The sequence below is a fragment of the Nicotiana tabacum genome, chromosome 4, assembly GCF_000715075.1.
Source record: "Nicotiana tabacum cultivar K326 chromosome 4, ASM71507v2, whole genome shotgun sequence".
NCBI lineage: Eukaryota > Viridiplantae > Streptophyta > Magnoliopsida > Solanales > Solanaceae > Nicotiana > Nicotiana tabacum.
Genome location: NC_134083.1, coordinates 30,651,402 through 30,723,490, shown reverse-complemented (window position 1 = coordinate 30,723,490; position 72,089 = coordinate 30,651,402). Strand labels below are relative to the sequence as shown.

Sequence of the window (72,089 nt, the reverse complement as noted above, 5' to 3'; positions counted from 1 at the left end):
AATAGGCTTGAAATGGCTAAAACAGGAATTTAAGTTTGGAAGTTTGACCGGGGAGTTGACTTTTTGATATCGGGGTCGGAATCCAATTCCGAATATTTTCATAGCTCCGTTATGTCATTTATGATTTGTGTTCAAAATTTGAGGTAAATCGGACTTGATTTGGTAGGTTTCGGTACCGAATGTAGAAGTTGGAAATCTTAAGTTTCATTAAGCTTGAATTGGAGGATGATTCGTGGTTTTAGCATTGTTTGATGTGATTCGAGGCTTCGACTAAGTTCGTATGATATTTTAGGACTTGTTGGTATATTTGGTTGAGGTCCCTAGGGGCTCAGGTGAGTTTCGGGGTAGTTTCGGACCATTTTTAGACCATTCTTAGTTGCTGGTTTTTGGCCACAGAGGTATGCATCGCAATCGCGGACAAATGGTCGCGATCGCGAAGAGCAATTTTGTTGTTTGGGCACTGTGAATCGAGATCGCGGAAGCCTTTTCACGATCGCGTAGAGGAAAACTCCTGTTGCACTGACCCGACTTTGGAAGCTTCTTTCTCGCAATCTATAAAGAATTTGGAGATGATCTAAAAATGAAAGTTGTAGCCCTTGATATCTAGTTTTCAGAAAGCTAAACTATTTGCAATTTGGAGTTTTGTACCAAAAGTTATAACCATGATACTAGAGGCTGTCTGGAAGAGTTGGGGGAGTTTGTGCTTCGCGATCGCGATTGGTTATCTGCGATCGCGGAGAGCAATTTTGGGGCTGAAAAATTTTGTGCTTCGCGATCGCAAAGAGTAAATACCTGGACAGAAGATATATTTTGAGGTTTTGGCTATTTTAACACATTTGGAGCTATGGAGCTCGGATTGAAGCGATTTTTTAGGCGATTTTCACCATATCGATTGGGGTAAGAGTTCTATATCCGAAAGTGATTATACTTCATGATTCTATGGTTATATTCATCATTTAGTAATTTAAATGGAAGATAATCACATTTTTGCAAAATCTTCCAAAAACAAAAATTTAAGATTTGGAGGTCGAGTTGTTATCGGAATTTGATAAAATTGGTATGGTTGAACTCGTATCGGAATGAGTGTTCTGATTTTGTAACTTTTGTCAGGTTCCGGGATGTGGGCCCCACGGGCGATGGTTGAGCTAAATTTCGGATTTTTATGGAAAAATTAGTATTTTCTTATGGAATTAATTCCAATAAATTTTAGTGATTGTATCAAATTATTCTTGGCTAGATTCAAACCAGTCAGAGTTGGATAATCGTGGAAAAGGGCCTTCTATTGGATTAAATTAGAGCAAATTGAGGTAAGTCTCTTGTCTAATCTTGTGAGGGGGAAATTACCCCATAGGTAATTAAAGTAATAATTGTTGCTAATTGTGGGGGCTACGTACGCACGAGGTGACGAGAGTCCGTGCGTAGCTACTATTAATGCTAAAGTTCGGGTAGTTTAGGACTCAAAGCATGAATTACTTGTGTAAATTATATTCTTTGTTTAATTAATATTAATTGATATATATGAATATATTGTGAATTATTAGATAAAGATATTAAAGGATGAATTGTTAGATAAAAATATTTAAGGATGGAAATCTCATATACTTGATTTTTTTTCTATTTAAATTAATTAATTATTAAGAGAAATTGTCCATCCTCCCCAATTTATCTTATAATAAATATACTCTCATTCCGGAGGTACATAAGAAAATGTTCTCCTTTCTTGTGGAGCGGGTCGAACGCCTCGGCAGGATAGATGCATCTATGGATCGTGCCGCACATCCTTCGGCAGTGTACACGACACTCTGGATCGGCCCGTACGACCTCGGCAGAAATCGTGCCTAATAATAATAATTACACGATACTTTCTTATTTTTAATTGCAGCTTGTGGATTTAATTTATAGATTGAGAATTGCTGCATTTGAAGGAATTTGATTGATAAATTGGAAATTATTTGAAATCTAAAGAATTAATTATCTCTGCTTGTTAAGAAAATTATTGTTATTCCTGTAAATGAGGCTAATTGATAAATTTGAAATTTATTGGGATTAAAGGAATTTAATTATTTCTGCTGGTTCAATAAAAATTATTGTTAACTCTGTGAATCATGTTGACATAAATATTTCTATCTTCATGATTGCTTAATATTATTGACCCATAGTGAGTATCAAAGTCGGTCATATCGTCTCTACCTCTTCGAGATTAGGCTTGATATTTACTGGGTACACGTTGGTTTTGTACTCATACTACACTTGCTGCACATTTTATTGTGCAGTTACATATATGTCTAGCGGCCTTGTGGGTGCAGAGGTGTGATTAATGATTGTGGGGACATAGGTGAGCTGTATTCTGTATTACGATCCTCAGCCAATAGTCTCCTTCTAAGTTATTATATTTTCCCGTCTAATTTGTATTCTGGACAGATGCTGTATTTTATTATTTTAAATTCCCTAGTAAATGCTCATGCACTTATGACACTAGGTTTTGGGAATGGTTGTCAATTGTTTAGAAATTTAGTTGCTAAAAATAATTATCATTTATTCTATGAGTTCTATCTTTATTATTTCATTGAAGAAATTTTGATTTCAAAAATACTAAATGGGTAATTAAGTTAATTGATTATGGTTAGCTTGCCTGACAGTGGTGTCCGGCGCCATCACGGCCTTAATGGATTTTGGGTCGTGACAACATGGTATCAGAGCACTAGGTTCACTTAGGTCTCACGAGTCATAAGCAAGTCTAGTAGAGTCTTGCGGATCGGTACGGAGACGTTTGTACTTATCTTCAAGAGGTTACAGGGCTGTTAGGAATACTTCCCTTTTGATTCATCATCGTGCGATTCGATTACTTTGAGGCTTATGCCTTCATTTCCTTCTTATTCAATCTTATGCAACGCGAAGCACTTGTTATAAATTGGGGATCGAGGAAATTTTTAATTGTACTACAGATGTAGTGCATGATGCTTCTCCCTGTGTAATTAATTGGACTATTGCCGTTGCCTTGCGGAAGGCCACTCTATCGTTTCAGTTCAGTGTCAATACTACCTAAGGTTTTGTTATTTGGCATTGATTGTTATGATGATTCATGCGTTGTTATCGCACAGTGTTTATGTAATGGTAGAATGCCTGTCTATGTGTCAGGGCAGTAAACAACTTGAAAGAATTTTTTTCTCAATACATGATTCAGAGGTTCCATATTTTATTTCCAGCAAAGAAAAGGCAATCGGACTACGAATGTTCAGATTTGAGGTTGATGGAGTAACGAAGCCTGATATTTTCGAGCGTGGTAGAGTTCTCAATTTTGATGTGGTATCATCACCTTGTTAAATGCGTTAAGGTTTGTTGGTGTTATAGTTTTCTTCAACTCGCCTTCACAGTGGGGTGTTAGGAATTGGTGTAGGGGAAGCAGTTGTTAGAGATCGTGGTAGGCAGTGGTTAAGGATTGAAGCGGTGTTCCTAGTATTGATGGTTCGAGAAAGATGATCCTCGGAAAGGTTTAAAGCTGGAAACGACCTATTGGTTCAAGTACTACAGAGATAGATTTTTAGTTAAGGCAACAGCTGGGCAGCGAAGGATAAGGAAGGACATGTGGAAGGTCTCTTGTGGTGGTTAGGTTCCGAGAAGGCCAAGTGTAAGAAAACAGAATTCAAGTAGTTGCTTAAAGGAGATGGTTGACCAAAGTGGGAGAGTGGCAAGGTAGCATATGGATTACGTGGTAGGATAACTACACGGCTTAAGGAAAGTTTGAAGTGATTTGGGATTCATGGTGGATAGTGACTAGGTCTACGGGATTAATTTGGAATATTGGCTGCTATATTGAGGAAAATTGGGTGTGACAGGTGGGAGTTGCTTGATATGAAGAAGGATACAACATGAATTTGGATTGGAATGTATTGTCGCACCTTTAGTTTACGTCCATGAGGAGTGAACGGACTGGTGCAGCTGCTGAATGAGCTCGAACCCAGGATGATCTACTGATTTCGTAGTGATTGCACATAGTGCATCAACATTGGAATATGTCAACATGTAATTTCCACAGTTAGGTTATCTCCTGTGAATAGGTTAGCAGCCGCATGGTGTTGACGAAGCTTCTGCGAATAATTCTACTGGCAACCCGGTAAGAGATTTAACATGTAAATGTGGCCAGTGGTTCGGAGTGTTTATTAAAGGTTAGTAGAAAGATTTCTAGATATTTGGCCAGTTGCGTGTGCAGGATCATGTCAACGATGAAGAAAGAATCTCGGTGGATTCTAGAGTTATGTAATTGTAGCTTCAAGCTTAGTGGGAGAGCCTCACCATCTATAATTAGATTTCATGGTTGTCTATTTGTGAGGTTCCTGGTTATCGGTGTACTGATGGGTCATTGCAACTAAGGGAAGAAAATATAAGTGGTAATTTGAGCAAAGGATTTGGGGAATGTGTGCCATATTTGGCCTTATCGAATCATATTCATGTTTTTGGAAGACTCAGAGTTTATACTTTGTGTAGATGTAATGCATAGGGAAAGTGAGATAGTCGGGTGTTTCCTTGAGAAAGTGTCCATGTGCTAGCAGTGCCTTGGAGTCGATCATGTTTGGGAACAAGTCAGAGCAAGTGACTCTCAATAATGGTCTTAGTGGGTTCAAAAATTTAAAGTGTGGTGCCTAAGGATCTCGAGTCCGTAGTATGGTTGAGTATTAAGCTTTTGCAGCAGATTATGAAATGGGGCTTGGATTACTCTGCGTTATCTTCAGGTTGTCTTGTAGCATTAGAGAAATGGAAGAAAATAACTTCGGATTCATAAAAGAAGTATCACAATGTTTGTACCAGCTGAAGATGTAAAAGTGCGCACAAGGAGGGGTATGAGACGATTCGTGGGTTTTGAAACAGCGTGGTCTTGTGAAATAAGGTCACTCGGGATGAGTGCGGATTTGAGTTCGTGATGTAATGAATGGGACTATTATTATTTCTAAGGCAAGTTGACAATAAATTGAGAAAAGACAGGTCGGCTAACAATGGTTGAATTGGCATGATGGTGGCAATGATTAGTTCCTTCAGCGCATTGAGTTATGCATGTGATTTGTGGCGGTACGTGCGAGGTTTGACGGCCTCCGTAATTGGTTTTATTTGGAGGAATTCAAGTATTATGGCATGTTATGTGTAGAGGGATCCCGGAAGAGTTATGGTGGTTTAGACCACTACTAGAGGTTGGTATTTTCTGCGGATATGGGAATTCAGTCACGTATTGCAATGCTTCTCTTGAAATGAGTTAAGAAGAAGGTTTCTATATGATGAAGTGTTTACCCTATTAGTGGTTCGGGAGTTATGATGGAATTCTTTTACTCCTGCGCATTTGCGTGATTAAGTGCACTAAGTAGCATGGGATTCGAAAGTTGAGGATTCAAGATTTCGGTTCTATGTTGACAAGGATGTCATGAGCTCGGATGAGCAGGAAAAGGATTTAGATGTTTAAAGTAAGATGGTATTGTTTTCGGCGTCACCTAAGGTCAATGACAGGGTAAGAGACCATGTGTATTGATTTGTGGATTCTTGATATGCTTTACAGCATTAATGTGATAGGTGGCATGGATGTGAAGACTTGTTACCTGGTGCAAAAGGTCGTGGAAGCGTGTCCCACGGAAAGATTGTGTAAGAGTGGCATGTAGTCACTTAATTGAGTGAATATTGAAACCAAGTATGAAGATTGTGGCGATATCGCTAATTTGAGAATTTATGCCTGGAGGGCGCTCGGTTCTTTTGGTCGTGGACTGCGGAAGTTTGTTACGGTTATGATTGTTGTTCTTGTGTATTATGGGGAAAAGGGTCATTTTGGATCCTTGAAGGGTTATTAGCCTAGTATGGTGCGATCAGAATCAGCTTGATATCTGTGGATGGATTTAAATATGAATATGGACTCTATATCAGGCCGAATGTGTTCATTCAGCATAGCGCTCCTTATGGAGAGTATTCGGACGTTGGATGTCGTTTCGTCGTCAGCTATTTTATGTAACAATATATTGTGTCGTGTGAGTTGTGAAACGACTTGATAAATTTCTTATGTGTTGAGGTTCCGTGTAGCGATGGTGTTATGTGAGCAGGATGGCTCTCGAGATTCAGATCATATATCGCACCTTAGTTGTGCTTGAGTTTTGTAGCATATGGCGCTGTCGGTCCTTCCAAGGATGGTATTATGCACTTAGTGTGCTTGTGTCCGATATTCGGATATTTTGTAAGTAATGAGCATTCTAGATCGGTAAGTATTTCCTTATAGTTTCTTTTTGTGCGGATCGGGTTGCACGCCGCAACAAGGTGATGTTGAGTACAGTTCCCTATATTCTATTTTTTTTTTTGTGTTTTGTGTCCCATTTTCTGAGGAAGGTTCATGACACCTTTTCAGTTGTTTAATTAGTCACGTGGGTTGAGTAATCCCTTCCAGAGTTCATTTTCCTTATGTATCGCAATCGAGTCTGTAGCATATTAGGTCATTATGGCATCTAATGAGGCTTTTTTCCGTGTCTGAGGTGGCTTATTGCCTGAGTAGCTCATGCTGGGGGAGACGAGATTTTTGGATCCGGGATCAGTGCGATCAGATTATATGAAGTATAATAAAGAGCAAATACCATTATTTGGTCTATAATGAGGCAATGGTTCTTGTCATAAGGAGAAACTCAATAATTTGTTGACTCGGAAATTGGTTGTGAATTTCTACACATTTCTTCCATCGTGTAAGCATTTCAAGAGTTGGAACATGACTTATATGTATCATGAGGTGTGTTGTGGACATCAGATTCGTGGAATTTCGTCTATTGTTATCGGAGGATGTTATTATGGTCATATAAATGGTGAGATGCATGGTCTAAATTCAACCAATGTATGCAATCCTGTATTGGTGCATCGTGTAGTGATTGATACGGTGTTCGTAGATTGGAAACATGCATGGTGGAGAATTCTGGATGTTAGAATTGGGCTCTAAGTCTTAATTGCCTAAATAAAGGGGAGAATCTTCAGATTGGCTCGAGCTAATGTGCTCAATTGGGTGTGGTAGCACGGGTAGGTGCTCGAAGTGTTAAACTGTGATTTTGGGACAACTCCAGAACAGTCCTTAGCACGTTCGAGGATGAACGTATATTTAAGTGGGAGAGAATGTAACGACCCAACTGGTCGTTTTGACTGTTAGAACCTCGTTCCCCTAAATAAGACTCCTCGTATGTGTTTTTACTAATTTATGACTTGCAGGAATGGTTGGTTCAGAATTTGGAAGTGATCGGGTTGAAATCAGAACAATTGGTTCCTTAATTTGGCTTTAAAAGGGGCAAGTTTGACTTCAGTCAACATTTTGAGAAAACGATCCCGGAATCGGGATTTGACAGTTCCAATAGCTCCGTATGGTGATTTTGGACTTAGGAGCGTGTTCGGAATTTTATTTAGAAGTTCGTAGTTAAAATAGGTTTGAAATTGCTAAAACAGGAATTTAAGTTTGGAAGTTTGACCGGGGAGTTGACTTTTTGATATCGGGGTCGGAATCCAGTTCCGAAAACTTTCATAGCTCCGTTATGTCATTTATGACTTGTGTGCAAAATTTGAGGTCAATCGGACTTGATTTGATAGGTTTCGATACCGAATGTAGAAGTTGGAAATCTTAAGTTTTATTAAGCTTGAATTGGAGGATGATTCGTGGTTTTAGCGTCGTTTGATGTGATTTGAGGCTTCGACTAAGTTCTTATGATGTTTTAGGACTTGTTGGTATATTTGGTTGAGGTCCCTAGGGGCTCGGGTGAGTTTCGGGGTGGTTTCGGACCATTTCTATGCCATTCTTAGTTGCTGGTTTTTGGGCACAGTGGTATGCATTGCGATCGCGGACAAATGGTCGCGATCGCGAAGAGCAATTTTGCTGTTTGGGCACTGTGAATCGCGATCGCGGAAGCCTTTTCGCGATCGCATAGAGGAAAAATTCTATTGCACTGACCCGACTTTAAAAGTTTATATCTCGCAATCTATAAGGAATTTGGAGATGATCCAAAGATGAAAGTTGTAGCACTTGATGTCTAGTTTTCAGAAAGTTAAACCATTTGTAATTTAGAGTTTTGTACAAAAAGTTATGACCATGATACTAGAGGCTGTCTGTAAGAGTTGGGGGAGTTTGTGCTTCGCGATCACGATTAGTTATCCGCGATCGCGAAGAGAAATTTTGGGGCTGAAAATTTTTGTTCTTCGCGATCGCGAAGAGTAAATGCCTGGATAGAAGATATATTTTGAGGTTTCGGCCATTTTAACACATTTGGAGTTATGGAGCTCGGATTGAAGTTATTTTTTAGGGAATTTTCACCATATGGATTGGGGTAAGTGTTCTATATCCGAAAGTGATTATACTTCATGATTCTATGGTTATATTCATCATTTATTTTAGATTTAAATGGAAAAAAATCAATATTTTTGCAAAATCTTCCAAAAATGAAAATTTAAGATTTGGAGGTCGAGTTGTTATCGGAATTTGATAAAATTGGTATGGTTGAACTCGTATCGGAATGGGTGTTCTGATTTTATAACTTTTGTCGGGTTCCGAGATGTGGGCCCCACGGGCGAGTTTTGAGCTAAATTTCGAATTTTTATGGAAAAATTAGTATTTTCTTATGGAATTAATTCCAATAAATTTTAGTGATTGTATTGAATTATTCTTGGCTAGATTCAAGCGAGTCAGAGTTGGATAATCGTGAAAAAGGGCCTTCTATTGGATTAAATTGGAGCAAATTGAGGTAAGTCTCTTGTCTAATCTTGTGAGGGGAAAATTACCCCATAGGTAATTAAAGTAATAATTGTTGCTAATTGTGGGGGCTACGTACGCACGAGGTGATGAGAATCCGTGCGTAGCTACTATTAATGCTAAAGTCCGGGTAGTTTAGGACTCAAAACATGAATTACTTGTGTAAATTGTATTCTTTGTTTAATTAATATTATTTGATATGTATATATATATATTGTGAATTGTTAGATAAAAATATTTAAGGATGGAAATCTCATATACTTGATTTTTTTTCTGTTTAAATTAATTAATTGTTAAGAGAAATTGTCCATCCTCCCGAATTTATCTGATAATAAATATACTCTCATTCCGGAGATACATAAGAAAATGTCCTCCTTTCTTGTGGAGCAGGCCGAACACCTCGATAGGATATATACATCTATGGATCGTGTTGCACGTCCCTCGACAGTGTAAATAACACTCTGGATCGGGCCGTACGACCTCGGCAGAAATCGTGCCTAATAATAATAATTACACAATACTTTGTTATTTTTAATTGCAGCTTATGAATTTAATTAATAGATTGAGAATTGCTGCATTTGAAGGAATTTGATTGATAAATTGGAAATTATTAGAAATCTAAAGAATTAATTATCTCTGCTTGTTAAGGAAATTGTTGTTATTCCTGTAAATGAGGCTAATTGATAAATTTGAAATTTATTGGGATTAAAGGAATTTAATTATTTCTGCTGGTTCAATAAAAATTATTGTTAACTTTGTGAATCACGTTGACATAAATATTTCTATCTTCATGATTACTTAATATTATTGACCCATAGTGAGTGTCAAAGTCGGCCATCTCGTCTCTACCTCTTCGAGATTAGGCTTGATACTTACTGGGTACACGTTATTTTCGTACTCATACTGCACTTGCTGCACATTTTATTGTGCAGGTACATATATGTCTAGCGGCCTTGTGGGCGCAGAGGTGTGGTTAATAATTGTGGGAATATAGGTGAGCTGCATTCTGTATTACAATCCGCAGCAAACAGAATCTCCTTCTAAGTTATTATATTTTTCCGTCTAATTTATATTCTGGACAGATGCTGTATTTATTATTTTAAATTCCCTAGTAAATGCTCATGCACTTGTGACACCGGGTTTTGGGAATGGTTGTGAATTGTTTAGAAATTTAGTTGCTAAAAATAATTATCATTTATTCTATGAGTTCAATCTTTATTATTTCATTGAAGAAATTTTGATTTCAAAAATACTAAATAGGTAATTAGGTTAATTGATTATGGTTGGCTTGCCTGAAAGTGGTGTCCGGCGCCATCACGACCTTAATGGATTTTGGGTCGTGACATGTTGTAACGACCCGACCGGTCGTTTTGAGCTTTAGCGTGTCGTTCGGTGGTTTGAGACCTTTTGTAATTTCACTTCAGGTATAATGACTTGTCGGAGTTGATTTGAAAAGGAAACTCTCATTTCGGAAGCTTTAAGTTGGAAGAATTAACTGCGGGTTGATTTTGAGTAAATGACCTCGGAATCGGGATTTGAAGGTTCCAATACGTTCATATGATGATTTTGGACTTGGGCGTATATCCGAATCGGGATTTGGATGACCCGGGAGCATTTCAGCGCCTATTGTAGAAAGCTGGCATTTTTGGAAGAATTTCATTAATTTGGGTTGAAGTGCATTTCAATGTTATCGATGTCCGTTTGGGATTCCGAGTCTGGGAATAGCTCCGTAAGGTGATTTTGGCATTGGGAGCGTGTCCAAATGTGGAGTTGGAGGTTCGTAGGTCATTTTGGGGTCATTTGGCGAAAGTTAGAAATTGGAAGGTTTTTGAGAAGTTTGACCGGGAGTTGACTTTTTGATATCGCGGTCGGATTCCGATTCCGGAAGTTGGAGTAGGTCTGTAATATCAATTATGACTTGTGTGCAAAATTTGAGGTCAATCAGACATGATTTGATGGATTTCGGCATCGAATGTAGAAGTTTGAAGTTCTAAAGTTCATTAAGCTTGAATTGGGGTGCGATTCATGGTTTTAGCGTTGTCTGATGTGATTTTAAGGCTCGACTAAGTTCTTAATGTATTTTGGGACGCGTTGGTATAATTCATTAAGGTCTCGGGGGCTAGAAGGATAACAAATCGATTTCTGGACTTAAGAATTTTTTAAGCTTAATGCTTCTGGTGTAATCGCACCTGCGTGACTTTGGCCGCAAGTGCGAGATTGCGGGTGCGGCTAATTGCTCGCAGAAGCGAGAATGGACTGGAGCTAGGGGAGCCGTAGAAGCGGACTGGAGAAGTGCACCTGCGAGTGCGCAGGAGCGAGGCAGCTGCCGCTGGTGCGTAAACTTTGCGCAGATACGCGAGAGCAGGTCGCACCTGCGATGCCCGCAAAAGCGAAGAGACTTCCGCAGGTGCGAGCTCTTGGCTGTTCAGTGATTACTGCAAGAGCGGAATTTGGACCGCAACTGCGGAGCCGCAGGAGCGGCTATTGGACCGCAGGTGAGAAGGTCGGGCTGGGCAGAATGTTTTTAAAGCGGGGTTTGGGTTCATTTCACCAATTTTTCACACAGCCTCAGCGGTTTTTGGAGCTTTTGAATAGGGGATTTCATCATCAAGCATGAGGTAAGTCATTTCTACTAGTTGTGAGTTACATACAAGGTTTATGCATGGATTTATGCATGAAAATTTGTAGAAATTTGGGATTTTGGTAGAAAACCTAGAAATGGATATTTTTGGATTTTGACCACGAATTTGGGCATGAAATTGAGAATAAATTATATATTTGAGTTCGTGGGTTCACGGCCCAAAACCTAACCCGTCGTGATGGCGCCTATCGTGATACTAGACAAGCCGACATTTCCAAAACACTTTCAACATTTAATAGAAATGAATTAAGACATTTAAAATAACCGGAGTTTTTCATAAAAACGGGGTAAAATCCAAAACATAAGTGTGGAAAAATAGCCCGACATTGGGGTGTCACTAAATCATGAGCATCTAGATATCCAGTCTAATACAAACAGTGTCTAAGTATCAATATAGAAAAGAGAGAAAACATAGAAGGAGAGACAAGGTCTGCAGATGCCGACAGCTACCTCGTAGTCTCCGATACTCGATCACGCACGAACTCAACGACCTATATGATCAAACACACCTGGATGTGCACATGAAGTGCAGGGTTTAGCATGAGTACAATTCGTTAATAATTCCAGCAAAGAATAGATATGCTTTCAAATTCAGCAGTTCAAGTCAAATCAGTTTATACAGTTACAGTGCAGGTAATCCGAATATAGAATCTTTCAGAAATTTTATAACAATGACAGATAGCAACTAAGTGCATCAACAAATGAAAAACAAGTACAGCCTCTCAGGGCAACAGACACTCAACTCATTACAACAGCTCAATCACTCGGCTCTCAGCCCTCAGTACTCACACTCAATAGGTACCTGCGCTTACTGGGGGTGTGCAGACTCCGGAGGGGCTCCTTTTATCCCAAGAGCTATATCGCTACGGCGTGCAGCCCGAACCAATCATATAAGTATCCATAAGGCTCGTTGCGGTGTGCAACACGATCCACAATCCATAAATATCCATAAGGCTTTTTGCGACGTCCAACTCGATTCATATACCCTCACATAGCTCATAGCTCGGCACTCAGGCCCTACCTCAGTCACTGACCTCTCCAGCCCCTCGGGCTCACAAAATATCATAATAATCAGCCCAAACAGAGAATACAACAAGTATCAACAAGAAATGAGAGAGAACAGAGATATAACATACAAGTAAGGTTGTGATTGAGTACAATACAACAATTAGCAGTCAATTCAACAAGTATACGACCGATGCGGGTCCCAACAGTGATATCATATGGCCTAAGCATGGTTTCTAACATGAAAGGAAGTCAATTTCTCAAAGACAAGGAAAAACAAGTAATAACAATGGCTATTCGACTTTACGGTCTCACCGGACGGACCAAGTCACAATCCCTCGCGGTGCACGCTCACACGCCCGTCACCTAGCATGTGCATCACCTCTAAACACTCACATCATACCAATTATCGGGGTTTCATACCCTCAAAACCAGATTTAAGACTGTTACTTACCTCAAACCGCACAAAATTCTACTCCGCAATGCCTTTGCCCCTCGAATCAGTCTCCAAATGCCCCGAATCTAGCCACAAGCAGTACGAGATAATTAATATAGGTTAAAGGAATCAATTCCACAAGAAAAATATGAAATTACAAGCCAAAATCCGAAATTGGTCAAACGCCGGCCCCAGGCCCACGTCTCGAAATTCGACAAAAGTCATAAAACCCGAAAGCCCATTCACTCACGAGTCCAACCATACCAAATTTATCCAAATCCGATGTCAAAATCCCAATCAAAACCCAAAATCTTAGTTGAAGAACTTCTTCCAATTTTTCCCCAATTTTTAACCCAAATCCGAAATTTAATGATGAAATTAATGACATATTAGTGGGATATAACTAAAATCAAGTGTAGAATCATTACCCAATCGATGTCTCTGAAAATGCCTCGAAATCTCGTCCAAATCCGAGCTCCCAAACTCAAGTTTTGATAAAAATGGACAAACCGTTGTTTTTGAATCTTTATATCTACCCAATTAATTTCTTCTTCACGAACGCAGTCAAAACCTCGTGTTCGCGTTGAACAAAAACATGTTGACTAGAATTCCTCTTTCACGAACGCGAGTGACCTCTCGCAAACGCGTACCTTTCACTGGCGGACTCTACACGCATGTGGGACCCTCTTCACGAATGCGTAGGCTTAAATGACTAAAGCTCCATCTGTTTGTTCCTCTCGGCGAACGCGAGGACCATGTCGCGAACGCGTAGCCTCAAGGTTCTACATGTTCGCGAATGCGGGAACCACATCGCGAACGCGAAGAGTAACTCAACTGGCCTTCCCATAAGCCTTACGCGAACGCGAGAACTCCCTCACGAATGCGATGAAGAAAATGTCTGCAACAAAACACCAAAAAATCTGCTATCTTCCAAAGTCCAAAAGTGATCCGTTAAGCATCCGAAACTCACCCGAGGTCCTCGGGACCTCAACCAAACATACCAACCAATCCTAAAACACCATACGAACTTAGTCGAGCCTTCGAATCAATCAAAACAACATCAAAACATCAATTATACTCGGATTCAAGCCTAAAGAACTTCTAAACTTTTAAATTCCACAAACGACGCTGAAACCTACCAAACCACGTCCGATTGACCTCAGATTTTGCACACAAGTCATATTCAACATTACGGACCTATTCCAACTTCTGGAATCGGAATCCGACCCCGATATCAAAAAGTCAACCCCCCGGTCAAACTTCCCAAAAATTGACTTTCGCCATTTCAAGCCTAAATTAGCTACAGACCTCAAATTCACAGTCCGGACATGCTCCTAAGTCCAAAATCACCCAATGGAGCTAACAGAACCGACAAAAATCCATTCCGGAGTCGTCTTCATACACTTTCAACTACGGTCAAAATCCTGAGACTTAAGCTTTCGTTTTAGGGATTAAGTGTCCCGAAACAGTCCAAAACCAAAAACAAGACCTCCCGGCAAGTCACTTAAGCAAAAATAGATAAGGGGAAAACAGTAAATAGGGGATCAGGGCTAATACACTCAAAACGACCGGCCAGGTCATTACAGTGGGGTTATGGCTAATGTTTATCTTCGAAAAGTTTTGGAATCCGAGCATGTGGGCCCGAGGGCGATTTTATCGACTTTTCGAGTTGAGTTGGGAATTATTGTAAATTGAATTATAATGAGTATTAGAGTATACATTTATGGATTTTCACATTTACTGAATAGTTTTGGAGCGATGGGCATCGGCTTGAGTTGTTGGAAAGGCTTTGGAGCCGGTTATGGGACTTCGGAGCGAGGTAAGTATCCTTTCTAACCTTGTAAGAGGGAATTAACCCCATAGGTGAATCAAATTATTATGTGCTTCTATTTGTGGGGGGATACGTACGCACGAAGTGACGAGAGTTCATGCGTAGCTATTATTATGCTTATGCCCGGGTAGTCTAGGACCCATATCATCTTGTACTTGTGATGTCTGCGCCCTACTTGTTAATTTAATCATTTAAAATATTTAGAAACTCGATAGAGGAATTGTAAAAAGGTTAAACTTCATTTACTTGACCGTTAAAAGAGAATTTGTAAATTCTTGGAATATTTGCCCCTTAATAAATCTTGTATTGGTTGTTTAATATGTTTTCTCTTTTGTGGAGCGGGCCAAACGCCACGGTAGTAGATAGATGCATCTATGGTTTGTGTCGTTCGACCCTCGGTAGTACACAGTTCAAATATTATGTTGGATCGGGTCGTACGACCTTGGCATAATTTGCGCATGATAAATCTTTGGAACCAATTATAATTGATATTGCTTCTTTGGCTTGAGATATAAATTGTTAAATGACGAGAATAAGTTTGGAAAAAATTTCCTATTAATAAAAGAATTGTCCACTCACTTCTTGTTATTGAGTTTACAGTTATTTCTTACAATCCATGCTCAAGTATAATATTGGTATTTACTGTTAGCCCATAGTAAATGTCGGAGTCCACCCCTCGTCACTACTTCTTCGAGGTTAGATGGGATACGCACTGGGTACGCGTTGATTTACGTACTCATACTACACTTGCTGCATATATTTGTGCAGGTACATATATGTCTAGTGGCCTTGTGGGTGCGGAGGTGTGGTTATTGCGGGGACTAAAGTGAGATGCATTCTATACTATGATCCGCAGCCAGCAGAGTCTCCTTCAGAGTATTTATATTTCTCCTATCCAAATTTGTATTCCGGACAAATATTGTATTTTATTTTACATTCCTAGTTGAGGCTCATGCACTTGTGACACCGGGTTTTGGGGTGATTTTGGGTTGTCCTGTATTGAAATTGTTAAAAATATTATTATTTACTCTGTAAATTCCATCTTTTACTATTTAATTGAAGGAAATTTGATTTCAAAAATATTAAAAATGACAACCAAATTAAATATTTATTTTTGGCTTGCCTAATAACGGTGTCAGGCGCCATCACGACCTTTAATGGATTTTAGGTCGTGACAACATGGTACCAGAGCACTAGGCTCACTTAGGTCTCACGAGTCATGAGCGAGTCTAGTAGAGTCTTGCGGATCGGTACGGAGACGTCTGTACTTATCTTCGAGAGGCTACAGGATGGTTAGGAGCACTTCCCTTCTTGATTCCTCATCGTGCGATTTGATTCCTTTGAGGCTTATGCCTTCATTTCCTTCCTATTCCATCTTGTGCGACGTGAAGCTCTTGTTATAAATTTGTAATCAAGGAATTTTAATGGTACTGCAAATGTGGTGCGGGATGTTTCTCCATGCGTATTTGATTGCGCTATTGACGTCGCCTTGCGAAAGGTCGTTCTGTCATTTCAGCTCAGTATCAGTATTACCTATGGTTTGAGATTTGGCACTGATTATTATGACAATTCGTGTGTTGCTATCGCATAGTGTTGATGTAATGGTAGGGTGCTTATCTATGGATTGTGGCAGTAAATGACTTGATAGAAGGACTTCTCATTTCATGGCTTAGAGGTTCAGCATTTAGTTCCGGCGGAGGAGAGGCAATCGGACTACGAACGTTCAGGTTAATGGAGTAACAACACTGGGTATTTCGAGCGTGGTCAAATTTTCATCTGTGATGTGGTGTGATCGTCCTGGATTGGATGCGTTTAGTTTACCGCTGTTGTGGTCTTCTTCAATTTGCCTTTGGGGCAAGGTACTGTGAAATGGTGTCGGAGAAGCGATTGTCAGAAATAACGGTGTGTAGCAATTTCGAGAGTGTTTCTAGTGTTAAGGTCTCGAGAAAGATGATCTTCGGAAAGGTTTAAAGTTGGTAGCGATCGATTAGTTCAAGTGCTATAGAGATAGATTTTGATTTAAGGCAACAATTGGGCAGTGAAGGATGAGGAAATACATGTGGGAGGTGTCTTGTTGCGTTTAAGTTTCTAGAAGGCCAAGTGTGAGAAGCAGAAGTCGAGTAGTTGCTTAAAGGAGAGGGTTTGACCAAAGTGGGAGAGTGGCAGAGTATCAGATAGGTTCTGTGGTAGGATAGCTACACGCGTTGAGGAAAGTTTAGAGTGATTTGGAACTCATGGTAGACAGTGACTAAGTCTACGAACTTAATTTGGAATATTGGCTGCTATACGGATAAGGGTTGGATACGACGGAAAGGAGTTGCATGGTATGAAGAAGGATACAACATGACTTTGGATTGGAATGTATTGCCGCACCTTTAGTTGATGTTCATGAGGAGTGAACGGACTTATACAACTGGTGAACGAGCATGGGCTCAGGATGGTTTATTGATTTCGTAGTAATTGTACTCGATGCAGCGTTGTTGGAAGATGTCGGCATGGAATTTCCACAGGTGGGTTATTTTCGGTGAGTAGGTTAATTGTTACGTGGTGTCGATAAATCTTCTACGAAGAATTTTACTGGCTATACAGTACGAGGTCGAAGATATAAATGTGGCTAGTGATTCAAAGCATTCATGAAATGGTTAACAGGAAGATTTCGAGGAATTTGGCGGGTCGATTGCGCAAGGTCATGTCAGTAAGGAAGAAGGAATCTTGGTAGGTTCCAGGGTCATGTAATGGTAGCTTCAAGCTTAAGTGGGAGAGCCCCACCGCCTACGATTGGATTGCATGGTTGTCTACTTGTGAGGTTTCTGGTTATCGGCATATCGGTGGGTTGTTACGACTAAGGAAAGAGAACATCAGTGGTGATTTGAGCCAGAGATTTGAGGAATGTGTGCTACAATTGGCCTTATCGATTCATGTTTAGGATTTGGGAAAACTCGTAGTTTATACTTCGTGTAGATGTGATGTACAAGGAAAATGAGTCAGCCGAGTGCTTCTTTGAGAAGGTGTTCATGTTCTAGCTGGCCCTTAGAGTTTGATCATAATTGGGAACAAGTCAGAGTGGGTGATTCTCAACAATGGTTCTAGTGGGTTCAAAGATTCAAAGTGTGGTGCCTAAGGATTTTGAGCCAGTAGTATGGTTAAGTATTGAGCTTTTGTAGTGAATTATGAAAAGTGGCTTGGAGTATTCTATGTTATCTTCGGTCTGCGGTGTGGCATTGAAGGAATAGGAGAAAACAACCTCAGACTCATAGAGGGGTTTTCAGAATGGGTGTACCAGTTGAAGATGCGAATATGCGCATAAGGAGGGTATGAGATGGTTCGTGGGTTTTGGAGATAGCGTGGTATCATGAAATAAGGTTACTCAAGATGAGTGCGGATTTGGGTTCATGATATTTTGAATGGAGCTATTATTATTTCTAGGGAAAGTCCCGAGTAAATTAGAAGAAGTGGCTCGGTTGGTAATGGTTGAATCAACACGGTTATGGCAGTGAACAGTTTCTCCAGCGTGAAGTTATACATGTGGTTTGTAGTTGTACACTTGGGCTTGAGCGCCACCACAACTTGGTTGATTTGGGAGGTATTCGATTCATATGGCTTTGTTTTGTAAAGGGATTTCTGGAAGAGTTATGGTAGTTTAGATTACGACATGAGGTTGTATTTTCTGCGGTTTGGGAATTTAGTTGTGTGTTGTATTGGTTCTTATTAAATGAGCTAAGTAAGAGGTTTCTATATGATGAAGTGTTTATCCTATTAGTGGATCAGGGGTTATTATGGAATTCTGGTACTCTCACGTATTGGCATGTTAGGTGCAGTGAGCAGCATGGGAAATTGGAAGCTGAGGATCAAGGTTGCGGTTCGATGTTGACAAAAATGTCACGAGCTCGGATGATCTGGGAAGAATTCAGATGTTTAGAGTAAGTTGGTATTGTCTTTAGCATCACCTGAGATCGGTGTCCTGTGTAAGAGGCTTTGGGTACTAATTTGCGGCTTCTTGATTTGCTTTACAGCATTAGTGTGGTCGGTGGTATGGATGTGCAGACTTGTTACCTGGTGCAGAAGGTCGTGGGAGCGTATCCCACGGGAAGATTGTATAGGTGTGACATGTAGTCACTTGATTGATTAAAGATTGAAACCAAGTATGAATATCTGGTACTATCGCTAATGTGAGAGTTTAGGCCTGAAAGGAGCTCTATTCAGTTGGTTATGAATTGTGGAAGTTTGTTCTGGATTCGACGGCTGTTCTTGTGTGTTAGGGGAAAAAAGGACATTTTGGATCCTTAAGAGGTTATTTGCCCAAGCATGGTATGATCAGAATCAGTTTGAGGTCCGTTGATGGGCCCAGATGTGAATGTGTATTCTACACCAGCCTGGGTGTGTTCATTCAGCATAGCATTCCTTATAGAGGAGTACTCGGGTGTGGAATGTTAATTTCGTCGCCAACTATTTCATGTGATACTCTATTGTGCCATGTGGGTAGTGAGATGACTTGATTATTTGTACAATGTGTTGAGGTCCCGCATAGAGGTGGTGTTATGTGAGCAGGATGGCTCTCGAGATGCAGATCATATATCGCACCTTAGTTGTGCTTGAGTTTTATAGCGTATGATGCTACTTGTCTCCCCAGGATTTGTATTATGCACTTGGCGTGCTTATGGTTAATATTCGGGCATTTCGTGAGTATGAGCGTTACGGCTCGAGGTGTGTTTTCTTTAGATTATTATGTGTGGATCGGGTGGCATGCCGACCTGTGTATGTTGTTTGAATCGGTTGGCACGCCGCCATGGGTATATGGTTGGATCGGGTGGCACGCCGCCACGGATATGTTGTTTGGATCGGGTGGCACGCCGCCGTGGGTATCATGGTTGGATCGGGTTGCACGCCGCAATGGTATCATGTGTAGATCGGGTTGCACGCCGCAACAGTGATGTTCAGCACAGTTTCCTATATCTATTCCTGTGTGTTTTGTCCCACATTTTCTGAGAAAGATTCATAACACCTTTTTGGTTGTTTAATTAGTTACGTGGGTTGAGTAGATCTTTCCAGAGTTCGTTTCCTTATGTATCACATTCGAGTTTGTAGCTTGTTGGCACATTGTGGCATCATATGAGCCTTTTGGCAGTGTCTGAGGTGGCTTATTGTTTAGGCAGCTTGTACTGGGTGAGATGAGATTATTGGACCTAGGATCAATGCGATCAGATTTATATGAAGCATATTAAAGAGTAAATGTTGTTATTCAGTCCAGAATGAGGTAATGGTTCTTGTCGGGAGGAGAGACTCCATAAATTGTAATTCGGCAGGTGGCTATGAGTTCTACACATCTTCTCTCTCGTGGTATTTCAAAAGTCAGAACAAGACTTATAGGTGTCATGAGGTGTGCCGTGAGCATCAGATTCGTGGGATTTCGGCTATTTTGGTCAGAGGATGTTATTATGGGCATGTGAATAATGCGGTGCATTATGTGAATTCAATGAGAGTATACAATCATGTATTGGTACATCGTGTAGTGATTGAAACGGTGTTCGTGTGTTGGAAGCAGACCTAGTAGAGAATTTTGGATGTTGGAATTTAGCTCTAAGGCTTATTTGCCTAAATAAAGGGGAAGATCTTTAGACTGGCTCGAGCTAATGTGCTCAACTGGGTTGTGGTAGCACGGGTAGGTGCACGAGGTGTTGACCAGTGATTTCGGACAACTCCATAGTAGTTCTTAGCACGTTCAAGGACGAACGTATGTTTAAGTGGGAGAGAATATAACGATCCGACCGGTCATTTTGGGCTTTAGCGCGTCGTTCAGCAGTTTGAGGCCGTGAGTAGTTTCACTTCAGGTATTATGACTTGCGTGTGTGGTCGGAATTGAATTTCGGGAAGTTCGGGGTTGATTTGGAAAGGAAACTCTCATTTCGGAAGCTGTAAGTTGAAACAATTGACTGCGGGTTGATTTTGAGTAAACGACCTTGGAATTGGGATTTGAAGGTTCCAACAGGTTCGTATGATGATTTTGGACTTGGACATATGTCCGGATCGGGTTTTGGATTAGGACATCAGAGCGAGGTAATTCTCCTTTCTAACCTTGTAAGAGGAAATTAACCCCATAGGTGAATTAAATTATTATGTGCTTCTATTTGTGGGGGGGCTACGTACGCACGAGGTGACGAGAGTCCGTGCGTAGCTACTATTATGCTTATGTCCGGGTAGTCTAGGACTCATATCATGTTGTACTTGCCATGTATGCGTCCTACTTGTTAATTTAATCATTTAAAATATTTAGAAACACGATAGAGGAATTGTAAAAAGGTTAAACTTCATTTACTTGACCGTTAAATGAGAATTTATAAATTCTTGGAATATTTGCCCCTTAATAAATCTAAAATTGGTTGTTTAATGTGTTTTCTCTTTTGTGGAGCGGGCCGATCGCCTCGGTAGCAGATAGATACATCTATGGTTTGTGTTGTTTGACCCTCGGCAGTGCACAGTTTAAATATTATGTTGGATCGGGCCGTACGACCTCGGCATAATTTGTGCATGATAAATCTTTGGAACCAATTATAATTGATATTGCTTCTTTGGCTTGAGATATAAATTGTTAAATGACGAGAATAAGTTTGGAAAAAATTTCCTATTAATAAAAGAATTTGTCCACTCACTTCTTGTTATTGAGTTTACAGTTATTTCGTACAATCCATGCTTAAGTATAATATCGGTATTTACTGTTAGCCCATAGTAAGTGTCAGAGTCGACCCCTCGTCACTACTTCTTCGAGGTTAGACGGGATACGTACTGGGTACGTGTTGATTTACATACTCATACTACACTTGCTGCACATTTTTGTGCAGGTACATATATGTCTAGTGGCCTTGTGGGCGCGGAGGCACGGTTATTGCGGGGACTAAGGTGAGCTGCATTCTATACTACGATCCGCAGCCAGTAGAGTCTCCTTGAGAGTATTTATATTTCTCCTGTCCAAATTTGTATTCCGAACAGATGTTGTATTTTATTTTACATTCCTAGTTGAGGCTCATGCACTTGTGACACCGGGTTTTGGGGTGATTTTGGGTTGTCCTATATTGAAATTGTTAAAAATATTATTATTTACTCAGTAAATTCCATCTTTTACTCTTTAATTGAAGGAAATATGATTTCAAAAATATTAAAAATGAGAACCAAATTAAGTATTTATTTTTGGCTTGCCGAACAACGGTGTCCGGCGCCATCACGACCTTTAATGGATTTTGGGTCGTGACAAGTGTGGTACATAAATCCTGTCGAGGCGAACGGCCCGATCCCATAAGAGTGAAATACAAATTCCTGCCGAGGCGAACGGCCTGATCTCATAAGAGTAAGAAGCTTTGACAGGTCCTTGATCCTACTCACGAATAAACGTGTGAGTTGTAATTTCTTTAACAAAAACCTTTCAATGAAACATATATACCACGGAAACATGCCATAAGAGGAGTAAAATTATTCGGTGACTAATCATGAACTCGTGTAGTCTCTACAATAGCAAATCTAGTCTAAAGTAGTAATGTAAAACAGAGGAATTTAATAGGCGAGAGACTTCTCAAATAGTACAGCTATAGCATGATGTAAACCTAAGTCTACCCAGAAAATAGCATGAATGTAGCTACGTACGGGCTCTCGTCACCTCGCGCGTACGTAGCCCGCCACAACAAGTAGCACACATCAATATACAACACCTAGGGGTAATTTCCCCCTCACAGAGTTAGACAGGAGACTTACCTCGCTCCGAAATTCCATAACCGGCTCCCAAGCCTCTCTAACACCTCAAACCGATGCTCGTCGCTCCAAACTAGTCAATTAAGATGCAACCCAATCAAAATGTACTCTAATACTCATAATTAATCAATTTATAATAATTTCCAACTCCGCTCGAAAAATCGATAAAGCAACCCTCGGGCCTACGTGCCCGGATTCCAAAACTTTTCGAAGACAAACACTACCCATAGCACTACGAACTCAAATATATAATTTACTCTCAATTTCATGCCCAAATTCATGATCAAAATTCAAGAATACCAATTTCTAGGTTTTTCTTCAAAATCCCAAATTTCTACAAATTTTCATGCTTGAATCCATGTATAAATCTTGTATTTAACTCACAATACGCAAGAATCACTTACCTTGACATAGATGATGAAAATCCCTCCTTGAAGCTCTCCAAAATCGCCACAACCAAGTGAAAAATGAGAGAAGAAAAGCCAAATGCCGCTCTTAAAACGATTCTGCCCAGCGATTTTTCGCACCTGCGGTGCCTTGGCCGCATCTGCGGTCCCGCACCTGCGACAAAATCTTCGCAGGTGCACATTTCCCTTACCTGGCCAAGCTCTGCATCTGCGGACAAAAGGGACCGCTTCTGCAAGCCCATCCGCTCCTGCGACTACTGCTCTCGCACCTACGGTCACGCAGGTGCGCCAAAACTTCCGGACCTGTGGTGGCTGGGCTGCCCTCACTCTTTCGCTTCTGCGGCTCCTAGCTCGAACCTGCGGCTGTCCAAGTGCAGGTGCGATTACAACAGCAACTCGGAGCTTCAGCTGTTGCTCCCAATTTCCAACTTGGTCCGAGCCTCGTCCAATTGCCACTCGGGGCCCCTGGGTCCCTGCCCGAACATATCAACAAGTTTGGAATCATAAAACGAACTCGCTCAAACCTTCGGAACGCCCGAAACAACATTAAAACTAAGAATCGCACACTAATTCAAGCTTAATGAACTTTAGAACTTCAAACTTCTACATTCGATGTCAAAACCTTTTAAATCACGTCCGATTGACCTCAAATTTCACATGCAAGTCACATTCGACATTATGGACTTACTCCATATTCCGGAATCGGAATCCGACCCCGATATCACAAACTCCACTCCCGGTAAAACTTCTCAGAAACCTTCAAATTTCTAACTTTTGCCAAATGACCCCGAAATGACCTACGGACCTCCAAATCCACTTCCGGATGCGCTCCCAATACCAGAATCACCATACGGAGCTATTCCCAGACTCGGATGCCGACTTCCTCAACCCAATTATTTTTGAAATTCTTCCAAAATGCTGACTTCCACAATAGGCGCCGAAACGCTCCCGGGTCATCCAAAACCCGATCCGGACATACGCCCAAGTCCAAAATTATCATATAAATCTATTGGAACCTTCCAATCCCGATTTCGAGGTCGTTTACTCAAAAAAATCAAACCTTAGTTAGATTCTTCCAACTTAAAGTTTTCAAAATGAGAGTTTTCTTTCCAAATCAACTCCGAACATCCCGAAATTCAATTCCAACCATGCGCACAAATCATAATACCTAATGTGAGACTACTCATGGCCTCAAACTGCCGAACGACGTGCTAGGGCTTAAAATGACTGATCGGGTCGTTACATTCTCTCCCACTTAAACATACGTTCGTCCTCGAACGTGCTAAGAACTGTTCTGGAGTTGTCTGAAATTATTATTTAACGCCTCGTGCACCTACCCGTGTTACCACAACCCATCTGAGCACATTAGCTCGAGCAAATCTTAAGATCCTCCCCTTTATTTAGGCAAATAAGCCTTAGAGCCAAATTCCAACGTCTGAAATTCTCTGCTAGGCCTGCTTCCAACATACGAACATTGTTTCAATCACTACACAATGCACCAATACATGATTGCAAACCTTTACTAAATTCATACCATGCACCGTGTAACTCACATGACCATAATAACATCCTCTGACAATGATAGTCGAAATCCCACGAATCTGATGCCCACAATGCACCTCACGAAGCATATAAGTCCCATTTCAACTCTCGCAATACTGCCATAACAGAAAGGATATGTAGAACTCATAACCACCCGTCGAATCACAATTTATGGAGTCTCCCCTCCCGATAAGAACCATTACCTCATTCTGAACTGAATAACAATATTTGCTCTTTAATATGCTTCATATAAACCTGATCGCACTGATCCCAGGTCCAATAATCTCGTCTCACCCAGTACAAGTTGTTGAGGCAATAAGCCACCTCAGGCACTGCCAAAAGTCTCATATGACGCCACAATATGCCAGCAAGCTACAACCCCGAATGTGATACATAAGGAAACGAACTATGGAAAGAACTACTCAACCCACGTAGCTAATTTAAACAACTGAATATATGTCATAAACCTTCCTCAGAAAATGAGAAGCAAATCACACAATAATAGATATGGGAAACTGTACTCAATAATACATTGTTGCTGCGTGCAACCCGATCCACACATGATACCGTTGCAGCGTGCAACCCGATCCAACCATGATACTCGTGGCGGCGTGCCACCCGATCCAAACAATATATCTGTGGCGGCGTGCCACCTGATCCAACCATATACCCGTGGCAGCGTGTCACCCGATCTACACATAATAATCTAAAGAAAACGCACATTGAGCCGTAACTCTTATACTCACGAAATGCCCGAATATCAACCATAAACACGCCTAGTGCATAATACAAATCCTGGGGAGATGGGTAGCGTCATACGCTATAAAACTCAAGCACAACTAAGGTGCGATATATGATCTGCATCTCGAGAGCCATCCTGCTCACATAATACCACTAATGTGTGGGACCTCATCACATTGTACAAATAATCAAACCACCTCACAACCCACCTGGTATAATATATATTACACGGAATAGCTGATGACAGAAATAACATCTAAGGCCCGAAGACCCCTCCGAAAGCAACACTATGCTGAGATGAGCACATCCGGCCTGATATAGAGCCCAAATTCACATTTAGATCCATCCACGGACCTCAAACCGATTCTGATCATACCATGCTTGGCTAAATAGCCTCTCAAGGACCCACAATGACCTATTCACGACACATAATAACATCCTCAATTTCGGAACAAACTTCCATATCCACAACCAAATGAACCGAGCGCCCTTCAGGCATAAATTCTCACATTAGCGATAGTACCACAATCTCCATACTTGGTTTTAAATCTTTAATCAATCAAGTGACTACATGTCACACTTATACAATCTTCCTGTGGAATACACTCCCACGACCTTCCGCACCAGGTAACAAGTCTACACATCCATACCATCGATCACACTAATGCTGTAAAGCAAATCAAGAAGATGCAAATCAGTACACAAAGCCTCTTACACAGGACACCGATCTCAGGTAATGCTAAGGACAATACCAGTGTCATGACCCAAAATCTCACCTGTCATGATGGCACCTATCTCAATACTAGGCAAGCCGACAATCTCAATAAATCACATATCTTTTAAATTTGAAAACAGGATGATTAAATTTAGCGGAAGAAATATCATATGTACAAATATAAATACTCCCAAAACCTGGTATCACTGAGTACATGAGCATCTAATATGAATCCAAGTCTGGAAATACGGTCCAAAATAGTTTGAGGCTAAATGCAGTATATAAGAAGGTAGGTAAGGAGAGGTAAGGTATGCGAAATACGGCAGCTACCTCTGAATCTCCAAAAAAAGTCAACTGTGCGAGAGAATCAACACCCGTTATGACCAAGAACACCTGGATCTGCACACGAAGTGTAGGGTGTAGTATGAGTACAACCAACTCAGTAAGTAACAATAATAAATAAAGAACTGAAGATAGTGATGAGCTACACAGTTATAGTTCATTTTCAATAGTTCCAGCAAAGAATAGGCATGCTTTCAAATCCGGCAGTTTAAGTCAAATCAATTTTATACAGTTCAAGTTCATGTAATCCTGATATAGAATCTTTTAGGAATTTCACAACAATAACATATAGCAACTAAGTGCATCAACAAATGAAAAGTAAGTACAGCCTCTCAGGACAACAATCACTCACTTGGCTCCTAGCCCTCAACACTCACACTCAATGGGTACCCGCGCTCACTGGGCGTGTACAGACTTCGGAGGGGCTCCTACAGCCCAAGCGCTATAATCCGCACGGAGAACTCACGTGTTGCACGGACAACTCACGTGCTATAGTATCAATATCTGGATCCGCACGGACAACTCACGTGCTATAGTATAATATTTAGATCTGTACGGACAACTCACGTGTTGCACGGACAACTCACATGTTGCACGGACATCCGCCTCACTCAGTCATAAATCTCTCCAGTCTCTCGGGCTCTCAACAATCATGAAATCATCCCAATCAACAATGATATGATGCATCAATAATGAACAATAGAGAGTGGGATAAAATAATCAAGTAAACTGTGACTGAGTACAAAATAACACTTTAGCAGATAGTTCAACATGTACACGATCTCTGTGGGTCCCAACAGTACCAACATATAGGGCTAAACATGGTTTCTAACATAACTTACAGTCAAATTTCCACAACACATAGAGAGAACATAGCAAACAATAAGTTATTCAACTTTACAGTTTCCGCGGGACGGACCAAGTCACAATCCTCTCGGTGCACGCCCACACGCCCGTCACCTAGCATGTGCGTCACCTCCAAAGTATTCACATGATACCAAATTCTGGGATTTCATACCCTCAGGACCAGATTTATAACTGTTACTTACCTCAAGCCGTGAAATTCTTATTTCGCTAAGCCTTTGACTCGTGAATTGGCCTCCAAACACCTCGAATCTAGCCATAAATAATTCGATTCAGTCAATAAAACTTATTGAAATTAATTCCATAAGGAAATACTAATTTTCCATAAAAATACAAAATTTAGCTCAAAAATCGCCCGTGGGCCCACGTCTCGGAACCCAACAAAAGTTATAAAATCCGACAACCCATTCAATTACGAGTTCAACCATACTAATTTCACTCAAATCCGACGCTGAATCGGTGTTCAAATCCTAAGAATTCATTTTATGAAATCTCTACAATTTTCCCCAAATTTCCATCTCAAAATACTGATTACATGATGAAAACAACAATATATTCATGTATGTTAACCAAATCTGAGTTAGAATCACTTACCCCGATGAATTTGTTGAACAACCCACGAAATATCGTCTCAAACCGAGCTCACAAGGTCCAAAAATGAAATAATAACCTAAGCCTCAGTTATATAATACATTCTCTGAACTCACCATGTGTGGTCCGCACAATTCCAAGTGTGGCCGCATATCCCAGCTCCTGCGGTCGCACAAACATTGTGCTGTCGCACTCTCTTGGTAACTGCACTGCCAGGCTTTAGTATTTTTGCCATAACTTTCTATACAGATTTTCAAATGATGACTTCTTTACTTTTCTGAAAACTAGACACGAAGGGATACAACTCTTATTTTTGAGTCATCTCAAAATTCCTCGTATATCAAAAGATATAAGCTTCCGAAGTCGGACCAGCAAATTTGAGAGTTCCTGAGTGCGGCCGCACACTCCTCTGCGGCCTGAAGTGCGGCCGCACACAAAATTGTGCAGTCCGCACAATTCCCCTGAGGTCTGCACTTCCCTTTTGCCTCAGAACTCCCAAAATGTGCGGTCGAGACTTCCAAAGACCCCCAGAACAACATTAGAGTGCCGAAAAGCCCTTACTCGCTCAAAACTCACCCCGAAACTCACCCGAGCCACTCGGGATCCCGTTCAAATATACCAACAAGTTCCATAACATAACACGGACCTACTCGAGGCCTCAAATCATACCAAACAACATCAAAACGTTGAATCGCACCTCAAATCAAAATCTATGAACTTTGAACTTTCAAATTCTATATCTTGTGACGAAACACATCAGATCAATTCCGATTGACCTCAAATTTTGCACACAAATCATAAATGACATAACGGATCTATGAAAATTTTCAGAACTGAATTCCGACTCCAATATCAAAAAGTCAACTCCCCGGTCAAACTTCCCAAAAATTCAATTTTCGCCATTTCAAGCCTAATTCCTCTACCGACCTCCAAATAATTTTTCGGATACTCTCCTAAGTCCAAAATCACCATACGGAGCTATTGGAATCATCAAAACTCTATTCCGGGGTCCTTTACACATAAGTCAACATCCGGTTAACTATTTCAACTTCAGCTTCCAATCACGAAATTAATTCTTCCAAGCTAACTCCGAAATACCTTAAAACCAAAACTGATAATTCACACAAGTCATAATACCTCGTAGGAAGTTATTCAAGACTTCAAATAGTTGAAAGGAGCGTAAATGCTCAAAACGACCGGTCGGGTCATTACAATCTCCCCTACTTAAACATACGTTCATCCTCGAACGTGCTAAGAGTTGTCCAATGACCTTATATTATTATACACAACTATCCCACAGACACGCTACATCAATATAACTCAAGCCACAACTGTGCCATCTGTGTACCCAAATATGGGAGATGTCTCAAGGAAGAGAACCGTATTGCAAGTTCAACAAGCACCACCACAACCGCAATGTTACAACCAACTCCTTAAATTTCGTGAAGAGGATAACCGAAGGCGCATATGCACAATTGTAGCAGAAGGAAATTAATAAATCAGATAAATTATCATAGAAATAGAATTACCACACACGGCACGGACAACTCACGTGCCAATAATATAAATTGCCTGGCATGGTCACAGGCCTCCAGTCCCAGCATGTCATATAGGAGCAATTAAACAAGTACACTTGTATATGATAATGAAATAAGATTCTCGTGCTCCTGGACTAGTATAAATAATACGCCATAGCGTAAGCATGTGCAAAGTCTGCTATCACACTTCAAATCGGCAAGTTAACGCAGAAGAAGTAACTACCCCGTTTATTCAGGGGAAGTAGCCTCTTTGTAACCTCAAATGTAGCCCACATGTCCCACATATCCTTTCTCGTCCATCACTGCCCAATTGTTGCTCCAAACCCGAATCCATTTCTGTAACATCCGATCACATGAGTCGTCGCCAACTCTAAACCTCTTAGAAAATCATCTTTTTCGAGCCATCAATACTAGAAGTACCAATTCGATTCCGAAATCGCTACACTTCGTTATCTCTGACAACTGCATCACAGGCACCATTTCACAACACCCTGCCCCGAAGGCAAATTGAAGAAGATCATAACATCGGCGAACCTTAACGCGTTCAACAAGGACGATGACACCACATCACAATGGAGAACTCTACCGCGCTCGAAAATACCAAGTCCCGTTATTCCATGAACCCAAATCTAAACATTCCCGGTCTGATTGCCTTTCCTCCTCCGAAAATAAAATGCTGAACTTCTGAATCATACATTGAGTAAAACCTCCTTTCAAGTCATTCACTGCCTCGATGCATAGATAGGCATCCTACCATTACACAAACACGGTGCGATAACAATGCACAAATCGGCATAACAATCAATGCCAAATCTCAAAACCATAGGAAATATATATATATATATATATATATATATATATATATATATATATATATAGTGGATCTCATCAGATAGATCGTCATAACTCAAATCGGGAAAACTCACAGATACACTAGTTTTTTGCCAAATATTGTGCACGAATCCATGAGGATATGATATAGGAAATGCCGAGGCGTACGGCCCGATCCAACATAAATATTTAAAATGTGCATTACCGAGGGTCGAACGGACCGAACCATAGATGCATCTATTAAACTGCCGAGGCGAACGGCCCGCTCCCATGAGAGTGTGGTACATAAATCCTGTCGAGGCGAACGGCTCGATCCCATAAGAGTGAAATACAAATTCCTGCCGAGGCGAACGGCCCGATCCCATAAGAGTAAGAAGATTTGACGGGTCCTTGACCCCACTCACGAATAAACGTGTGAGTTATAATTTCTTTAACAAAAACCTTTCAATGAAACATATATACCACGAAAACATGCCGTAAGAGGAGTAAATTTATTCGGTGACTAATCATGAACTCATGTAGTCTCTACAATAGCAAGTCTAGTCTCAAGTAGTAATGTAAAATAGAGGAATTTAATAGGCAAGAGACTGCTCAAATAGTACAGCTATAGCATGATGTGAACCTAAGTCTACCCGGACAATAACATAAATGTAGGTACGTGCGGGCTCTCGTCACCTCGCGCGTACGTAGCCCCCACAACAAGTAGCACACATCAATATACAACACCTAGGGGTAATTCCCCCCCTCAAAGAGTTAGACAGGAGACTTACCTCGCTCCGAAATTCCATAACCGGCTCTCAAGCCTCTCTAACACCTCAAACTGATGCCCGTCGCTCCAAACTAGTCAATTAAGATGCAACCAAATCAAAATGTACTCTAATACTCATAATTAATCAATTTATAACAATTTCCAAATCCACTCGAAAAAATGATAAAGCAACCCTCGGGCCCACGTGCCCGGATTCTGAAAATTTTCGAAGATAAACACTGCCCATAGTACTACGAACTCAAATATATAATTTACTCTCAATTTCATACCCAAATTCGTGATCAAAATCCAAGAATACCAATTTCTAGGTTTTTTTTCAAAATCCCAAATTTCTACAAATTTTCATGCTTGAATCCATGTATAAATCTTGTATTTAACTCACAATACGCGGGAATCACTTACCTTGACATAGATGATGAAAATCCCTCTTTGAAGCTCTCCAAAATCGCCCCAACCAAGTGAAAAATGAGAGAAGAGCCAAATCCCGCTCTTAAAACGATTCTGCTTAGCGATTTTTCGCACCTACGTTGCCTTGGCCGCATCTGCAGTCCCGCACCTGCAACAAAATCCTCATAGGTGCGCATTTCCCTTACCTGGCCAAGCTCCGCATCTACGGACAAAAGGGACCGCTTCTGCGAGCCCATCCGCTCTTGCGACTACTGCTCTCGCACCTGCGGTCACGCAGGTGTGCCATAACTTCCGAACCTGCGGTGGCTTGGATTCCCTCACTCTTTCGCTTCTGCGGCTCATAGTTCGTGCCTGCGGCTGGCCAAGCGCTGGTGCGATTATGACAGCAACTGGGATCTTCAACTGTTGCTACCAATTTCCAACTTGGTCCGGGCCTCATCCGATTGCCACTCGGGGCCCCCGGGGTCCCGCCCGAACATACCAACAAGTTTGGAATCATAAAATGGACTCGCTCGAACCCTCAGAATGCCCAAAACAACATTAAAACTAAGAAATCGCACCCCAATTAAAGCTTAATGAATTTTAGAACTTCAAACTTCTACATTCGATGCCAAAACCTTTCAAATCATGTCCGATTGACCTCAAATTTCGCATGCAAGTCACATTCGACATTACGAACTTACTCCAATTTCTGGAATCGGAATCCAACTCCGATATCACAAAGTCCACTCCCGGTCAAACTTCTCAAAAACCTTCGAATTTCTAACTTTCGCCAAATGCCCCCGAATTGACCTATGAACCTCCAAATCCACTTCCGGATGCGCTCCCAATACCAGAATCATCGTACGGAACGATTCCCAGACTCGGAATCCCAAACGGACATCGATAACATTGCAATACACCTCAACCCAATTTTTTTTGAAATTTTTCCAAAATGCCAACTTCCACAATAGGCGTTGAAACGCCCTCGGGTCATCCAAAACCCGATCCGGACATACGCCCAAGTCCAAAATCATCATACGAACCTGTTGAAACCTTCCAATCCCGATTCCGAGGTCGTTTACTCAAAAACAATCAAACCTTAGTTAGATTCTTCCAACTTAAAATTTTTGAAATTCCCGAAATTTAATTCCGACCACGCGCACAAATCATAATACCTGATGTGAGACTACTCATGGCCTCAGACTGCCGAACGACGCGCTAGGGCTCAAAACGGCAGGTCGGGTCGTTACAACGAAGAAAATATTTCTCGCCTGCCCTAGTTCCCCATCGCGAACGCTAGACCTCTCTCGCGAACGCGAAGAAGGAAACCAGAGCTGGACACCAGAAATTCTTCAGCTATTTTCCAAGTCCAAAATCGATCTGTTAACCTTCTGAAACTCACCCGAGTCCCCCGGTACCTCAACCAAATACTCCAACAAGTCCTAAAATATCATACGAACTTAGTCGAAGCCTCAAATCAGATCAAACAATGCTAAAATCACAAATCACACCCCAATTCAAGCTTAACGAAACTAACAAATTCCAACTTCTACATTCGATGCCGAAACCTATCAATTCAATTCTGATTGACCTCAAATTTTGCACACAAGTCATAAATAACATAATAGAGCTATGAAAATTTTCAGAACTGGATTCCGACACATATATCAAAAAGTCAACTCCCCGGTCAACCTTCCAAACTTAAATTTTTATTTAGCCATTTCAAGCATAATTTAGCTACGGACTTCCAAATAAATTTTCAGACACGCTCCTAAGTCCAAAATCACCATACGGAGCTATTGGAATTATCAAAACTCTATTCCGGTGTCGTTTACATATAAGTCAATATCCGGTCAACCTTTTCAACTTAAGTTTTTAACCTTGAGACTAAGTGTCTCAATTCATTCCAAAATCTCTCCGGACTCGAACTGACTACCCCGGCAAGTCACAATACAGCTATAAAGTATAGAATGAGCAGTAAATGGGGGAATGGGACTTCAACTCTCAAAACGATTGGCCGGATCGTTACAATTTATTTCATTTCTAATAAACTGGAAACCTAAATTTTCCCTACATCATATGATGGAAGAAATTAGTTTAATTGAATTCATAATAAACTTGTTATCTGATTAACTCGAGAATCTGAATAAGACGGAATATATGAAAGTAAATCATATCGAATCAAGCATTTAGTTTAAATTATGAAAATATAATTGTCCAATATAGCAAAGTATTTTCATTCAGCTCTTATAATCGAATCATAAGCCTGAACACTAATAAAAACTACAAAAAGAAGAGGTCAACAATAATTTAAATCTTATCACATGTGTCCAAAGTAACACCAAGAATTTAGTCTACACTGACAAAACAGTTAACAAAATTAAAATGCAGAGAATAGAATTATGTTGTTGAAATCGAACGTGAAAATTCTTGTTGGTATTAATACATGAAAACACACTACTCCTATAAAGAAGAAAGGAAACGGAAAAAATAAGGAATTGTATAATATATTACTCCCTCCGTTCACTTTTACTTGTCCACTATAGACTTTGCACATTCCTTAAGAAATAATAAATGAAGTGCATAATTTACCATGGTACTCATATTAATTAATGCATATTTTTAATGATTTTGAGAAAATGATTTGAAATGAGTAATTAATACTGTGGGTATAACAGAAAAAAAGAAATTGTCTTCTCTTGATATGCTAAAAATGACAAGTAAAAGTGAAATCTTTTTTTAGAATATTAGACAAGTAAAAATGAATGGAGAAAGTATAATTATGACCACATGATATATAGGTTCATACAGGATACAATTGCTTGTAAAAGAAGCTGCAAATGGTGAGCATGAGATGACAACCTGGAAGTTGTGATGAGTGAAACTGAAGCATCCGAGTACTTGTTTTGGCACTAAATTGGCATAACAAAACTTGTGTTTATTTAGAACTTTATTTTTGGTTAAGGAATTATTATACTACTAAAATAAGAAAGAGGAAATTAGGGTCATAAAACATATCTTCAAGCCATTTCTATTCAACCTAAAATTTATGAATCTTTCTTTCCCTAATGCAAAAGAAGATGATTCTTTTATCATCCTATTATATAGAATCGCACACTATACAATAGTTTAAACGAATCATAGATAAATATTTGTAACAAAAATAGAAAGAACTATTCAAGTAAATAAGACATAATATATGCTTACTATAGGTAAAAATATTCAGATTCACAGCGAAATACAGAAGTAATCAACAAAAACGAAACAATAACCGCATGAATAAGAAATTAACGTAAAAAAAAAAAAAAAAAAAAGAGCTCAAACCTCATCATTAAGCATGCAAATAGTCAAAAAATCTTGTCTTTTTTCCACAAGTTAACCGCATGGCAAAGAGGTTTTAAGACCTAAGAACAAACAAAAAGACTCTTAAACCTAAAAAACGTGAATTTCTTATGTTATGTATTATTATTTTTACAAATATGGTATGTTACATAATTCAAATAAGGAAACAATATATATATATATATATATATATATATATATATATATATATATATATATATATATATATATATATATATATATATAATTTTTAAATTTTAAATATTAAGAAAATAATAAAATGACTATTTTATCCCCTGTAAATTCTATTTTTTAAGGATAAAAAAGGCGAACGATATTTTGCTAAGGGTGTTCATCTTTTTAATATAATACTAGTTTCTATGTACGTGTGTTGCACGTAGATTTTTAGTTAAGTATTTATATGAAAGAACAATAAATTAAAACAAATATAAAAGTATATAAGAAGAAAGAATCATGTAGATAGCAATTGGCATAGAAAAAATGCAATAACCTTTTAAATGTTGAAAGCTGGTATCATCGCATTAACATAATATTTAATTCTAAATGATTGGCAGTCGTATGAACCTGCAAAGATGATCAATTTCGTTATGTTCGCTATATATTATATGTAGTTGTAGAGTAGTGAAATATAGATTGTAATCATATCTTGCCTACTATTTCTTTGCAGATAATGTGTTTGGCGTATGTTTTTTGTTTTTGGATAATGTGAATAATACAAATTCAGTTGTAAAGCAAATGCGATCTTATATTCAGAGTAAAGTTAATTGTCTTTTAAATTCGGAAGTATTACGAACATGTAATCAGGACATATAGTGTTACAACATATTTTAGTAATTTTTCTTAAGTCCAAACATGCACGATTAAGTGATGGATTTTCTAACTATAAGTAGAATTGACACTTGATATATTTGAGTCATTCAAAACAAAGAAAAGACCGAAAAAATGCTCAAAAGTTTCAATTTTGATTTCGCATGCCAATTTTATTATTTGGGTAGATTTGTGTGTTTGATTCCTTTGTGAAAATATTTTTCATATGATTTGAAGATTTTTTTTAGTATAAACATAAAATGGTAAAAGAGGAAATATTTTTGTTGTTAGCTCAAACAATGCTCTTACACTACCGGTAATTTAGTTTTCATTCTCTGAAATAATGTAATCCCTAAAAGTTAAGTTTCATACCTTGAATCCATTCAATACTATGCCTCATAGTGTTCTTGTCTACATGTGATCGGTATAGTTTTGGAACTCTCAGAACATATGGGATTCTATTATTTCATGTTATATTGTACAACTTGAATTAGTATAGAATTGCATTACTTATTCAAACGAGTATTTTTTATTAGTTGTATTGACTTTAAATATTATCTATAACATGTGTTTCTTGCTAATATCTAATTTGGTCGAATAATCTATATATTATTTATAAGATATCAGAATGCTTAATATAGCAAATAATGTATTGACAAGGAAGATAACTTATTAGATATTGTCAAAAAGATGACTTAATATTTCAACTATTAAATTAATAGAAATTCAATCGGACAAAAGCATTAGCAGTAAGCGACTGTAAAATGATTGACATAGAAAATATGAGACTGTAATACCCCAAAAAATTTTGAAGTACTTGAGCACTAGTAAGAAAGTTGATGTGCGCTAATTATATTATTTTTTGTGCAGACAAGGACTATTAATATAATGAATATCAATTAGATATGATAATAAGTGTACGGGGCATATTATAAGTGATGTGGTGTCTAAGGAGAGCCCTAAGTCCAAATCAAGTTGGAAATTTCATGATAGACTAAAGTTCCAAATGAGTACACACAAGACCAAATGTTGGACAAGCATATCTACATATATATATAAATATTTATTTAATGTATGACCTATAAAATTAAAGGACTTCGAGTCTAGTTTCTAACGCTTCAAACCGTTCGTCATTTGGACATTCCTACAAAACATTATGATCAAATTACCAAAGGCTGGCGGAGGAGACTGCGAATGCGAAGCATTCGAGGCCGCGTCCGAAAGAAAGGCTGGCAGTAAAGTGCTGCCATAACATCCAGGACCGCATCCGAACTTCAAAGAGGAGTGAAGTGAGGATGCGAAGCATCCAGGGCAGCATCTGAAACCCAGAAATCTGGGCCTATAAATACAATACAATTTCGAGGTTCATTTTCCCCATTTCATTTGGACTAATTTTGGAGCTCTTCTCTACTCTCTCAAGACCACCAACTCCCCTCTTCTTCAACGTAAGCAATCCCCATTATTTTGGTGTGAAATTACATCATTTCTACACTAGTATTGATGAAATCTACACATAAAATACATAGATCTTCAAAATATTTCTTCAAGAACTCAAAGGAGGGTTTTGCAAGATTTCTTCCAAAAGATAATTCTCCACCCTTAGACTTACGTGTATGGATATATTATGGGAATATGAGTATGAATTAAGTACAGAAACTCATGGTATGGTGATTGGAAGCCATAAGTTCTCAATTTAAATACATAACCATTGTAGATATTGAAAGGTGATTATTTGATGGAATTTTATTGATTGGGTGAGAATGGTTGGCCACACATGTGATGTTAGGATTATAAGTTGTTAAAGAAAGATGATGGGATGATTTTTTGGTAAATGATGGTAGTTGGAAGAACTAATTCTATGGTTAAGAAATATATAAATATATGCCCACTAGGTATTTGGTAAATTGTCTAAATGGCCTAAACTATGGAATTGGTTACTTATGTTGGTCTCAATGGATATTGATATTGTAGATTGAAGTTGCTTAGTATAGCAGATCGTTGTAGTATCATTAAGGGATGAATTTCAGTTTCGGATCGTTGGCATTGAATTGAGGAGACAAGAAGGCACTCAGAGGTGGATACGCACAGAATGGAATTTCCTGAGCACTGATTAGCTTGCTCGACGTTGGGTACATCTTGTTGCGGTAAGTAACACTTCTAAACTTGGAGATGAGGGCATGAACCCTAAATATACGTGTTATGTGATTTGGTTGGAGGTAACGCACATACTAGGTGACGGACGTGTGGGCGTGCACCGTTAAAATTATGACGTAATTGATTCCGTAAGATTTTATAGTACACTAATCTTGGAATTTTCCTTGTATTGTCATATGTTAAAGGAATTTGAGATGAGAATCATGTTAAAATCATAGTTGAGGCTATATGCTAGTATTATTGAGACCCACAGAGGTCATATTGTTGTTGAATTTGTTTAAATTGAAATTTGAAACTCAGTCATGTTCATTCATTTATATCATATCTCAGTCTCTATTGTTATTTATTGATACATCATATCATCATTTTTGGGCTGATTTCCATCATATTTTTTATCCCGAGAGATTAGAGAGATCGATGACTAAGTGAGGCTGAGGGCATGATGGTGAGGATGTTTATGGGATCGGGCTGCACGCCGCAGCAGGCCATATTGGCTTTATATATATATATATATTATACTATTGCACATGAGTGAGGATATTTATGGGATCGGGCTGCACGCCGCAGCATGTTTCATTGATTTATGCCATGATTGGCTTGTTATAGCGCTTGGGCTGAAGGAACCTCTCCGGAGTATGTACACACCCCAGTGAGCGCAAGTACCTACTGAGTGCGAGTGCCGAGCGTGAGTGCCGAGCGCGAGTGCCGAGTGATTTGAGAGGATTGAGTGACTGTGAGAATTGAGTGATTGGGAGGACTGAGTGACTGAAAGGATTGAGTGACTGGGTGGACTGAGTGAATTGATACTCTGAGAGTATGCATATGGTTTTATCACTATGTTGTATTGCATTGCCATGCACATTGACATGTAGCAATAGAGATGTACTTTCCTCATGCCATTTGAAAATGAAATTTCGTATTGTGGAAGAAAGGTTTTTGGAAAAATCACTGTTTTCAGACTTACCCATATTTTGGTGATTTCAGTGAAAAGAATTGAGTTTTACTATTATACTTGAAAAGAAAATATTTATTTTTCCAGAACTGTGAACGGGCTGAGCATCTTATTATTGAGTTATTCTTTGCGTTGCCTCAATTTTATTGTTATGAGATGTTATTGGATATGAATGTGGACTCTGACCTTGGTATAAGCTCGTCACTACTTTCAACCTAAGGTTAGGTTTGTTACTTATTGAATACATGGGGTCGGTTGTACCCATACTACACTTATGCACCTTGCGTGTAGATTTTGGATGTTGATGTTGTTGTGCATGGCGGGAGCTAGCATTAAAGATGTACCTGCGATCCAGTCATAGCTTCCTCTTGTTCTTGGTAGCTTTAGAATTATTAATCTGTTCGTGTATAATTCAAACAGATGATGTATTTGATTTCACCCCAGCTTTGTAAATTCAAATCTTAGAAGCTCGTGATTTGTACTACCAGTCCTTGGGGAGTGTATTATAGTCATTTAAATACTAATTGAATCTCATTGTTGTTATTTGGCTTACCTAGCAGGTAAGGTTAGGTGCCATCATGACTAGTTAGATTTTGGGTCATGACAAGTTGGTATCAGAGCTCTAGGTTCATAGGTTCTACAAGTCATGAGCAAGTGTCTAGTAGAGTCTTGCGGATCGGTATGATGACGTCCATACTTATCTTCGAGAGGCTACAAGGAATTTAGGATAATTTCCCATCTTTCTTTCCTTATCGTGCGAAATTAATTCAGGTTGAGATATAACTTTTTGAATTCCTTCCACGCATTCGTGTGCATATGTGAGCGCTTGGTATCAGCTGTGCATTGCCGGCTTGTGATTCCATGAACGAGGTTCGAAATGTGTATTCTGTGTTTTGGTGATGGGCCAGTCTGGAGGACTTGAGGCCCGGTTTAGACCACAGCTTAGGCTCGGTAGTTTCAGTTGTGTGAACTTATACAATTGGACTCATATGTCTGGTAGTGTCCCTATGAGTGGAATTTATGGCTTGATGAATGGTTGGATGACCATACGATGACTATATTGTGACTGCAGGATGTGTGTCAGATGGTTTGAAAGTGACGAAAAAAATGTTTGCTTGAGATGTAAAAAGGACTATTGGGTATTTGACTTCTGTCTCGATTTAACGTAGAGTCTCAAGTTATGAATGTGTTGAAGGATCTTTCACGTGGTGTAATTGTGGAACAAATTAAATTTGTGTGTCTTGTTGATGAGTTCAAACTCATAAAGGTTAAGTGATTACGTAGGAGTTGTGGCAGTAAAAAGGGTATAAAAAGATGCCAGTTTGAGGCTAAACATGCGGGTTATCACCTGCGGAATAAACTACAGAGGTGTGATCTTTATAATGTTGTATGGAGAATCTTCTTTTCTACCAGTAGGGCAGATGTATTAGGATTTGAATTTGAATTGGTGAATAAAATTAACCTGACCGTCACGAGAATGAAGGCGAGCTTAGTAGACGATTTGAGGTACCATATAGGTTGTGATGCATGAGCTTAGGAAGAATTTAGTTAAATCTCACTTCGGTGTTATGGAAGTAATTGAATATGGGTATTGTGAATTATTGAATGTTTTGATCTATGGATTTGAGCCAAGTAGGGGAGCCTACTATTGATAATTCGATTTCATGGTTATAGGTTAAATTAAATTTTTGTCCGAGACATACTTGTGGAGTAGTTATGACTGCAGAGGCTAAGATCGAGGATGACTCGAGTAAGAAAATTTCCTGAATACGGGATATAATGCACTTATGAAAATATGAAAAATCATGGAATGATTAAGTTGTAAATTGCGAAGAATGTCGTGTGCATGGAATATGAATTTGTCCAGTGGTGTTAAGGCATGGTTATTTCTTTGAGTGTTGTTGTGCTAATGGGGCATGTGTCATTTGGCCCGTTTGGGCGGTGTAATTCAATTTTGAGCCGAGTGGGTGACTCTCGAGAAAGTTCTAATGGGTTTGAGATTTATATATAACAATCGAGAATTTTTTTCGAACTTGTGTATGTCTAGAATCTGAGATTTGCATTTGATGGTGTTAGGACTTGCGGTAATTCTGTATGACTATGGATTATACATTCTAGTGTAAGAAAGGTAAAAGAACAATTTTAAGTTCACATAAGGCCTCTTCAGAGTGGGTGTCTCGGTGATGGTACTTATAGGGTGCTTAAGAAGGAATACAATGACTTATATGCCTTAGGGCGATGTGGTTCTAAGTTAGGATGTCCTAAAACGAGGCTTTACGAGTGTTTCGTGGCAATACTCTAGGATTTAGCGACACGCGTGGCTTGGTCGAGTTAGAAAGATTCAATTCTGATAGATTAGTTATCTGCGAATGGATTTAAAAGTGTTCTTGATGGTTTGAACCGGATATTCTCTACCGGTGTAAGGAACATGTTGTGTCTTGTGATTTCCTCCTAAAAGGGAGAAAATGGAAGGTTTCTAATTAACCGGGTATGTAATTTTCTGGTGACTCGGAGTTGATAATGAGATTCTCGTGCCTTTCACATGATGGCATGATAGATGTGGTGTGTTGTGCGGGATTAAGACTTGCATTTGCAAGGTGGTAGTTCAGTCTTGAATGGAAGGTCACGAATTTTGGACAACATGGTTAGTTTTAGATACTTAGATGAATATTATAACTGCTCGGTAAATCCCGAGAATGGTGCGCATTTCAGAAGGCACATTGTGTTTTGACTTACGGATGTTCGTTGGTATTGCGATACTCACTTGGTTGATAGATTGCTGATATTCAAATTATTGTTATGTGGCACGAAAGAATTATGGAAGTATTCCTAATGGATGATCGAGCATAAAGGGTGTGTTAGTCATTCAAGTGTTGGAGTTGGGATCGACTATATCGATTCATGTGTTATGTGGATTTGGGGACTGGGAGTTCTCAGAAGCAAGTTATTTGGGGCCGCGGACTATGAAGGTATGGCCAAGTTAACTAGATAATAGTACGGGTTATGGTTAAGTCATTGAGGACTTTTTTATATGGCTATTTATCCATGCTCAGATTGCGTTTGGGCTATAATAATCCTGAAATCGACTGTTGAGTTTTAAGCTGTGATGTTTCTCATATCTGTAATACTGCATGAGCTATTTGAGTCGTGATTGAGGCTACATAGGAGTTAAAATCCCGGAATGAACTTGATAAATGCCTTAGTGATGAAAGATTTTTTTTATTTGAGCTACGATAGCACACTTTGTACATGCCTACACTTTAGCATGACATTTATACAAGTCCGGGAACATGAGAATCTTATCCTACTCATCATATACCTGTATACCTATTTAAATGCTCCCATATGGTATATTTGGACTGGAGGCCTGCGACTATACCATGCAACGCGTGGAATTCGTGAATTTCTCGATCGTTTATCTGATTTAATTGTCTTTCATTCATCTTCATGCTATAATATTATTGAGCAGGGTATTTGAGGAATTGAGCACATGCACCTACGATCATTCTTTTCACGAAATCTGAGGAGTTGGTTGGAAAATGTTGGGGTTAAATGTCAATAAAATGGTTAGGTTTAATGAGATGAGGTCATTGGACCTAGAATGAGTACTATCGAATTTGATTGCGGTATATTTGGGAGAATAACATCGGCAATGTACAAAGGTTTTGGAACGAGGTTTTATGGAAAGTGGGTTTGATACTAGTACTTGGTTGGTTTTGAGTAGTTACTATGATCGGGAATGATGCTGCGAATATGCGAGTTGTATAGTATGTTGTGTGATTATATCTGAGGTTATGGTTACAGCTTAATACAGCTTACTCAAATTTATACAGTGTGTAGATGTAAAATTCGGTTCTTGAAAAGAAGTTTTTGGATGTTGAAAATTGGATTCCAAGGTTTATGGGCTAAGGCTAAATTAGTAATTTTTAATTATATGGTGTCGTCAGGCCTATATGGGATACGGTGATGTGGGATCACCTCGGGTATGCATGCGTGATAAGGTGAAATAGTGATTTGAAGGTTCAAACATGTCAAAGAAGAAGCATCACCCCGTGATCAAATATATATTGAATAGAAAATTTTATGGTCATTTTCATACTAGAACATCTTAGAGTAAATGTTGGAGGTCGCCAAAGGTTTAGTTCGGGTGTTCGGTGTAGAGATTTAGAGTTGAAGAAAGTGAACGGGTTATTCTCAATATTTTCTCCGTGAGGATGTTATGTGAATTTCTAATAAGGGTAAAGTATGTGTAGTCACATTATACTTTATGAAATCATGAAGGGAATATGCCAAACTATGAGTATGATGTCTCCCTATTATTGTTCTCCGTGTACCAGTGTTTCAAGTGTCTATGTCTAAGAAGGTGAAGTTAATGGATAATTGGATTATGAGGAGCCACTATTTGCTATCCTTGTTAGAAAAGTCTGGGAGTTGAGATTGCCTCCGTTATGTGTTATGGCGAAGTCGGTAAGTCGAGGAGGCCACCTTGAGGGCCAAAAATGTTAAGGAAATAAAATGTTCTCACTTGAGTGTATAGTCAAATTATTGTGATTTGAAATGTACTTTTTATGTGTTATGATTTAAATATGTGCAACTCATGTCCAGATATCATTCTTGATAATATAATGCCTGTAATGATGAGATTTGTGATGTTGATATACTTGGTGATGCTTTGTCAAGTTGTGGATGTGTTGATAGGTTGATGTTGGTGATTATCTGATAGGTGGATAGGCCCAGTTACAGAAAAAACTCTGCTGAAATATTTATGAATTTGTAAAGATAGCCACATTTTAAGGGCCACAAGTAAGTTGAAATTTTGGAAAGAAAGTATGAGATCGATGTAGTCATAAGTGCCTATGTATAATAGTTGGAGGTAGAAGGATAACTCTATTCTTAGAAGTGACTTGCAAAACATTCGAGGACGAATGTTCTTAAGTGTGGGAGAATGTAACACCCCGAAAAATTTCGAAGTACTTGAGCGCTAGTAAGAAAGTTGATGTGCGCTCATTATATTATTTTGTGTGCAGACAAGGACTATTAATATAATGGATATCAATTGGATATGATAATAAGTGTACAAGGCATATTATAAGTGATGTGGGGTCTAAGGAGAGCCCTAAGTCCAAGTCAAGATGGAAATTTCAAGATAGACTAAAGTTCCAAATGAGTATGCACAAGATCAAACTTTGGGCGAGCATATATACATATATATAATTAGTTATGTGATGTATGACCTAAAAAATTAAAGGTTTTCGAGTCTAGTTTCTAACTCTTTAAACAGTTCGTCATTTGGACATTCCTACAAAAAGTTATGATCAAATTACCAAAGGATGGCAGAGGAGTCTGCGAATGCGAAGCATCCGAGGCTGTGTCTGAAAGAAAGGCTGGCAGTGAAGTGCTGCCATAGCATCCAGGTCCGCATCCTAACTTCAAAGAGGAGTGAAGTGGGGATGCGAAGCATCTAGGGCAGCATCTGAAACCCAGAAATCTGGGCATATAAATACAATACAATTTCGGGGTTCATTTTTCCTATTTCATTTGGACGAATTTTGGAGCTCTTCTCCACTCTCTCAAGACCACCAACTCCCCTCTTCTTCAAGGTAAGCAATCCCCATTATTTTGGTGTGAAATTACATCATTTCTACACTAGTATTAATTAAATCTAGACATAAAATACATAGATCTTCAAGAAATATTTTCAAGAACTCAAAGGAGGGTTTTGCAAGATTTCTTCCAAAAGGTAATTCTACACCCTTAGACTTACATGTATGGATATATTATGGGAATATGAGTATGAATTAAGTATAGGAACTTATGATATGGTGATTGGAAGCCATAAGTTCCCAATTTAAATACATAACCATTGTAGAGATTGAAAGGTGATTATTTGATGGAATTTTGTTAGTTGGATGAGAATGCTTGGTCACACATGTGATGTTAGGATTATAAGTTGTTAAAGAATGATGGTGGGATAAATTATTGGTAAATAATAGTAGTTGGAAGAACTAATTCTATGGTTAAGAAATGTATAAATGTATGCCCACTAGGTGTTTGGTAAATTGTCTAAATGGCCTAAACTATGGAATTGATTACTTATGTTGGTCCCAATGGATGTTGATATTGTAGATTGAAGTTGCTTAGTATAGTAGATCATTGTAGTATCATTAAGGGGTGAATTTTAGTTTCGGATCGTTGGCATTGAATTGAGGAGACAAGAAGGCACTCAGAGGTGGATACGCGCGGAATGGAATTTTTTGAGTATTGATTAGCTTGCTCGACGTTGGGTTCGTCTTGTTTAGGTAAGTAACACTTCTAAACTTGGAGCTAAGGGTATGAACCCTGAATATACGTGTTATGTGATTTGGTTATGAACCCTGAATATACGTGTTATGTGATTTGGTTGGAGGTGACGCACATGTTAGGTGACGGGCGTGTGGGCGTGCACCGTTGAAATTATGACGTAATTGATTCCGTGGAATTTTATAGTCAACTAATCTTGGAATTTTCCTTGTATTGTCATATGTTAAAGGAATTTGAGCTGAGAATCGTGTTAAAATCATGCTGAGACTATATGCTAGTATTATTGAGACCCACAGAGGTCATATTGTTGTTGAATTTGTTTAAATTGAAATTTGAAACTCAGTCATGTTCATTCATTTATATCATATCTCAGTCTCTGTTATTATTTATTGATACATCTCAGTCTTAGTTTTTACTTGCATATCATATCTCAGTCTCTATTATTTCTTATTGATACATCACGTCATTGTTGTTTGGTCTGATATTTATGATTTTTGAGAGCCCGAGAGACTGGAGAGATTGATGACTAAGAAAGGTCCATTGCCTGATTGTGAGGATATTTATGGGATCGGGCTGCACGCCGCAACATGTTTCATTGACTTCTGCCATGATTGACTTGATATAGCACTTGGGCTGAAGGAGCCTCTCCGGAGTATGTACACACCCCCAGTGAGTGCAGGTACCTACTAAGTGCGAGCGCGAGTGCCGGGTGATTTGGGAGAATTGAGTGACTGTGAGGATTGAGTGATTGTGAGGACTGAGTGACTGTGAGGATTGAGTGACTGGGAGGACTGAGTGACTGAGAGGATTGAGTGACTGGGTGGACTGAGTGAATTGATACTCTGAAAGTATACATATGGTTTTATCACTATGTTATATTGCATTGGCATGCACATTGACATGTAGCCATAGAGATGTACTTTCTTCGTGCCATTTGAAAATGAAATTTCCTATTGTGGAAGAAAGTTTTTGGGAAAAAATACAGTTTTCAGACTTACTTATATTTTGGTGATTTCAGTGAAAAGAATTGAGTTTTACTATTATACTTGAAAAGAAAATGTTTATTTTTCCGGAATTATGAACGGGCTGAGCATCTTATTATTTAGTTATTCTTTATGTTGCCTCAATTTTATTATTATGAGATGTTATTGGATATGGGTGTGGACTGTGACCATGGTATAAGCTCGTCACTACTTTCAACCTAAGGTTAGGTTTGTTACTTATTGAGCACATGAGGTCGGTTGTACTCATACTGCACTTCTGCACCTTGCGTGCAGATTTTGGATGCTGATGTTGTTGTGCATGGCGGGAGCTAACATTGAAGATGTACCTGTGATCTAGTCACGACTGCCACTTGTTCTTGGCAGCTTTAGAATTATTAATCTGTTCGTGTATAATTCAAATAGATGATGTATTTTATTTCACACTAGCTTTGTAAATTCAAATCCTAAAAGCTCATGATTTGTACTACCAGTCCTTGGGGAGTGTATTAGAGTCATTTAAATATTAATTGAATCCTATTGTTGTTATTTGACTTACCTAGCAGGTGAGGTTAGGTGCTATCACGGCTAGTCGGATTTTGGGTCGTGACAGAGACAAATCTTTTAAATGCTGAAAATCTATATGGTTACACTAACATAATACTTTGAAATTGCACAAACCATTAATCTCTTAATATATAAAATTTAAACTTAAATACTACGTCAATGTATAAGACTTTGATATCCAAAACTAAAAACTACGACAAAAATAAAAATGAAGACACAAAAACAATTACAATAAAAGTTAAGATGTCATTGTTTTATTATTGCTTTTTATAGAATTCTAAACCACATTATTTCTCTTTAATTCATATACACAACCTTAACCCAAAGCATTAACTCAATTGCGAAAAATAGGAACAATAAAGAGAACTAATTATACCTTTGGAGATCTTTACTTCTTTCTACAACAATACGAATAATGAATATTGTGGAACAATGACGTCTTTTATAGGAATAACTTATTTATTCTTTTTTTATATGGATTCATGCAATAAATCTAAATCACATACCAACTGGAGAAGAATAACTAAACGAAGCATATTGTTGTTTAAAAAAAGGTGACTACTGTATGAAATATATTGTTGTCGAAGAATAAGTTGGCGCAAACTGTCCAAGAAGGAGTAGGCTACCAAAAAGAAGTAGGCGGTGAGGAGAGTCCAATTTATGGAATACCATGAGCAGATTTTATGGAATACAAAGTTTGGCTCCTCGCCGTCTTTAGTTTATGGAATACCATAAGCGTATTAACCATTTGTAGACTAAACAAGAAAAAAATTAAACATATTTGTAGAAAAATACAAGTAGCTGGCTACCAAGAAGAAGTAGTCGACAAGGAGTAGAGTCCAAAATGAAGGAGTTCGAAGAAGAATAAAGAATTTGACTCAAAAGCTACTTCATACGATCGACTTTTTAGACCCAGCATAGGTGTAGTTTGAATGGAAAAGAAATCTAACCTTAGGATATTTATAATTATATCCTTAAATTATATAAATATTGAAGGTCATAAAAGTCGATCAATATTTCGGGAATATTTTTGTCGTTCAACATTTAACATAAATTATTCGTGTGTATATATATATATATTTGCTGAAAGTATATTTAATTTCTTTTGTATGTTTATTGCTAGAGTATTTAAGTTTTATCTACAAAATTGGCCAATTTTAAGGGCTAAATTTTATTCGTTTTTTTAAAAAAACAATTATACGCATAACGATACAAATCTACTAGACAGACAAGACAAGACCTAGGGAGATTAAAAGAAAAACTCTGAGCCCACATCAAATAAATTGTTTATTTTTACAAGACTGGAACACAGAAAGTGAAAATAAACCCTGTAAAAACCCCATTCAACTTTCCCATTCGCCATTCCCGTTCATACAATGGGTGTAGAGAAGAGAATTACAGCAACTGTGAGGGTCTCAAACATTCCTCAAACAGCCATAGCCAAACAACTCTTCGACTTCTTCGAGTCTTCAATTGGGAAAGGATCAGTCTTTGCTTGCGATATTTTCTCAGAGCACAAGAATTGGAAATCAAGAGGTCATGGTCGAGTCCAATTCGAAACAGCGCAATCCAAGTTACAATCTTTATCACTATCTGAACAAGGGAAGCTCGTCTTTAAAGGGCACCAACTCATTCTAACCTCGTCTTTTGATGATATTATTGCCAGGCCAATTGAGCCCAACTACAGGTTTCAAAAGGGAATCTTGCATACTGGGGTACTGTTAAAGAATGATTACATGGAAGTTTTGGAGACTTGGGAAAATGTGAAGACGTTGATCATGCCTGAAAGAAAGAGTCTTGAGTTCTGGGTTAGTCATGCAAAGGGGGAATGTTATAGGTTGGAGGTCCAGTTTGGCGACATTATAGAGACTTGTGGGTGCTCTTTGGAAGATGAAAAACCTGCACTCCTTTTAAAGGTTGATTTTTCTGTTACCCATCTTGAAAATTTTAGTTATTTTTACATCCTTTTAATTTATATTGATTTTAGGGCTTGCCAAGAGCTAAGGTGGCCACTGACAAGTGCTGGGAGCTCAGTGCTTTTTCAATATTGTGTATGTTTTTGTGTATCTCAGTTAGTGGCAGAGCCGCAGCAAATGAAGGGGGTTCAATTGAATCCCCTTTGCTGAAAAATTGTACTGCATAAATAGGGCATAAACAATTCTTCTATATATAAAAACTTATGAATCCCCTCGACATAAGGGAAGTCTTCATTGTAGTGGCAAAGGTAGTACAAAAATTGCTATAGCTCGCATGTTTGAATATTTTGAATCCCCTTATTAAAATTCCTGGCTCCACCATTGTGTGTTTATAACTTTATATTAGACTTCCTATAATAGTGATACACTCTCGAGGGTTGAAGAAAATATGAATTGAAGACTAAGAGCTATTTATAGCTCTGCAAATGGATTTACAATGCTTTAAGTAAGAAGAAAGAGGGGATCAGAACGAGCCCAAAGCACACAATCTCACTATTCACAGGGATGGAGTCTTAATAAAAAAAATTATCAACGGGATTTATGCATAATAATAGAAACTACTAATGTAAAAGAATCCAGGAGTTCTATGGTGTTAACTCCCAAAACTTATAACCAACTGAGTTTTCTTAATTAACCAATGGTTACATGCTTCTGCTAGCTGAACGTACAACCCGTGCAAGCTAGTCAAAACCTCCCTCTTCCACTTCCATTTTAAAGCTGTATCAATTTTTCCATAAGCACATTTTATGATTTAGTAAGGATGCTAGGGCTAACCTTTATAAAGTGGCCTATAAAGGTTAGCCCTTGAAGTTCCTCTTCTTCCTCACTTGCAGTTGCAGTTGCACGTTTTCTTTTTTTGAAAATATCCAATTCGAAGGAGAAGAATACTCTTGGTTGTGTATGCAACTAAAAGTCAGTCATAAGTTAAAATAAGCTTCAAAGTCTGCAGATCGTGAGCTGCGCGAGCATTGGGGAAGATATGATTTAAGAGCGTGCTGGGAAAACATAGTACTCCGTATGGTTTTGCGTCTTGCACTATATAAAAGACATTTTAGACTTTTATTATATAGCAAGTCAAGGATATAATATAGAGAGTCAGGTAGAACTTAGATAGAAGAATCAGTACTGTGCAAGAGCATTCTTCTGCTGTATTGAATTAAATCAGATATCTTTTTGATTTCTTATGAAACTTGTTTTACAGAATCATACAGTTTACACAGTCTGTATGGTTTCTGAATAGTTAGCTGATCCTACCAAAAGTCTGTGGCAGGCCTAGTGAACAAGGGGGGTTCCGAAGTACTTGGATACAGTTTCAGTAAAAGTCTTAATAATAATTTTGGGGCTAATAAGGCTATTTTCATGGCAGGGTAAATTAGACGGGATTGTGCATCTGTCGTGGATGCTTCTGTCACCATTTGTTCTAAGAACACATTTTTTTGGTCTAAGAAAACATTTATTATGCATTGACTAGTCTCTGAGTTTAATTTCTTTCACTATTCATTGTCTTATGTAGAGAACAGCATAAAGGGATAACAGTTCTTTTATTGATGTATTTGGTACATGCAATGGAAAATAACAATAGATAACATCCTATCCGAGAGATTACTTTATGAAAAAAATACACCTATGGCATAACCTTAAAAAGAGAAACAAAAATCCCGAAGCAAACCAAAAAGAAAAAGTGAAAATCCTCTGAAGGGAAATGGAGAAACATTATGCGGTAATGAAATCTTGGCATTGGTGAATTTTAGATTCTTCAACCTTTATTTCTGAGGCAAAGCCAATTTCTTTGATTTTCATTTCAGTGAGTTTTTGCTTTCAGCTAAAACATGCACCAAAGCTATACCAAAGAGTTTCTGGACCCGGTGTTGCTTCAAAGTTCAGTTCTGACCGGTACCATGTTTGCAAGGAGGATTGTGAGTTCCTTTGGGTTCGCACAACTGATTTTTCTGCCATGAAGTCTATCGGATGTTCATCCTCTCTTTGTTGGGAAATCGAAGACGGATTGTTAAGTTCAGATTTGCTTTCTAGTTTGCCATATTGTAACAACGATGTGATGGATCTTGTTCTGGATGAAGTAGGAGATATTTATTCTGCTTCTGAATTAGTTCCTCTTGCAAGTTTCCCATCAGATCTGAAGCTACCATATGAGATCCTTTTCCAGCTTAACTCTCTCGTACACACACATAAAATTAGTCTTGGTGCTGTTAAAACTGATCTTATTGAAGTTCTTAGCAAATTAGAATTGGACACTGCAATGATGATCCTTCAGAAAATGCATAAGTTGCAGTCAAGCTGTTTCGAGCCTGTGCCATTCATCAAGACACGCCTGCATGTATTGGGTAAAAACAGTAAGAACCAACCTTCATCATCTTACAGCAGGTTAGTGAATCAAAACATGATGAGTGTTCACAGAGTCTTGGTAACACCATCAAAGGTTTACTGCCTGGGCCCAGAGCTTGAAACCTCCAATTACATCGTGAAGAACTTTGCATCACATGCTTCTGATTTCTTGAGAGTAACTTTTGTAGAAGAGGATTGGAGTAAACTTTCTCCTAATGCCATTTCTATAAGTGTTGAACAAGGTATCTTTGCAAAGCCTTACAGAACTAAAATCTATCATCGGATTTTGTCTATCCTTCGAGATGGACTTGTTATTGGAACTAAAAGATTTCTTTTCCTGGCGTTCTCGGCTAGTCAGCTACGTTCAAATTCAGTTTGGATGTTTGCTTCCAATGAGTATGTCAAGGCAGAAGATATCAGAGAGTGGATGGGCTACTTCAACAAGATTCGTAGTGTCTCGAAATGTGCTGCAAGGATGGGTCAGTTGTTTAGCACCTCTTTTCAAACAATGGAAGTCCAATCGCCGCATGTTGAGATTCTTCCAGATATTGAAGTAACCTCTGATGGCGTTAGTTATTGCTTCTCAGATGGCATTGGAAAGATTTCTCAAGCTTTTGCCAGTCAAGTTGCTCAGAAATGTGGATTGAGTTATACCCCATCAGCATTTCAAATACGATATGGTGGTTATAAAGGCGTGATAGCTGTTGACCGCAATTCCTATCGAAAGCTATCTCTACGTGGCAGTATGCTCAAATTTGAATCTAAGAACAAGATGCTTAATATTACCAAGTGGAGTGATGCCATGCCTTGCTATCTGAACCGGGAGATTGTTATCCTCTTAGCTACGTTGGGAGTGGAGGATAAAGTATTAGAAGACCTGCTAGATAATCATCTCCATCTTCTGGGCAAGATGTTGACCACTAATGAGGCGGCCTTAGACGTTTTGGAGAGCATAGGTGGGGGTGACGTAAAAAGAATCTTAATGAGGATGTTGCACCAAGGATATGCGCCCAATTTGGAGCCTTATCTCTCAATGATGCTTCAATCCCATTTTGAGAATCAGCTTTCAGACCTAAGAAGTAGGTGTCGTATATTCATACCCAAAGGTCGAGTTCTAGTAGGATGCCTAGATGAAACAGGTATATTGAATTATGGCCAGGTTTATGCACGAATCACCATGACTAAGGCCGAGCTACAAAGTGGTCAGCAAAATTTCTTCCAGAAGGTGGATGAAACAACTGCAGTAGTAAGAGGCAAGGTTGTGGTAACAAAAAATCCTTGTCTTCATCCTGGAGATGTAAGAGTACTTGAAGCTGTGTATGAGGTGGCATTAGAGGAAAAGGCCTGGGTGGATTGCATTATTTTTCCTCAGAAAGGTGAAAGGTATATGTTCAGTATACGATATTTGAGTAGAAAATGTTCAGTATACGGTATTTCATTGGGACTTTCATATCCAAACTATTTTACTTGATTTGACTTGTCGGCCATACACTGTCCTTTTCCACAGTCTCCATGAAGACCGCTGGAAAGTCTTGCAATGTTTTGGATGTTTAATGATAGGACATAACTGAAATTAAGTGGCTAGTGCTAATAGATTCAATTAAATATTTTTGATTAGTACTAATAGCCTAACCCTACTACCTTGGGGTTGACGCGTTGCACTACTTGTTATAAATTATAGTACTAATTACTAATATGTTCTAGTAGTTGCACTGCATATCTTATCTTCTTCTGCTGGAGATTCATGTATTCTATGATGTTACTAACAGTGTTATTTCAGAGGTGTTCAGGTAGCTTTGTCTGTCCATATTAACAGCTCTGAGATCAGATGGAGCTATACCACAAACATTAACCTAATGTGTATATCCAGTTGCCAGGCTTTTGTAATGAAGAAGAAACTTTTAATACCATTAGGGAGCTTGCTTGGCGACTGAAACATTAGTTTTCGTCACCCTTTCACAAAGACTGTCTTTCATGTTTTTCGTCTTAACATAATTCATCATAATGTTTTAGCATGTGTGAAGAGTTGAAAAGAGGTCTGAGCAGAGTTGGTTAGTCTTGGAGCAGAAGTCTGCTTTCGACATTTTCCCTTTCCCAACTTATTATTTTTATTGTGCTTCCACATCCCTCCTCCTTAAGGGGGTTAAAGGGAAATTATAATAGATGAAGAAAACATTTCTGAGAGAATCAAGAACTCTTTAAGTTTTCTGCGTACTGCTCAAAGGGGATTAAATGTTCTTTTGAGTACTCAGGAGTATTGAATTGTCATGTACAGGCCTCATCCAAATGAATGCTCCGGTGGTGATCTTGATGGAGATCTTTATTTCATAAGTTGGGATGAAAACCTCATTCCTCGTCAAACTGTGACACCCATGGACTACACTGGGCGAAAACCTCGTATAATGGATCACGAAGTCACTCTAGAGGTAGCTTGAACTATTTCTTCCACGAGTGAAGAAACATTTTTTTTTTCTGCATACCTCTCTGATTTTTGGTTTCTTTCCCTGATTTTTCGCAGGAAATTCAGAGATTCTTTGTTGATTACATGATTAGCGACACTCTTGGTGCGATCTCTACTGCACATTTGGTTCATGCAGATCGTGAACCAGATAAAGCTCTGAATCCGAAATGCCTCCAGTTAGCGACCCTTCACTCTATGGCTGTGGACTTCGCAAAAACTGGAGCTGCAGCTGAGATGCCAAGGTTTCTAAAACCAAGAGAGTTTCCTGATTTCTTGGAGAGGTGGGACAAACCAATGTATATTTCTGAAGGGGTACTAGGGAAGCTTTATCGTGCTATAGTCAAGTCTTCTGTTCGCGGTAACTCAGATGACCTTGGCTCTGTCAGAGCTATCCAGGATGCTTATGATCATGACCTTTTGTTCGAAGGTTACGAGGCATTCATCGTAACAGCTAAAAATCACAAAGAAATGTACTTGGATAGAATGAACAGCTTACTCAACTACTATGGAGCAGAGAAAGAGGTTGAGATACTGACGGGCAATTTGCGCCAGAAATCTGTGTATTTGCAGCGGGACAACAGAAGGTATTTTGAACTAAAAGATCGAATCTTGGTTTCTGCCAAAAGCCTACAGAAGGAGGTGAAAGGGTGGTTCACTGGTTGCTGCAAGGAGGATGAGAAGAAGAAACTGGCATCAGCATGGTATCAAGTTACTTATCATCCTAGTTACTGCCAAGGAAGTGCTAATTGCCTGGGATTTCCCTGGGTGGTAGGTGACGTTTTGCTGGATATAAAGTTGCATAATACCAGAAAAATCACCTCCTAGTTTTCAACCATGAAAGATACTTTATGCATTGCCCTTATTAACGTGTGTAATCATCCTGTCTTACTAAAATAGATGTATAGCCCTCTGCCTAATGTAGACTTTTGACATTTTCTTATGGAAGTGCTATTGACTCAATCTGCATCCGATCTAACAATTAGATGTATTAGGGGTTGATTGGTTGGAAACAAGTCATCCCAGGATTAGTTATCCTGGGATTAGTTATTCCACCCTCCCATAGGGATAAACAAAACACTACAATCCCGGGATTAGTTCTACCTTGATTTTATTTCAACCAAACATGAGATAAACACGTCTCAAATTTAATCCTGGGATTAATTATCCCTTATCCCTCATACCAAACGAGCCCTTAGTGCTTTGAGAGCATAGCAATATTTTCATGCAAAATTGGTCATAATTTTCTCAAGACCTTCGCCTAGGTCCTAACATATTTCCGAGTAAGTAATCCTCAAACCCCCAACATTGGAACAAACAGAAGGCAGCATAACGAGATGCCTTATTTCTCAGTTCTTCATATATGTCAAACATGTAAAAAATGTAAAACCAAATTCAAGTTTAGGTTCGATAATGTTAGTACTGTGTTATATAGCTGAGGAGCCACCACTTACCCAGATATCTAAAATATATCTTACCAAGCACTCATTATCTTTATCTTCTTCCAATGAATTTAATTTAGAAATAAAAAACTGGAAATACTGCGTAATACAAGTGCTTGACAGTTGACAGTTTGGTTGAGTAGGGATAAAAGCACAAAAAGAACTCATATAAAGGGTGGAGAGAAAAGCAAAGGATTATCTCCGCTTCATTTTTTTTTTCTCCTTTATTTGATAAGGAGGATTATCTCCACTTTGTGAAATTGACAATTTCGTGAGCAGCACTCTTTATTTATCTAATAAATTTTTATCGCCCAACAAAAAGAAATATCGCAATAATAAAGCAATCTCTTCGTTCCATTCTATGTAAGGTGTTAAAATACAAAAATACTTCTAAAACTTTAGGTCTAATGCATGTGATAAATATTTAAGAAACTAACAAAATTATATCATTAAAAACAAAATAAAATTTAAAATTAAATTATTTCTAAATATATATATATATATATATATATATATATATATATATATATAAATATTAAGTATTTTTTTTTCGAACAAATAAAATGAAGGTGTTCGATGAAATGGGACAAAGGGAGTACAAAAATTGCATATTCCTCATTTACATATTTTATTTATGCACAAATTGACCTACTACATGTCGCTACATTGGCCAACTCAAATGTACAAAACTAAAATATACTAGTAAATCAATTAGAAATGAGCTGTGATCCCATTCTACACCACTGAAGTCCTTGTAGGCTATTTGGCAGTTGGCACCATTCGAAGGCCAACTCAAACAAAGTTGGGCCCATCCTTACCCAAATCCATGGAGCCCACAGCCGACGCCGGAATAGAGGCGTATCTCGTCGAGAAATTCCGGAGCCCGTACTCATCCTCCTCTCCGTTATTCCCGCTATGACCTTCGTCGAAGTTTAGTGCATAACTGAGAGGATCATACTGGAATTTCCCTTGCTTTCCACTTTTACTGCGATTGAAACGCCGGATGAAAGTCTTCCATCTCGGCCCCGCCGCGAGCTCCGACCACTCTCGTAGCTTCAGTACAGCGTTAATTCCCTTGGCCCAAACAGAGCCTTCCTCCACTTCCCGAGTCCGTATCCTACGCCACCAATTAAAGCCGATGCCTCCTGACGATGGGAAGCAAAAACAGCAACGCCGCTTTTGGAATAGCGTCTCCGACGTCTCATCGCTCGGCTCCGCATATGTGTGTGAAAATTCACGTGCCTCCATAGCCAAACCGTTACAAATACGAATTTACAGAATTCAAGAGTTCTATAGGTTCCACTTGCGAATATTTATTTTATAGTGGGAAGGTTGTAATATGTAAAGTTGTAACTGTTGAGGGGTGACTGGGACTGGCAAATACCGGTATAAAATAATACTAGGCTTACTGCTCAAAAGCTCACTTTGAGCACAGATTATGGAGATATAACCGGCTTTGTGGATTTTTTAAAGGGGGGCTTTTGATTAGCGGGATAAGGATGAGAATCCAGTACTGCGCGGTTGACGTATGTAACAGCTACGCCAATAGGAATTGGCTGTCACCACTCAGCAAAAGGTTTTACTTTACAAGTTAGAGAGAGACAACCATTGGGCGTTGATTGTATTTTTCATGCTACGTGTAAGGTTATGGCTTGTTTTTTTCCTTTTCCTTTTCAAATTGATGGAATACCGCTCTATTATAAAACAGAGCCATCCGTTTTAATTTATGTAAATTTATTTCCTTTTAATCTATGTCAAAAAGAATGACCTCTTTCCTTATTTGAAAATAATTAACCTTTTATACAATGATTTATAGCCACACAAAATATATATGCTTCATTTTACACCACAAGTTCAAAAGTCTTTTCTCTTTTTTTAAATTCTGTGCGAAGTCAAAATGGGTTTGAAACGGAGGGAGTATCTTTTTTTTTTCTTCAATTCCATTATAAATAAATATCTAAAATATCCGGCCTTGTAATTGAAGATGGGTTGAGGACCACCTAATATTCCGTTCGCGTTTCCAACACATGATTACGCATTATGCACAAGGAATCAAGTGGATTTTTACAAAATTTTGAGAGGAAATTCGTCTTTTTTCTAACTGAAAGGGCTTCTCTTCATTGTTCCTTTTCTATTTTTTTATTTTATTTAATTTTATGTGGAACCTCCTCACTGGATATTGATAGCCTCTTTAGAATGAAAAATCAAAAGAAGTCACTGATCAGATTCCCTAGCGAACAAAGTTGAGGTCTGCTTAAGTTTTCGATGACAAACTCATAAGATCAAATAAAAGAAGGGTTTTAACCATAAAGACGTCCAGATGATTTTCTGAGATGGCTTTTCATCCTTAAAAAGGACAGATTGAAAGTCAGTACAAGCCTAAAACACAGAAAGCCACACTATGCAAAGAAATATGAAATGGACATGCACATAAGTATAAGGTGATGTCAAATTCCAATGGCATAAAAAGCACGGACAAAGGAATCAATCTTTTTTACTTTATCAACTTGCAAATGTGATTTGGTTTCCAACTCATGATTGTTGCCAAAGATGGCTCGGGCCACCTAAGCATCACATACTACCAACTTGCGGGACATATAAGTCTTGGCTTAGAAGTCACTGAAAGCCATATCCAATTCTACTGGCAAAGCCAACCAAGATAACAAAAACTTATATGCAAGCGAAGATAATCGAATGTTAGTGCATTTTAATATGTACCTAATTGCTATAATCAAATGGATTCGATAGTGTCCAATAGCCTACTCATAGTGAGCAAAAAAGTCTAGAAATTGCTACAGAAAAGGTAAAGAGTAACTATATCAGAAATAAATACAAGAATATTCCACAAAGAATCACTAAACATCTGACTTATGTTGTTTGTCAAGAAAGCTGACATAAATTTGAATTTTGATTCATCTCTCTCACACATAAAAGGCATGTTTAAGCTTGCCAGTCTTACAGTTCTGAAACAAGACATTTCTATGGAGACTCAACTTAGTTCCCAAACTAGCAGAAGTTCTCACTAAGTCTCCTCAGTCGGACATACTAAGCCACGAAGATGGTAAGTGTTATCATATTCGAATAAACAAGCTAGAAAGAGTTGTAACATGTTAAAGAGAGTTCTTTTACGACATTGCAAGCAGAAAAATCATCGTCCATTGAACCGTCATAAACTTACGGGCTGCTTGAATAAAATAGTTCTTTAGCAGAAGCTCTGAAATGTGTTTGACAATAATAGTGAATTTTTTTCATGTTAGCGCGATTATTTCAAATGATTTGATTAATTAGAATGTGAAGGCACCTCCTGTTTGTATAGAGCAGTGCTAGTGCATATTGACAGACATTTATCAAGCATAAATGGCAACTTAGGTATGTAAAGATTATAACACATGCTTCGGCTTATGGACACAGATCCACTCATCATGTTCACAGTTTCAGATAGTAACAAATGCCTGATTGGCATGAAATCAAAATAATGAAAAATAGGTATAGCACAAGCATTGATTGACCAGAATTAGTAGGGAAAAAAGCAAAAAGAGACTTCGATAAATTGGATAATTATTAGGAAACACTGTATTTATTTACTCGAACTAATCTTGTGATCACAGGAAAACAGCCATGTCAAACTACTCTGGCATTACCATCTATATGGAATAATAGAAATTGCCTCCAATACATTCTAATTATTAGCAAAGCAAATATTGTGAAGCAACTTTTTTCCACTTTAAGAAGCATGCATTCACTAGCTCAATTATAATCATTGTTAGCCCCTTGACAAAGTTCCTCGGCACATGTGGGTTGTGACAAGGATTTTCATGATGGCCTTGGCACACAACCTGAAAATTGGGGCAACATCATGGCGGGCAGCTCGGTATGACGGACTGTGCGGAGTTGACAAACGCACCTTGACGGAGGCAAGGCGCATTTCACATGGACCTACAGGATGGCATGACAATGGCAAGGCAAAACCATGTCAAAGCAGGGGCAAAGACATGGCAAGGCAAGCAATGACAAGGGCATGGGCAGATTTGATCAAGTTGGGGGCGGTGACTTGACATAAGCGGGCAGCTGAGGCAACGAACGTGTGCGGCTAAGTCAATGGGCGGCAAGATGTAGTCATGACATTGGGGCGGAGCAGTGTCTAAGCGCAAGGATGGGCGCAATGTCAGCCTTGGGCGTGCAGCAGCTGGCCAAAACAAGCACATGCAGTGCACATGATAGGGCATTTGAGCGGTTACAACTGCCTCATCCAAACATGACTGATCATGGGGCTAAGTGAAGGCACGTTTTTAGATCATGGCTGATTGTGTGGCTTAGTGATACACGTTTTTTAGCATGTTCTCCATGTTTGCCCATCAGTTGGGGCTTGTCAACTGATTACTTTAAATGCTGCCAAGTGTAATTGGGTAGCCTGCACTATAAATATGTGCATAAGGCTGTCCCAAAGGGGCAGAACTTAGTCTTGTGGCAATTTATTAAAGCCAAAACGTCTAAGTGTATTCCTAAGGGTAGGAAATCATTTCGGGGCAGGGAACTAGGGTGTTCTTTGTTCTTGGCCATATGGTTGGCTTTATTGTGTTCTTGTATTCACATATTAATACGAGTTGGGAAGAGATTCCTGTAAATTCGTGCGTGCCTTTACTTTTCTTGCTGCCTAAATTTTATTCTAAGTCCCAAACGTCCTAAAATAATTCTAAGTGTTGGAAAGGCTGAAGTCAAGGCTGGGCTCGACTGTCGCACGGTGGTGAACCTCGGGCAGAATTCGAGTGACATAAATCACCCTCGTGACAATCACTACCCGCATTATCTCTGTTAAATAAGTAAAATTATGTTTAAATAATAAACTGCTCGAAAGTGGGCATGCAATTATCCCCAGATGACTCTATCAATCTGTATACTAGTTTAGCAGCTCGAAAGATACTCCAATTGCAGGGCACACAAACGATTTAGATACATAATATAAGTTATATACTACCAAGTCAACTAATTACATAGTGCATGCTAAGCTAAGCACAGAGTTGCTACTCTTTAACACATTCCAACAAACAAAGTCCCATCACACTAGTAATTAATATATCAGCCAACATCAACATCAGTTGGTACTTACATTGCCATAGCTTTCTCCATGCCTTTCCCGTGAATTCCGAAAAATATCTTCCCAGCACTGTCCAAGCTACTTGTGTCAATCGCAATTGCTCCGAACATTGCCCGGAAAGCACCACAAACCACCGCGGGAACTGAGGAATTGGTTTTGCGTGAAACCCTCACTATCTTCTGCAAACCTAAGCGCTCGCCATCAGCTGCGCACGATGTTACCACATTGGAAGACAGCTCTGCAATAGCCCGGTTGAGATCCTTAGGTGACATATCGATATTCTTTCTGAGCAATTGCAGAGAAACCGAACCCTCAATTGCCTTCTCCCCCAAAACACTCAAAGCTCTGTTGTTCTCTCCTGAGTATGATGCGTGCGTCATGGCACGTCGTAGTAACTCCACATCCTGAAATGTGTACCTTTATGCATACAGAGCAATTTAATTTTCAACTTTGTTTAACTGAATAGAAATTTAAAAGTTAAAGTTAAAATAAGTGAGAGAAATTTACTGGATTTGATTTTGAAGGGTTTGGAGAGCGATTGAGAAAGGGGAAGTGGGCCTTGAAGAGAAGGAGGGATTTGCTTGAGCCTGCAATTAATGGCGTCAAAAAAGTTAGGGTTCAGCATCACTCTAAGAATAAGCAAACTTTATAGTTCAACAGCTTTAATGAGGGTTTTACCTGAAGAGAAGAGTAGAGGGCGAAAGCAAGTAAGACGGAGCAGATGAATTGCCGGAGATGGCTCATAATTCCAGTGAACTATCCTTAGTTGACGGCGACGGAGTTGAGCTGAGTCGATTGAGGTCTCTAGTCGAGGGGCTGTGGGTGAAAAATAGGGTAAATCCACTTTACTCCTCGGGTCTTGGTCATGTCGAAGTATACTAAACTATGCTTCAGATGATTTTTACGTACCTATACTTTATTAGAAATTTATTTACTTTTTTTCAATATGTTTTGTAGTTTTTTTAATAAATATCTATTTTTATGATAAATTTTATATATTACTCCTTAAAAGATTCTCACCTCATTATTAATGTTTTCAATTAAGGAATTCAATTACATTCTTTCTGTATCCCTTAATTTACGTCCAGAATCTCCATCTTTTCTCTTTCCACCATTGCCGACAGTTTTATATTATTAAAAAATCGTCAATTGCATCGTTCTTTTCATGGGAGACTGGACAACACTGAAAATGAAGAAACATTCCGATTGTTACATGAATTATCCTCAATGTCGTTCCACTAAAAAGCTTTGAAGCTTTGGATTCGATATTCATATTTTCATATTTTGTGATTTATTTGGATTAGATATTTTTGAAAATGATTGAGAATATGCATTGGAATTTATAATCTCAATTTTGAGGGAGATTAGTTAAGTATAGAGTTGGTTTTAGGTGAAATTTCATATTGAAATCCGAAAAAGAAGAAGTTGTAGGAATTGTATTATAATTGTATGATCATTGTATCATAATTGTATTTGAATTGTATCAGATACATCTAGTTGTGGCAAATGAGCGGGTTGGATCGGATTTGGTCAGGTTAATTGGGTTGAACAAAAAATGGATTGGGTCTAAACCCGCCCATATTTTATGCGGGTCAAAAACGGGTTGGGTGTCAATGGGCGAGTTGAATATGAGTTAACCCATATCTTATAAGTGTAATATTTTTTCAAGTGCAATTTATAATTTTTCTTTTGCTCAAATTATTTAATGACATAAGATAACTTTAATAATATATACTCTTCTTCGTTAAATTTATTCAAAATTGACTATCATATAGTAAACTTAAGTTATGCTTCCACAAAATATGAAAGTTTTCATTTTAGGAAGAAAATGTGCATAATGCACATCAAGCAATATCACTAATAATATATGACTTTGTGTATTTTCTACTTTGTTCATATATTGTCTGCAATCTAATATAAAACTAAATAAATTCAAAAAGGAATACTATAAATAGAAAGGTACTATTTATATTCAAAAATATATTCAAAACATTCACTAATAACACATGACTCTATACAAATTTAATATTGAAATATGTGCTCCATAACTAAAAAGAAAATACTATTTTTTTGGTTGAAAAAGAAAGTACTTATTTTGTTGAAATGAAAGAAATTTTTTTTTATATCATGAAAAGAAAATACTCATTTTGTTGAAATGAAAGAAAATACTTTTTCTACATCATTTTGTTGAAATGAAAGAAAATACTTTTTTTCACATCATGAAAAGAAAATACTCATTTTTTTTAAATGAAAAAGAAAGTACTCTTAATAATATTTATATTGAGTTGGGTGGGGTGTGGGTGTGCGTGGGGATTGGGATGAGTTCATGAGGAAAATATTTTTCAAAATATTTAAGTCAACCAAACATGAAAAAATTAGAAAATATTTTTCAAAAAATATTTTCCTTTATATACCAAACACATCCTTAATGTACCCCCGAGTACCTCTTTATCGAAAGTGACGTATTACAAGTGGGAAAAATATTCTCTTTCTTAACATGTACTCTTCAAGAATAAATGAAAAGCTATACAAATTTGCTTCTACTTCTTAAACTATTTTTGGTACTCAACATCTAGAAAGAAAAAGGACGCTAAACAATAGTAAACAATACTTACAATATTTTGAAAGAAAAAAAACACTCACATAGTCAACTATAGTGAGAAGAAACATACGAAAGAGGAGGAGTTGGAATACCTTTATAACATTTTCAGTTTAAAAAATCATATCATGTATTTTGAGTGAGTAAAAGTTGAAAGATAACCCACTAGGCTAACCCATAGTTTACCCATATTTCTACGGGTTGAATATGGGTTGAAGCCCAAATTTTACCCAACTTAAATATCACTCATCCAACTCACTAAAATATGGGCGGATAGGGCGGGTTGACAAAATATGAGCTCATTTTGCTAGCACTAGATACATCAATGCCTAAAACATAATTATATCATACTTGTATCATAATTGTATCTAACTTGTATCTGGTACATTAATACCCAAAATAATACCTGATACAATACTAATAAATTAATATACAATTATCATATATTTGTGATGCAAACTTTGAAATTGGTCACGAACTCATAACTGCTAGTAACAATATACAATGAATATACAATTATCATACATTTGTAATACAATTCATGCAATAATTATGATACATATACAATTATAATACAATCGCGATGCATTTCTGAAAAATTATGATACATTTATGATCTTCATATTCTTCAAGTTTCAATCACATCTCTACACTAAAAATCTAATATAATCGTATTATAATTGTATTATTATTGCATCAAGTATTTTTTTGGGTATTGATGTATCATACACAAGTCACATACAATTTTGATATAGTTGTGATACAATTCTAAAACAAATCTTATACAATTATCATATAATTCAGATTTTTTATCTATCAATGAAGAGAGCAGCTGCAAATCGAAGTTCAAACCCGTAAGATTTTAGTGAAGAGATAATAATTTGGGAAGATTTCCATAAAAAAGGTCATATAAATCAAGAATGTAGAAAATGATAGAGGTGAACAAGTTATATAAAAAGCATCACACTTTCGTTAATGTATAAAATATAAATCAAGTGGCCACTTTCAACGGAAAACAAATGCTAGGATAAAAGGAATAATCCATTATTTTACAATTATCTTGGAGGACTCGTACTTTTAGAAAGTTGAAGCAATAAACAAGTTGGGCAATTGTGAGATACTATGATTATTTGATATGAAGCTATAGGCCGTTGTAACAACCTGATCGGTCGTTTTGAGTATTACAATCCCGTTCCCATATTCACTGCTCAATTTATACTTTACAGTTATTTTATGACTTACCGGGTTAGTTGATTCGGGTCCGGAAGGAATTCGGAGTGAAATGAGACACTGAGTCTCATAATTAAAAATTTAAGTTAGAAAAGTTGACCGGATGTGGACTTATGTGTAAATAACCTCGGATTTGAATTTTTACGATTTCGATAGATCCGTATAGTGATTATGGACTTAGAAGCGTGTCCGAAAAATTATTTGAAAGTCCGTAGTGGAATTAGGCTTGAAATGGCGAAAGTTAAATTTTTGAAAAGTTTGACTGGGGGTTGACTTTTTGATATCGGGGTCGAAACCCGATTCTGGAAATTGGAATAAGGCTGTTATATCATTTTTGACTTGTGTGCAAAATTTGAGGTCAATCGGACTTGATTCGATAGGTTTCGGCATTGAATGTAGAAGTTAGAAATTTCATAATAGACTAAAGTATCAAGTGAGTTCGCACATGACCTAACTTCAAATGAGCATAACTCTCATGATACGAAGTGTTATATGATGTATTACATATCAAATGAAAGATCTTTGAGTCTCGTTTCTAAATCTCCAAACCGTTTGTCATTTGAACATTCCTACAAGAAGTTATCACCAAATTACCAAAGACTAAAAATATGTGATTCTGCTACCAATTCTGTGATCGCAGAATAGTTATGCGATCGCGAAACTGCTTCTGCGCCCGCAACCTGGTCTCAGAATGGACCAGAACAGCCCAGTTCTGGGCACCAATTTTTGCGATCATTGTGCCGCCCGCATACCCATTCTGCGGTCCATTATGCAACCGCAGACCTGATTTCATAGGGGTAATTTTTTTCTATTTTTATAACCCGACTCTATTTTGATAAATAGGCTTTGGGGCTTATTTTGGGGCAATTATCTGATGCTTTTAGAGAGAAGTAAGAGTGTTCTAGAGAGAGGAAGTAGATGAAGTGTTTTCTTCATCAAATTCTTGTCCAAACCTTGAAATCCAACAAGAAATCCCTCAAGTTCTTCATCAAAGAGGTAAGGTTCCATACCCTAGTTTTCAATTTCGGGATTTGAATTAAAAGTAGGTCATAAAAATTATGATTCTTGGTTGTGAGAGTATTATGTATACATGTATGGATTTATTATGGAAATATGAGTATGAATCAAGTATTTGAACTCATGTTATAGTGATTGGAAGCCATAAATTCGCAATTTAAATGAATACCTATTGTAGAGATTGAAAAGTGATTATTTGATGGAGTTTTGTTGGTTGGTGAGAATGGTTGGTCACACATGTGATGTTAGGATTATAAGTTGTTAAAGAATGATAGTGGGATAAATTATTGGTAAATGATGGTAGTTGGAAGAACTAATTCTATGGTTAAGGAATGTATAAATGTATGCCCACTAGGTGTTTGGTAAGTTGTCTAAATGGCCTAAACTATGGAATTGGCTACTAATGTTGGTCCCATTTGATGTTGATATTATAGATTGAAGTTGCTTAGTATAGTAGATCGTTGTAGTACCATTAAGGGGTGAATTCAGTTTCGGATCGTTGGCATTGAATTGAGGAGACAAGAAGGCATTCGGAGGTGGATACACACGGAATGGAATTTTCTAAGTATTGATTAAATAACATGTTAAATAACATGTTGATATCTTAACAATCTCTACGTGTTAGAGAAAATTTAGTTGAGACTCGTATTAAAAATCATGCTTGGACATATGTTATGATTATTGGTACCCACTAAGGTTATTTCTGTGGTTGAATTATATGTTCAAATAGTAAATTTCACACTCAGTCATGTTCATGCATTTCATATCATATATTAGTCTCTGTTGTTATTCATTGATACACCATATCATCATTTTTGGGTTGATTTTCATGACATTGTGAGCCCGAGAGACTGGAGAGATTGATGATTGAGTAAGACTGAGGGCCTGATTGTGAGGATAATTATGGGATCAGGCTGCACGCCGCAGTAGACCAGATTGGCTTATTATAGCACGTGAGTTGTCCGTGCAGATACAGATATTGATACGATAGCACGCGAGTTGTCCGTGCAACACGTGAGTTGTCCGTAGAGATTATAGTGCTTGGGCTGAAGGAGCCCCTCCGGAGTCTGTACACACCCCCAGTGAGCGCAGGTACCTACTGAGTGTGAGTGCCGAGTTCAGAGCGTTTGGGAGGACTGAGTAACTGGGAAGACTGAGTGAAATGATACTCTGAGAGTATGCATATGATTTTATCACTGAGTTGCATCGCATTGACATGCACATTTGATATACAAGAATAGAGATGCATTTTCATCATGTTGTACGGCTACACGTCATTCATGACTTCTCACACATATTGGCATATGGGCATAGTAATGCATTTTCCACTGATTATCCGGAAAGAAAATAAAACATCTTATCATTATTGAAAGGATTTTTGGGGAAAATTACTGTTTTCAAACTAACTTATATATTTGGTAAACGATTTGGATTTTCACTGACACACCTGGAAAGGCAGAATTATTTTCAGAAATCATGATGTAGCTGAGTATTTATTCTTTGAGTTACTTTTTTTATTACTTGCTTTATGTTGTTATGAACTGTTGTTGGTTATTGGAGCTGGACCCTGACCTTGGTACAAGCTCTTCACTACTTTCAACCTAAGGTTAGGTTTGTTACTTATTTAGTACATGAGATCGGTTGTACTCATACTACACTTCTGCATCTTACGTGCAGATATTGGATGCTGATGTTGTTGTGATCGACGGGAGCTGGATTTGAAGATGTGCATGTGTTCCGATTGTAGCTGCCTCTTATTCATGGTAGCCATAGATTTATAAAAATCTGTTTATGTATATTTTGAACAGATAATGTATTTATTTCATACCAGCTTTGCAAATTCTAATCTTAGAAGCTCATGATTTGTACTTCAAGTCCCTGGGGAGTGAATTAGAGTCAGTTAAATATTAATTGAATCAGATTATTATTATTGGGCTTACCTAGCGGGTGAGGTTAGGTGCCATCACGGCTAGTTAGATTTTGGGTCGTGACAAGTTGGTATCATAGCTCTAGGTTCATAGGTCCTACAAGTCGTGAGCAAGTGTCTAGTAAAGTCTTGCGGATCAGTATGATGACGTCCATACTTATCTTCGAGAGGCTACAGGGCATTCAGGAAATATACTTCCCATCTTTCTTTCTTTATCATGCGAAATTGATTCAGCTTGAGACATAACTCTTTGAATTCCTTCCACGCATTCGTATGCGTACATGAGTGCTTTGTATCAGATGTGCATCGCCGACTTATGATTCTATGAACGAGGTTCAAAATGTGTATTCTGTGTTTTGGTGATGGGCCAGTCTGGAGGACTTGAGGCCATAGTTACACCACAGTTTAAGCTTGGTAGCTTCAGTTATAAGTTGTACATTTTGACTCATATGTCCGGTAATGTCCCTACAAGTGGAATTTGTAGATCGATAAGCAGTGGAATGGCCTTGTGATGATACGATGTAACTGCGGGATGTGTTAAGACGATTTGAATGTGACGAGAAGTGTTTCCGTGAAATGTAAAGGAAAGGCCATTGGGTGCTTGATTTTCATTTTGATGTGACGTACAGTCTCGAGTATGAATGTTTTGAAGGATCTTTCACATTGTTAAATTTTGGGATAAATTAAATTCTCATGTCTGGTTAATGAGTTTGGACTCAGATAGACTAAGTGATTGCATAGTAACTGTGACTGCAAAAAGATATAACAAGATGTCAATTTGAGGCTAAGGAGGTGGGTTATCTCCTAGAGAGTAATCTACGTAGGTGTGTTCCTTGTAATGTGAGTGGAGGGTTTCTTTTCTGCTAGTGGGGCGTAGGTATTGATATTTGAATTTGAATCTGGTTAGGAAATGACTTGAGTGTTAAGAGAATGAATGTGAGTTTAGCGGATGATTGATGTATTCTTATGGTTGGCGTTGCATGAACTTGAGAAGAATTTTCATTGAACTGACTGCGGTATTATGGCAGTAATGGAGTATGGGTATTGTGAGTTATCGAGTATTTTAATCTATGGTTTTGAGCCAAGTAGGGGAGCCTGCTATTGACAATTCAATTCATGGTTATATGTAGGGGTGTTCATGGTTCGGTTTGGGTCGGTTTTCCCATAAAGAGAAACCAAACCAATTTTATTAGTTTTTTAAATATTAAAACCAAACCAAACCAATTGAGTCGGTTTATTATGGATTCGGTTTTTGTCGGTTTTTCGGTTTTTATCGAATTTTTTAAAAACAAGCTCCTAGAAGCACCCTACTGACCTGCACTTCACTGTACATCTAAACTTTACTGCACAAATACCTTGGATATGAACTACCAAATCTAACATTTTAACAAGCCTCCTCAATATTCTTCTGCACATTCAAATGCCAATTGTTCCACTAAACTGAAGTTAGAAAACTCTTTCAGACACTCTCATTTCATTCTATTAAATAGTTCTATAAAATTTTCAAACACTATATATTCTTCCATAAAACATAAAACACTATAAATTCTTCCACTAAATTAATTTTTTCATAAAACATATGTAGACGTTCTCATAAAAATACATTCAAACACTCTTTGATTTCATGTACTGTCAAGTGTCAGCCATTAACACCAATATTCCAACACCATCTTTAGAAAGCTGACAGGAAAAAAGTCACAAAAGACATTACAATAATAAAGTCATAATAGGATACTCAGTCTTTCGTATGGTAAACTAAAACAATGACATCAAGATTACATCCTAAATTCCAAGCAACAAGGATATAGTTGAAGTTGGTTCCATCATCCGAGTTAATCAATGCTCAAAACACTATCGGAGTATTCTGAAAGAAAGAAAAAATATCATTAAGTAATTTACAGATATAAACATATTCATAAAGAGTTAGACATATAAAGTTACCTTTCTCAACTATTTCAAACTTTTGAATTTCCTCCCGATTATCTTTAACAATGCATTTTTTAGGAGTTGACCTCAACCATTGTTGAGCGCAAATTAAAGCTTCTACCATCTTTGGCGACAAAGAACTTCGATACGAATCAAGAATTCGTCCATCGGTACTGAAAGCCGATTCAGATGCTACGGTAGAAATAGGAATTGCAAGCACATCTCGTGCAATCCTATAAACAATTGGATATCTCTTACTTGCATCTTTCCACCATGCCAAGATATCTAAATGTTTGGTCAACTCCAAATCGTCCATCAAGTACCATGCCAGTGTATGATCTGGAACTTGAAAAAAGTTAAGAATTTTCTTCTGCAACTTCCAGTTATCATCAATCCAGTGAGCAGTTATAACCATATAAGTTATGTTTTGGAGTGAAGTCCATATATCACTAGTGAGACATACATGTTGGTTCTGGATAAACTTTCTAAGATTTTCTTTTTCTTCGTGATAAATTTTTAAACATTGCCTAGCAACAATCAAACGAGAGGGCAACTCAAAGTTAGGCAAAACAACTTACATCAATTTCTTAAAACCTTCCCCCTCAATGACTTTATAAGGTTGTTCATCAATGATTACAAATTCAACAATAGCTTTTCTCACTTCATTGACATTGTACACAATTTTTTCCAGCTTACAAGTATCATTAGTATCATCAGAACAATAGCTTTGACTACAAAAATGACATTTCTCCTTGCACTTACCATCTTTATCAATAAATTTCGTAAAGTGTTTCCAAATTTCAGATGTTTCCCTTCCATTACCGATACTAGAATTATTTTCAAAAGGAGTTGTTCTTTTATACTTTTTAGGAGGTGTGAATATACTTGAATCGGCAACAAGAGTGTTGTTTCCTTCTAATTGAGGAAGTTTCTATGTAGTTGAAAGAACTTTCACCTCTACTTCTGAAGTCGTTGTTTCCATCTGCGAGAGAGACAAAATGTGTAACAATGGTTAAAAATAGCAAAATTCAAAAATGACAATACATAAAAAAATTTGCATATAAACATTGAAGTTATTGAAGATCCAACACCACATGAGATTATTACAGTCAGATGAACATTTAAATCTAAAAATAGAGGATAAATAAATGATGGTAGAAAAAAATCTCTCTTTAAAATATAATAGAAAGAACAAAAAAAAATCAAAAATAAAATTAAGCTAAGGAAACAACCTGCTCGTTACTCATAGTTGCAGATTTGCAGTCACAATAATCGCTACTTGAGTTATGGTTCACTATTGCCTATGGAAACTTGAGAGAAGAAGTAGCTAGGGTTCACTGTCGGTTGGTTTGTTTCTTTGGAATGAATGTAAATTTAAGACATATTGGGAGTTGGTAGGGATAGTGCTTTGTATTAGAATATGGCTATTCTCTGCTGAAGCATTTGAAATTGTTAAGGCCCAAATCTATTCAACTAAATAAACTATGAACATAAACAAGAATGAATATATATATATATATATATATATATATATATATATATATATATATATATATATAGTCGGTTTGGTTCAATTTTTTCGGTTTTTTTTCCGGTCAAAACCAAAACCAAAACCAAACCAAAATTAATCGGTTTTAAAAATTAAAAACCAAACCAAATCAAACAAAAAAAATCGATTTTTTTTACGGTTTGGTTCGGTTATTCGGTTTTTCACGAACACCCCTAGTTATATGTTTAATCTTAGTTTTGGTCTGAGGCATACTTGTGGATTAGTTTTGACTTGCAGAGGTTGAGATCGAGGATGACCCAACTACTGAAATTTCTGGATACGGGTTATATTGTACTTATGAATATATAAAAATTATGGAATGAGTGAGTTGTTAATTGTGAAGGATGTAGTGCGCACGAAGTATGAATTTAATTGGTGGTGTTAAGGCATGGGTACTTCTTTGGGTATTGTTGTGCTAATGGAGCATGTGTCTTTCGGCCCGTTTGGGCAGTGCAATTGATATTTGAGCAGAGTGGATGACTCTCGAGAAAGTTCTAATGGATTCAAGATTAATATGTAGCAATTGAGAATTTTTGGCGGATTTATTTATGGCTAAAATCTGAGATTTAAGTTGGATGGTGTGGGGACTTGCGGTAATTATGTATGACTATGGATTCTACATTTCAATATAAGAAAGGAATGAGAAACAATTTTAAATTCACATAAGGTCCTTAAGAGTGGGTGTCTCGGTTGTGGTACTTTGTGGTGCTTAAGAAGAATACAATGGCTTATGGGCCTTATTACAGTGTAGTTGTATGTTAGGATGTCTTGTAGTGAGTTTTGGGTAAGAATCGTGGAGTTCTAACAAGGAGAAATGTGAACTTGAGGGTAATTCAGAAGAAACTCGGAGAAAGTAGGAAGACTGGGTACTAGGCTGAACCAGTTTGGTAATGGTATGATCAGATATTTGGGCACCTATGATGTGGTGAGACTTTACAGATGTTTTGGTGGAAATATTCTTAGATTTGGTGACCTGCGTGGCTTGGTCGGGTCAGAAGACTTTAGTTCTAATAGCTTGATTAGGCGCAAATAAATTTCAAAGAGTTCTTGATAGTTTCTACCATAGTTTGAACCGGATATTTTCTACTGGTGTAGGAAACGTATTGTGTATTGTGATTTTCTCCTGGAAGAAAGCAAGAAGAAGGTTTCTAACTGACCGGGTATATAATTTGGTGGTGACCCAGGGTTCATAATGAGAATTCTTGTGTTCTTCATATGATGGCATGATAAAAGTTATGTGTTGTGTGGGGTTAAGATTTACATGTACAAGGTGACAGTTCAGTCTTGAAGAGAAGGTCACGAATTTTGAACAGCATGGTCAGTTCCAGATATTTAGATGAATGTTATAACTCCTCGGTAATTCCTGAGAAGGGTGCACATTTCAGAAGGCGCGTTGTGTTTTGACTTACAGATGTTCATTGGTATTGCGGTACTCACCTGGTTGATAGACTATTGATATTCAAATTATTGCTATATGGCACGGAAGAATTTTTAAAGTATTCCCAGTGGGAAGATTGGGCATGAAAGATGTGTTAGTCATTCGAGTGATGGAGTTGGGACAAATTACGGTGATTCATGTGTTCTATGAAATTGGAGACTGGGAGTTCTCATAAGCATATTGTTTCGGGGTTGCGACCTATTTGAGGTGACTATTTTATCTAAAACTCAGTGGAGGCACTAGTTGCGTTAATTATTGGTGATAGTTACGCGCTATAAGTGTGCATATATATGAGGTTTGAGCCCTTGTGCGGGCATCGGGGCAAGTATTCATACTCGGAAGAATGCTTAGGCTATGATATGCCTAGAGTTAACTGTTAAGCGTAAAGTTATAATGTTTCTCGTGTTCTTACCTTTGTTGAGAACTATCTGGGCTACACTTGAGGTTACAAAGAGGCCAATTCTCTGAATAAACGGGGTAGTTACTATTTCTGCGTTAAATTGCCGATTTGAAGTGTGATAACAGACTTTGTACATGCTTACACTATGGCGTGTTATTTATACCAGTCCAGGAGCATGAGAATCTTATTTCATTATCATATACAAGTGTACTTGTTTAATTGCTCCTGTATGATATGCTGGGACTGGAGGCCTATGACCATGCCGGGTGATTCATATTATTGGCACGTGAGTCGTCCGTGTCATGTGTGAGAATTTTATTTCTATGATAATTTATCTGATTCATTAATTTCCTTCCTCTACAATTATGCACATGCACCTATGGTTATCCTCTTCACGAAATTTGAGGAGTTGGTTGTTGTGGTGGTGCTTGTTGAACTTGCAATACAGT

General features: G+C 38.2%; 3 protein-coding genes across 3 annotated transcripts; 1 reads left to right on the top strand and 2 right to left on the bottom strand.

Annotated features, from left to right (window-relative positions):
• The first annotated feature begins 47,491 nt into the window (after positions 1 to 47,491).
• Positions 47,492 to 53,980, top strand: LOC107773126 (RNA-dependent RNA polymerase 2). Its single transcript, XM_016592572.2, has 4 exons — positions 47,492 to 48,156; positions 50,039 to 51,942; positions 52,835 to 52,985; positions 53,078 to 53,980. The coding sequence occupies exons 1-4, from the start codon at positions 47,617 to 47,619 to the stop codon at positions 53,843 to 53,845; spliced, it is 3,363 nt and encodes a 1,120-aa protein (XP_016448058.2). The 5' UTR covers positions 47,492 to 47,616; the 3' UTR covers positions 53,846 to 53,980.
• A 1,271-nt stretch (positions 53,981 to 55,251) lies between these two features.
• LOC107773125 (uncharacterized) lies at positions 55,252 to 55,707 on the bottom strand. Its single transcript, XM_016592571.2, has one exon. The coding sequence runs from the start codon at positions 55,705 to 55,707 to the stop codon at positions 55,252 to 55,254; it is 456 nt and encodes a 151-aa protein (XP_016448057.1).
• Positions 55,708 to 59,390: 3,683 nt separating this feature from the next.
• On the bottom strand, positions 59,391 to 60,438 carry LOC107773124 (protein NUCLEAR FUSION DEFECTIVE 2). The gene is made up of 3 exons (XM_016592570.2): positions 60,233 to 60,438; positions 60,062 to 60,141; positions 59,391 to 59,971 (listed from the first exon to the last, which is right to left on the bottom strand). The coding sequence occupies exons 1-3, from the start codon at positions 60,296 to 60,298 to the stop codon at positions 59,563 to 59,565; spliced, it is 555 nt and encodes a 184-aa protein (XP_016448056.1). The 5' UTR covers positions 60,299 to 60,438; the 3' UTR covers positions 59,391 to 59,562.
• Positions 60,439 to 72,089: the final 11,651 nt, after the last annotated feature.

Bases quoted from the DNA above. Each gene is read 5' to 3' on its own strand.
- LOC107773126 (XM_016592572.2), top strand. From the start codon at position 47,617: ATGGGTGTAGAGAAGAGAATTACAGCAACTGTGAGGGTCTCAAACATT. The intron at 48,157-50,038 runs GTTGATTTTTCT...TTTTGCTTTCAG, and splicing joins AACCTGCACTCCTTTTAAAG to CTAAAACATGCACCAAAGCT. The intron at 52,986-53,077 runs GTAGCTTGAACT...GATTTTTCGCAG, and splicing joins ATCACGAAGTCACTCTAGAG to GAAATTCAGAGATTCTTTGT.
- LOC107773124 (XM_016592570.2), bottom strand. From the start codon at position 60,298: ATGAGCCATCTCCGGCAATTCATCTGCTCCGTCTTACTTGCTTTCGCC. The intron at 60,142-60,232 runs GTAAAACCCTCA...CATTAATTGCAG, and splicing joins CCCTCTACTCTTCTCTTCAG to GCTCAAGCAAATCCCTCCTT. The intron at 59,972-60,061 runs GTAAATTTCTCT...GTATGCATAAAG, and splicing joins ACCCTTCAAAATCAAATCCA to GTACACATTTCAGGATGTGG.
- LOC107773125 (XM_016592571.2), bottom strand. From the start codon at position 55,707: ATGGAGGCACGTGAATTTTCACACACATATGCGGAGCCGAGCGATGAG.